Source organism: Beta vulgaris, chromosome 1 (assembly GCF_026745355.1).
Source record: "Beta vulgaris subsp. vulgaris cultivar EL10 chromosome 1, EL10.2, whole genome shotgun sequence".
In the NCBI taxonomy this organism is placed as follows: Eukaryota; Viridiplantae; Streptophyta; class Magnoliopsida; order Caryophyllales; family Amaranthaceae; genus Beta; species Beta vulgaris.
The window spans coordinates 32048494-32120582 of NC_079202.1; the positions used below are offsets into that span (position 1 = coordinate 32048494).

The 72089-nt window shown below is 37.2% G+C and overlaps 2 protein-coding genes across 8 annotated transcripts; one reads left to right on the forward strand and one right to left on the reverse strand.

The window, feature by feature from the left end:
- Nucleotides 1-11769: 11769 nt before the first annotated feature.
- Nucleotides 11770-58194, reverse strand: LOC104898069 (phospholipase SGR2). 7 transcript variants are annotated; one of them, XM_010685078.4, is made up of 21 exons: nt 57601-58191; nt 56623-56723; nt 55790-55966; nt 54141-54296; nt 51240-51311; nt 51008-51160; nt 47106-47156; nt 46552-46722; nt 36659-36808; nt 34852-34917; nt 34152-34739; nt 33984-34062; nt 33728-33849; nt 33550-33625; nt 31543-31645; nt 30318-30411; nt 30156-30218; nt 27835-27883; nt 27596-27696; nt 13299-13345; nt 11770-12391 (listed from the first exon to the last, which is right to left on the reverse strand). In XM_010685078.4, the coding sequence occupies exons 1-21, from the start codon at nt 57872-57874 to the stop codon at nt 12157-12159; spliced, it is 2928 nt and encodes a 975-aa protein (XP_010683380.1). In that variant the 5' UTR covers nt 57875-58191; the 3' UTR covers nt 11770-12156. The 7 variants fall into 7 exon arrangements, 6 of the variants coding, with proteins under 6 accessions (XP_010683380.1, XP_010683384.1, XP_010683388.1 ...); XM_010685082.3 differs by having other exon boundaries at nt 33550-33622; nt 57601-58189; XM_010685086.4 differs by having other exon boundaries at nt 56623-56734; nt 57601-57742.
- A 9935-nt stretch (nt 58195-68129) lies between these two features.
- On the forward strand, nt 68130-68915 carry LOC130589986 (uncharacterized). The gene is made up of 3 exons (XM_057391735.1): nt 68130-68192; nt 68293-68488; nt 68578-68915. The coding sequence occupies exons 1-3, from the start codon at nt 68130-68132 to the stop codon at nt 68913-68915; spliced, it is 597 nt and encodes a 198-aa protein (XP_057247718.1).
- The last annotated feature ends 3174 nt before the right edge of the window (nt 68916-72089 follow it).

A 72089-nucleotide genomic window follows, 5' to 3' on the forward strand; every position in this document is an offset into this window, starting at 1 on the left:
ACAACTTTAAAATACTTTAAATCTCCTTTAAGAATATTTAAAAGTTTTTTTTATCATTAAAACCTCAAGCACTCATATTTCCTAGCATAGTACTACTATACTAGTCATGAAAATTCACAAAATTCCTTTAATAATAACCTTTCTATAATTTCAGCAACTTATAAATTATCAAAACTCTCTTTAAACATACTTAAACATGCTTAAATTAATAAGTTAAATCAAATTCATAGTTTATAACATACTACTATGATTTTCCAATCTGTAACACCCTAGAAATCCATGCTTTGATAATTAAAAATTCAATCTAAATATAATAATCAAATCTGAATTTTTATTCTTTCAATACATAATTTGTATAATCATAGATTCATCATCAAAACAGTAAATTAAAGCTTCTAACCATAATTAGTACTAAAACAAAACATAAAAACATAATCTTTAATCAAAACTTGAGGAGGAAGAAACACATCAAACCAACAAAAGAAATGAATCAAAGAAGCGCGGGTTGTGGAAGGTGGCAGCAGGAACTCACCTGGTCGACAGTAGTGGCGGTGGTGGTGGTGTTGTGAAGTTTCTTGGTGATGAAGAAAATGTTTCTTGAAAAAGAAGAAAGGAAGAAGAAGGGAGAAAAATAACGTGAAGGAGGAGAAAGACACCGCCGGTTATACGGGAGCGAGGAGGAGAGAGAATGTTTTTGTGTGTATAAAATATTTTGGTTCAAGCTATTTATATGTATGTTTTCCTTTTGGGCTTAGGAAAAGGCAATTGGATTTTAAGTAGGATTGAATGTTGAATAGGATTGATGATTTAAAACTCCGAACATCACTACTCACTAGAAGTCGTTTTCCTAGTCCACTTAGTATTTGGATTTCTCAATCCCGTTTAAACTTCTTTCTAAAATCCAATTAGTATTTCAAATATTTTTCAAAGTATGCCTTAACAAAATATTCTAACTTCCTTAAATCCTTAAAATAATTCCCGTGACTTTCAAAATAGTCAACCTTTTTAAATTAATAAATTATTTTAAATTAAATTATATTTAAATATATATATATATACTAAAATATATTAAATTCATAAATTTACGGGGGATTACAGTCTACCCTTCTTAAAAGAAGTTTCGTCCTGAAACTTGACACGAAAACTCACATATTTTCAAAAGTTTTAAACTCCACTTTCATTTGAGAAATACTTGTGCCACTCAATGTGCATACTTTTACCAACTTAAAAACACTTGTGTTACTCATGAACACGTTTTATTATGCGGAGAATCTGTTTATTTTCCACCAACATGTGCAAATCGCCAATATAACCATAAAAATGCATAAAAATTTCATTAAAATAGGCAAAAAGCGCGAAATTCTATCCCCCTTAAAGAAAACAAGTTATGCGCTCGTAACTCACTTCAAGGAACAAGTCTAGATATTTCTTCTTCAGCTTCCGACGCTTTCAGACTCGTGGTTAGACCAAAGTACATTCACGATATAGACGTCCTTATTGCGTGTAGTACGCACTTTCCTGTCAAAGATCTTCACATGTATTTCCTCATATGTTAGGCTACTATTAATCTGGATTCGCTCCGACTCTATGACATGACGCTCATCAGTGATATAATGTTTGAGAAGGAAGATATGGAACACATCATGCATCTTCTCAAACTCCATTGACAATGCCAACCTATAGGCTACTTTCCCAATTCGCTACAAAATTTCATATGGGCCTACATATTTGACACTTAACTTGCCCTTTTTCCCAGATCTCATGACGGCCCTTTGTTGGGGATACTTTCAAAAACACTTTTATCACCTATTGCAAACTCATCTTCTCGTCGTTTTAAGTTGGCATAACTCTTTTGTCTATCTTGAGCAGCTTGAATTCTAGCCTGAATCAGTTTTACTTTCTTGACGGTTTCCTCAATAAATTATGTCCCCAAAACTATATTTTCACTCACATCATTCCAACAAATGGGACTTCTACACTTTCGTCCATATGGTGCCTCAAAAGGTGCCATCTTAATACCCGTATGATAGCTATTGTTGTACGAAAATTTAATCAGGTCTAATTGATCCTCCCAACTACCTTGGAAATCAATAGCACACGCCCTTAACATATCCTCCATGCTTTGGTTAGTCCTCTCAGTCTGATCATCAGTCGCAGGGTAAAAGGTTGTACTCATCTTTAATGTTGTCCCAAGATTTAATTGGTCCTTTTTCCAAAATTTCGATAGAAACCTCAAATCGATCGAAAATGATATCTCTTGGAACCCCATGCAATCTCACCACATGCCTAATGTACGTCTTTGCAAGTTGTTTATTTTTTCATGTCTCCTTAATAGGTATAAATACGGCGGGTTTCGTCAATCTAGCCACAATAACCAAATAGTACCATTACCACTCCTCGTTCTAGGCAAAGCAGTCACAAAATCCATAGAAATAAAATCCCACTTCCATCCAGGAACCTCTAAGGATTGAACCTTCCCCATGGGTCTTTTATGATCTACCTTCACTTTCTGACATGTTAGGCACTTAGACACATATTCGGCTACCTCACGCTTCATATTTGGCCACCATTACATACCCTTAAGGTCTTTGTAAAACTTGTCACCCCTAGGGTGCACAGAATATGGAGTGTTATGCCCCTCATCCATAAGACGTCTCTTAAGGTCATTACATTTTTGTGGTACACAGCACCTTCCCTTAAACCTCAAACTTCCATCATCATAGATCTTAAAGTCGGCTTCCTTACCTTGCTTCATTTTCTCCTTAATCTTATCTAGGTGCTCATCCCCAACTTGACCCTCTTTGATCTCGTCGAAAACTGACAACCCCAAAGATGATAAAGCGCTCAGTCTTGCCTCACTTTCCCCAGGATTTAAAATTTCTAGGCTCAGCCTTTGCATATCTTGACAACTCCTCAGGGATTATAAGGGCACTCACGCTATGACTCGACTGTCTAGGTCATAATCCTTAATCAATTCCAACCATCTCCTTTACCTCATATTGAGGTCTTTTTCGGTGAAAATGTACTTCAAGCTCTTATGGTAGGTAAATATCTTACAAGTTGCCCCATAGAGGTAATGTCTCCAAATTTTCAATGCAAACACTATGACAGCTAAATCTAGATTGTGGGTAGGGTAATTAGCCTCATAAGGTTTCAATTGATGCGAATACGCAATTAACTTTCCATTCTGTTGTAACACACATCCTAAACCATTCTTCGAAGCATCACTGTACACCGCAAATCCTTCATTCCCATCAGGCAGGGTCAAAACAGGTGCGGAGGTTAAACGTTCCTTCAACATCTGAAAGACCTCTTCACACTTTTCACTCCACACAGGTTTTGACTCTTTCTTCATCAAGTTTGGTCATGGGCCTCGCTATCTTTGAGAAATATCTCACAAATCTTCTATAATTAATAACCAGCTAGACCTAGGAAACTTCTGATATCTGACACATTCTTTGGAGTTGGCCACCCACTCACAGCTTGAATCATAGCGGGATCTACAGAGACTCCTTCCTTAGAAAAATAATGACCCAAAAACACTTAGAGAACTTGGCATACAATTGGTTCTTCCTAAGCGTCTCCAAAATAATCCTCAAGTGCTCATCATGCTCGACCTCATTTCTCGAATGTATTAGTATGTCATCAATGAAAACCATCATAAACTTATCTAGAAACTCATGTAAAATCCTATTCATGAAGTCCATATATAGCAGGAGCATTGGTTAACCCAAATGGCGTTACAGTGAACTCATAGTGACTATAACGCGTCCTAAAGGCAATCTTAGGTACATCCTTATCAGCTACCCTCAACTGGTGATACCCTGAGCGCAAACCAATCTTCGAGAACACACTCGCTCCATTTAACTGATCGAATAGGTCATCTATTCTAGGCAAAGGATATTTGTTCTTGATGGTTACATTGTTCAGTTCCCTGTAGTCAACACACAACCTCATACTTTCATCCTTTTTTATCAGAAATAACACAAGAGCTCCCCGAGGTGATACACTAGGCCTAATATAACCCTTATCTAGTAATTCTTGCAACCGCATCTTCAGTTCACTCATCTCAGGTGGTACCATTCTATAGGGTGCCTTAGATAGGTGTAATTCCAGGAACTAAGTCTATGGTGAACTCAAACTGCCCCCACAGGTGGCATACCTAAAATCTCACTCGGAAATACATCCATAAACTCATTCACAATTTGAACATCCTCAATATTCACCCCAACTTCTTTACTCACATCCTGCACACTACAGAAAAATAATTCGCACCCCTTTTTCATCAATTTCCTCACTTGCATCGCAGAGATAATCCCAAAGTTCATAGGCTTCCCAAAACGTCTATATGTAATACCCCAAATTTTCAAAACTTATTTTTTTTTTTAAGTTCAATATTATTTCCACTTAAATATATTTTCAATATTATCTGATTTTGGTTTTAAAAATTAAAAATGATAATCAAACCACCAAACACAACCTCCTCTGCTTCTCTTCAAACCAAACACCATCTTCGACAACTTGACCAATCGAAAAACCGCCTGAAACCACCTGAACTAAGCCGCCTAACCACCACACCACCTCGAACACAACCCCTTTGTGGCGCCTGTGTTGCGTCCCCTGCAGCCCGCGCCAGCAACCACCGCAAAACCCGACCATCTCTCTCGCGCCACTGTTCGACCACCGTTCTCCCACCATCGGACTTCGCCCAAAACCGGCATCGCAAACTCCTCCTTCGCCTCCCCTATTTCGCCCTCAATGGCCTTCCTCCTCTCATTTCCCCCTGCTTCGTTTCTCAGTTTGAGAAACTTAGTGGTTTCCTTTAAAATTTCCTTTTCCTCCTTCCTTTTCTTTATATTGAGTTTTAATTAGTTATGTTTGTTTATTTTTATTTTAAAAAATAAAACCCATAATTTTCCTAAACTAGCTAACATTAATTAAGTTAGTATGTTTTAGTTTCACTTATTCTTTTATATCTTGAAAATGTTTCTTGATTTTCTTAAATAAAATAAGGAGTATTATAAAGTTAGTTTTCTATGTTTGAAATAATTGTCTAAGCTAATGAAAGTTAAGTTGAAGAAATTTTTAAGTACTTAAAGTAATTTGATAAATGATTTGAAAACTATGAACTTTGATTTATAAACTCTCTTAAAATAATTAAGAATTTCTTTAGGTAGTGTTTGGAAACTTGTAATTCATTTCAATTCCTTGATTTCAATACTTGGAATTAAAATCCCAACATTCAATTCCAATTCATTTGTTTGGCAAAGCTAAGAAATTCAAATTCATGATTCCTAATTACCGTGTTGCTTGGAAAGTCCATGTGACTTCATTTCAAAATTTGGGAATTTCTTTTTTTTTTTTTTTGAAAAGTAATTGATAAAATTATTTCCTACCATCAATTCTCCTTTGTTTCTCTCTCCTCTTTCTTTGGCCATATTTACAAACTTTTTGCAGAATCCATGGCCTCAATGGTGTAGCGATGGAGCTCATTCCTCGTTGTCGTATATATGCCACACACGAACAACACAAAACTTTCAGTCTTTCATCTCCTAGTTGTTTACAATGCGAAATCAAAAACTGAACAATGTTAAAACCACAACACCGAGGTTATCGGAATCAGAGATCTAGAGAGAGAAATATGAAGCTTGAATATATAAGTAGATTCATGGTGAAAATTGGATTAAAATTTTAACATAAGATAAAAAAAAAAAGTTAGCAGAGAGAAAGTAGAGATCTAGTGATCGAGTAGAGATGAGATATGAAGGAAAGAGAAATTAAGATGAGAGATAGAGGAGAGAGATTTGCATATTACCAGAAAACAGATGAGTAAAAGTTAGTAGATGAGCTTCACTTTGGGGATTTGAAATGACTTGTATTTAGAATGTATTTGCAAATCCTTAAGTTAGCTTATTTTCAATAAAGGTGTGGAATTGGCTCAAATCCAAATCCAAATAATTTGGATTGCCAAACAACTAAATTGGCTCAATTACAGCATTTCAAAGGCAATGCTCATATCCAAACAAGCCATTAAGTTATTTGAATTATTTAAATCGTTTATTTTACATACGTATATAAAAAGGGGTTATTTAGGAACTAACTTAGATCTCTTTAGTATCTATTGTAGACTCCGATTTCGTAGACGAGGAATATCAAGAGTGCTAATACGTTCGTGAACTTAACTTTTGGGCACGCGTCACGAGGTAATCTCCAATGTCCATCTAAACATAGATCCTGTTAGTGTAAAACAAATTGATTACATTATTATGTGCTTATAAAATTTATAAGTATGGACTATAGTTATGGCTTATCGATTTAATGCGGATTATGAATACGAAAAATAAAATGGTCAATGACTATGGATTTTGATTATGAATCATGACAATGGACGATGTACGATATGACAAAGATGATTATTATAACATTATCAATGCTGTTAATAATAGCAACTTAATCACTGATCTTTTACTTTTGTTATCAAATCGTTTAATGTCATTTAGTAATATTATGGTTATTATTATTATTATTATTATTATTATTATTATTATTATTATGATTATTATTATTATTATGATTATTATTATTATTATGATTATTATTAAAATTATTATTATTATGATTATTATGATTGTTATTATTATTATTGTTATTATCATTATTATAGGTATTTATGAAAGTTGGAACTATTAAGAACTTGTGATAATTAATTATGAATCTGAAGTACTAAATGAACTCAATTGATGGTTGTTAATATTAAATGAGTTATTGAAACCGCTATGAATGAATTGACATTATGATGGATTGAATATGTTCACACTGGGTTGAACAAGATGACGTAATTGTGTACGTGATTTATGTGATGACTTGAATTAAAAGATTTAAATCACGTAAAGTGAAATATCGGAGGGAAATGATGAACAGGTTGCCCTGTATGAGAGGTTCAGCGGCCCCTACAGGTTTTTTGGTTACTATGTTGATTATGTTGTTACCGTCTTTCTTCTATCTTGTTGTGATCCAAGTAGAAGGGATGTACACACTAGGGACTCTGTTATTATGGCCATTATGATTATCCATAGGTGGTTACAGGGGATTGACCCCGGCCTACAAGTAGGTGGTTACAGGGGATTCACCTCGGCCTACAATGTTGAAGTAAGTGGTTACAGGGATTGACCTCGACTTACTAGCGTTCTCTTTCCTCTCCTTGAATAACTGGATTAATTGAATTAATGATATGATTATTCAGTGTATATATATGTGTGCATATGTGTTACAACTTCTAAAAATATTAACTTACTATTTTACAAAGTATTTTCAACTTAAGTATTTTACGGGATGGAGTTGGAATTACTCAGTTTTTCTGATTTGTGGGAGCTTGTCTCTCTTGTCTCTTTTCAATGTATTTGTGCAGGTGGGTGATCGATCGAGGGGAACGACAGGGAGATCATTTAGAGTTGTCATCCACTTAGCATATGATTAGCTACTACTGAAACTCTGAAACACTTAAGTAATTAGTAATCTTAACGAATGATTTACTTGGTTGTAAGAATTATTAAATTTGAGTTTATTATACTTTAATCTAGATAGCCTTGCATTTATTTCCAAGGAGATAATTGCGGCGGTAGTGCCACCCGTCGAGTCGAACCCTCGTGGATTTCCCCCCAAATCTCGAGTTTTATCTAATGAAGAAGGGTTCGGGTCGGCGGGGTTATTACACTATAGGAGGTCAATTTTTCCAAAGGGTTTCTCAACTTTACCTTCTGAATCTCACAGTCTATATTAGCTTTGTAGAGACTTAACCAATTCATCCTAAGAATAACATCTAGATCTCCCAAATTGAATTCTATTATATCATACGGAAATACGCAATCTCCTATCTTTAGAGGATCATTTTTTTAACAATTTGGTACACCTTATGAACTCTCTAGTAAGTATACTAATAGGCAAATCAATCACCTCCAAATCTACTAACCCAGTTGAATTTCCGCAGCCAAACCTTGCTCAAATCACTGAGCCTTTAACTACTTAGTGGCTACTACCTCAAGTGCAAACCTAGATAATGCTATGAACTTGCTTTGATACTCAGAGATGGTCATGCTCCCCGTCCTAAGGTTAATAAGCTCTTGGGCCTTCAGTTTCCTCATAAAAGCAGGATAAAATTCTCCTCTTAAAGAAGTAATAAAGGATTCTCAATTAAACTCTTCCACAACACTAAGTCTATTTCCATTTTCTTTCCACCATAACTCAGCCTCATCTTTCTGATACAATACAACTTGACCTACTTTCATACCTTCAGGACAGTTCACAACCCCAAAAATCTTTTCCAACTCCCTAATCCAACTCTCTAAGAAGGTAGGGTCATCTTTCCCCTTAAGGTACGATGGTATAATCTTAGCTATTCTCTTAACATGTCCCCAGCATGATCGAGACGCTCAGCTCTTTCGTGAGTCAAAATCTCTGCCAATAGGCGAATAGCAGAAGCTAAGGCATCATTGTTGTTTGACACTCTACTTCGCGATTGAAATTTAACGTAACTCTATTTTGGTTTTGATTCACCACTTACTTGTCATTCTTTACGAAGACAACATTTGATTTGAGCATAAAGATCGCATCAACGAACAATTTCTCATGAAGTTACTATATATAACACTAAGTTCACATATCATGAACCATAATAATCATATAGTCAAGCTTAATAAATATTCACATTTATAATTAGATCAAATGCAACCAATCACTATAATTAAAGAAAATATTCCCCTTTTCGCGTACTGAAATATATTCTCACTCAACTCAAATATCTAAATAATAACTTTCATTCCTCAAACGATAATAATATTTTTCCAATCCAAAATAACCAATGTATTCCTCAACAATATAAAGATGCTAAAGAAGGAGATTTAAACCATTGTAGTTGACTAGTTTCCAACAACTAATCTTAAAGCATAAATAAATACTCTATGGAGTTACATTATCATTCCTATCCTTATTTCCTTTATAATTTTATGGAGTAAATTTCATCTTCAAAGTCTCCAGAGCCTTCACTATAATAATAATAATAATAACCTGAATTATTAGATCTAGTAGATCTTCGAATCCTTTTCGTATGATGCCCATTTTTCATCCACATCTGAATCACTCACATCGCTCAGATAAGTTCTCCAAGAAACATTCTAGATGTCCTTTCAGGTTTGCGCTCTAGTACGATCAAACTCTTGAATTACTTCATATATCGCTAATAGGGATGCATACCTTTAACACATAGCACATGATGATCTCTAGGCTAGTGTAGCTATCACTTTCAAACTCATGACATCCAACACTCTCATCATCACTCAATACAATAGGATTGTAGTAGCTTGATACTCTAGTATTTTCTCTATCTAACATGGCTAGAAATCTATAATAAATAAATATAAATTCTATAAGCAATTGGTACTCTCACTTAACGTATATTCCCAACAATAACAGTAACGAGTTACCACCAACAACATCAGCACAAGAATATATAACAGTTAGCAGGGAAGAAAAATATAAACAGTTAGCAGGGAAGAAAAAATATAAACAGTTATCAAAGAAGAAGAAAAATATAAATAGTTAGCAGGGAAGAAAAATATAATCATGTTGAACTAACTATTTAATGCAGGCATATAATATTTCTATCCTATATGCCGTTCTTATACTACCCACTCTCACAATACAACAATTAAAACTTAAAAGTATTAAAATAATGAATATATTAATTATAATTTTTGAATGAAAATCATCAAAATGCTAAACTAAAAAAAATTCGACTAGACAATTCTGAACTAAACAAAAATAATTTCGGATAATAAAAAAAATTGAACCAAAAATAATTTTCGAATTAATTTTCAAAAAAAAATCGAACCCTATAAAATTTCGAACCTTTTAATGAAATTTTCCGAATAAAATTTCTTAGTGCTAAGTTAAAATAGTAACGTGTTTCAAAAATTTCTTGGTGCAAAGCCATGATTAACAAATACAAACAAATCACGTAGTCAGCAAAGCTGAGTACTATTACTACATAATAATAAATAAACATTTCTAACATGATACTAATAAATATTAAGTAAGGATAAATAACAACATAACAATCTAACAATTTACAGATACTTTTACTTAACTAAACTTTAACAATCATTTTATTACTTTGATGGAATAGTTATTGGATCGAGTTGTCTTATCTAAAACCAGCCTTCCCTTTGGAAGACGAGATACGAGGGTGACTCCGTACTCCATAATGACCTACGATATCGAGGAACCTTTGAGTAAAAATAGGATTGGTGATCAATCCAATTCCCAGAAAAAGCCATGGCTCGTTCACCATGTACCGCAACTCCTGATTGTCCAACTTCCGGCGTGCACCAGTCTAAAGTTTATTACTATCCAAGTTTCACTTAAATGATTTACCAATTATTACTTGTTATGACACCAAAGCAATACAGATACATATAATCAAACATTCACAACTTAATTCCTTTTTATCTTAGGATTAAGGAAGTTATCATACTATCTAAGATTAATTCCTTTTTTATTTCAATCCTTCTTATTTGTTGAACCTAGCCAACAACCAACTTACCTTTCAAAGGCATAATTTATCAACTTAACAAATAAGGCCCACAGTCCTCATAAAGTAGTGAAAATAATACTATAAGGGAACACATGATTCAATCATGATCCAACTCAATAAATATATTAATTCCCCCATTTGTTAATAAATAAAGTTGCCAACCATGTTTGCATCAATATTCCATACAAACATGATATAAATCTCATAATTAAATCAAATACTTAACATGTTCGCAGACATGCATGAAACAAGTAAAATCCAATCATAATAGAAATCATATCTGAACTCACAAAGTTCCTATACATGATACTACATAACTTTTCCTTCGTAAAATCATGATACTACATCAAGCAACACATAGGTATGTATTGTACCTTGTGTAGACAAATTGATAGGCCACCTTTAACACTTTAAAAATCGCCTATAGAGTAATCTCCATCTAAAACAACCAATAGAAAAATCAATATTCCAAAATAAATTCCAGCAACTTTAAAACAATTTAAATCTCCTTTAAAGCTAGGGTATGTTCAAGGATTGACAGGGTCATTGCTAATAAATGAGAGAGAAAAAGATGGAATGAGTGAGTGATGAGAGAGAAAGAGCTGGCCCACTTTCAAAAATTCTGCCAAAAGCCTGCCAAATTTTGGCCCTCCTAAAAGCATCAAAACTACGTAGTTCTGGCCAAGGTGTAGGTTCCTCATCCTACACCTTGGTGCAGGATCTAAATTGTGCTATACTTTTGATGCGACTTGATTTTGTTCATTAGTCCTTTTGATTTCTTTTACTTTATTATCATGTTTCGCATACTTTTCTCCTTAAAGAATTTTTTATTCATTCTCCTTTTAGATTACTTTTTTCAAAATCTTCCATTTCTTTTTCTCTTTTCCTATTCTATAGAACTTTCTAAAATTATATTTTGTATCCACATATTTTGGTTTTCTTTTAACAGCTTATTCGATTTGTTTTTGGCTCCTTATATTTTCTCTTGTCTTACTCTGACTTTTATTATCTCTTTTCTCTTTGATCAAACTTTCATTCTTTTACTTTTATTATTTGATTTTTCATAATTTCTTATGGCCGTTTATGTTAGCCGACCCAAATGATTTAGGGACCAAGGATCCGTTGTTGGTGTAACAAGAAACTGTAACAAAACTAAATAAAATCTTCTTAACAAGACTATAAATCTTTAAAATTTAAGACACATTCTCATATTGTTATCTCAATACAACTTTTAATGAGGGAATCAATCATATCATAATTTTGAGAGAAAGTTCACATATCATAATACATGGATTGAGATTGCAAAATTTTTATCTGTACACGAAACTTACAAGTGTGTATTCTATCATACTGAAATCTGGACACACAAATCATTTCCACTGACCCTGTAATCTGGTTATGTACAAACTTCACATAGAACACAACTTTTGACCTAAAAAAAACTCCTAAAAACTCCAGTTTTTAGCTTCAAGCTTTATAGCCCTAAAATCACCTGTGTGTATACATTTGTACTCTCGAACTAGAGTTAGTCGGGGTTTGTAGCCTGCACATAACAGACTCTACAACGATCATTTGGCAACTTTTTTGGTTTTCCTCGGTGATGTATTCATTAGATTGCTAGTTGAGAATGTTAATGGTAGTTCTTCTTCAGCTAAATATTTCGTATCTGACCAACTATGAGAGACATTGTCATCTTTTGTTTTGCTTCTCTGCAAACCTGCTGCTTGGTCAGGGCCATCAGGAATGTCCCGGTACAAGTGATTTAATACAAAGAGAGCTGTATCATAGTCCCGCCAATAATTTCTGCATAGAAAGTGGAAAATATTAAGGGTATGTACCTAGTTAATGTCATAGATATAAGATGCACTTTTCTCTTTGTAATATATGAGAAGTATATATGTATAGATCAGATAAGAAAGCGTCCTATGTGAGAAATGAGTAGCTAAGAGTTATAACACAGTGGAAACACCTCCTATTTTCAAGTAAAAATATTTGTTTCTTTTGAAGGTTAGAGTTCCAACCTGTTACTTACGGCCCGTTTGGTAGTCGTTAATGAATTGTGGTAATGGGAATGAATTTAAGTGTAGGTTACAAGGGAAGCAACCTTAAAATCTTCATAAGGGAGGAAATTTCAACCCCAAGTTTGTATTTTTTCTCCAAGGAAAAGCAATTTCACCCCTAATTTTCATTACCACTCATTACCATCTAACAAGGTGGTATTAGATGAGAATGAAAATTCATGAAGAAAAATAGACACTTAAGGATAGATTAACATTACCATGGGAATGAGCAATTATTTTCTTCACAAATTTACATACAAATTCATCCCCATTACCACCCTTTATAACCAACTACCAAACGAGCCATTAGAGACATCATTTCTCATTTCTCACATAAAGATGCTTTCTTATGAGGTCTCTCTCTCTCTCTCCCATGAGTTCATGTGAATAGGCTCCTTTGTGCGAGAAGAAGTGAGAAGAGGGAATTGACAAGTGCTGTGACTGACCTTCAAGCGTGGCAAAATATAAAAAATATTATATAATTGTTAAATTTAGAGTGATGTGATTAATGTTTTCATGGTATAACTCTAACTCCTGAGTTTCTCATCCAAAGACCCCTTCTCAACAAAACCGCACACGCACACTCACACATATACATTGCTCTTGATAGCAATTAACATGAAACATAAAAGGATGAAGTACAAACTTACGTGTGTGCGCCAATGGCTGATATGTATTGATGTTGGAAAGTCTTATCCTACAAGTTTAATAAGAAAATTCATCCATATCAGTAAAAGTATATAATAGAAGAAAATAGTTTGAACTAGAAAGATTACAAGTGTGAATATACAGTGTAAGTTTTATTATACTTTACGCAGTCTCAGAACTTAAGCTAACATCTAGGTTGAAGTTGACATCTAACTTTTGTAAGTATTTTTCCCTATATCTTCTCGAAGGGCATCCTCGAATTCGGATAATGTATTGAAGGGGTAACGAAAGAAAAAATAAAGATGATGAAAGTAGATGTAGATGTAGATGGTGGTAGATGTGACAAGCTATTAATTGTGTAAAGAGGGTCACTATGAACACAGGTAAGAGAACTGCAAATACGTCCTCTCTTGCACTATTATTGCAACATCACTTTTCACACACTTTTAAAGAAAGCCATGTGAAGAGGAGAGAGATAGAGAAAGAAAAAAAAAATGGGAACCCATGTGATAGGAGAAAGATAGAGAGAAGGTATTACCAAATAAGGAGACGCTGCAATTAATAAGAACTTGGTAAGGGAAACGTTGCAAACAAAAAAGAATGCGGAAGCAAGGATCGAGCATGAGATTGAAGCTAAAGAAAGTAAATGTATCCAAAAAAATTATAAGAAACAACCTTTTATAAGCACTATAATTGAGATTCTTGTTTCCAGGCGTTGATTAAGGTGTTTTCTATGTGCAATCTCGCACTTAAAGGTGTTTAATGTGACCAACTAAATATTTATTTCCCTTGCATCTTTATTCTTTCTTGCATAAGTAATCAGCACTGGAGGCCCTGGAGGATTCATTGCAGAAGTATTACCCTCAAATTGGAGGTAATAGTTACCCACCTTTTCCCTTACTAATGCATTACCCCAAAATGTAGGTAAGTTCCCCTTCCCATCTCTCCTTCCTTGCATTATCTAAGTCGTCTTTTCCAACACCAACTAATTCAACTTCATTTTGTTCATATTGACTTCATTAACCCTTAAGGCCTTAACGCAGTACTCTCAATCCAATTATTCCCTAAACTTTTTACTCTGCTTAATCTTCATACCAAAAGTAGATGTTAAATTCATGAAATAAAATCTTTAGCAACAAATCAAACAAAAATCTTCAGAATGCTTTTACAGATAAAGAGTACAATATCAACATACTCCACCCAATTTTCTTCTGAAGTAAAAAAAAAGAGCAAAAAAGGGGAAAAGAAAAAGAAAAGGTTAAGCCGAACCACAATATATAGGCAGTAAGCTTAGGGGAGAGTACATTTGGCATCTAGGATAGCCAATGCTTCAATACTCTATTTTGCAAATGAAAAACTCAGGTGCGCACTAGTATTGAATACTATCACTCTACCCAATCACCCCCCCCCCCAAAAAAAATTTATATTCCCACTCCGCAACTTACATTATATAGGAAAAAGGAACTTCCCTACTATACCCTTGCAACTTCATAAGAATATAGTGTGTCTAAATTAAAACTCCATCATACAAACAAGTCTTGAAACACATATAAGAATGAAACTAGATGATAGCCAATACTAGAAAACCAACATCCATACCCATTGTAAGGCATAGAATGCCTTGATGCAAAATGATTCTATTACTATGTCAAATGTATACATCGAACTACCGAGGTATGAGTGTTCATTTATGAAGAAACATGTGATAAGTGCGTTCCTAATGCACTTTATGACTTTCTTTTGGCTTGTTTTAACTCCCTTTTTCTCCTTTTCTTCCCTCTTTCTCCTCACTTTTCCCTTCTATTTTATTCACTTGATCATACTTGATCATAGTGACATTTTGCTAGATTTTCGATCTATTTTGATCAAATTTCTAGCGCATATGCTTTCATCAAGTTTGCTCGTGTTTTTATTGCAGGTATAACCCTTTTCGGGGCCGAGTAATGCGAGACATGGCACAAGGGAACGAGCTAGAGGATGAGAGGGAGCATGAGGTGCGCTCGGTATGTCCCGCACACGATGGAGCGTCGCACACGCTACTGGTGCGCCCGCACCATCGACCGATTTTGGAGCAGAAAACAGACGACATTAGTGCGCCCGCACCAAGCACAAGGTGCGCCCGCACCAAGCACAAGGTGCGCCCGCACCAACCAATGGTGCGCCCGCACCAGCTACGAAGGATTTTTACCATGAGGCAGAAGACTAAGCATGGTGCGCCCGCACCTCCTTATGGTGCGCCCGCACCATGCGTTCCGAAAATTAAATTTCGTTCATTAAACCCTTTTTCTCTTTTAGTTTTGGACTTATGCTTTCATTCTAGTTTTTACAGAAGATTTTTAGGGTTTTGTATTAGAGAGAAAACACTTTAGTTTTGATTGGTAATTGAGATTAGTGATCATAATTTGTGATTCCATTGATATTGAAGGTACTTTTCGTTCATCTTAATTCAAAGTTTCGGTTTATAATCCATTCTTTTGGTGTTCGTTTTTGTTCTTAGATTATTTTAGATCTTCATTCTCTTAGTTTATTAATTGTGATTTCCATTAGTTTAATCATTGCTTAATCATGTTTAGCCTTAGATTAGTCATAGATTTATTGTTTAATTGCTTTAACTCCATGATTAGTGAGTAGTTTCATAATCTAGGGTTAGGGTGAAAGTATGAATTAGGGTTTTAAATATGTTGATGTGATTGTGATGTTTAGAAAAGTTTATGCATTGATCTTGGTGTTTTGAAACCTTAGGATAGATATTGATCACATTTATACTTTGGTATTTAGATTTCAAATGTTCTTAAATCGAATTTTGAAATCTTTTATCATCCCCAAGAATCAACTTAATTTCTAGGCCAAGATATTGGGTAGAAATTAAAGGGATCCTTTATTAGGGGTTTTTCGAACTCATTGAATCTCTTAATCAATTGACTAAAGACCATTCGAGAGAGGATTTAGTTGATTGATTAAGTGATTATTCTTGAGGACCGTTCGAGAGAGGACTCAAGTAATTTAGAGGGAAACTAAACCTTGTATAATCGTCTTCGTACCTCACAATCGCATTAGCATTCATTGGCTATCCTTATTCACACTAGTAACCTTAAATCTAGTGTCTTTTATCTGATATTTAAACTCGTGTTATTTGTTTGTTCGTGCTATTAGTTAGATTTAATCGATACCAAAACTCTTTCAAACCCCCAAATACCTTTCAATTAGGTAGTCTAGACAAGATAAACTTTAACCAATCCATGTTTCCATGTGGATCGACCCTTGACTTGCCCTTACTATTCCCTTAGTAATTGCTTGTTAGGATTATAAATATTGTTTGGAAAGCGGTTCTTAGTACCTTAACGACACACTAAAAACCTCTTATCAAAATGGCGCCGTTGCCGGGGAAATTGTGCTATTGATTGAAGTATATTTTTGTTTAGTTTGCTTAGTTGATTTTTCTTTTATTTTCTTTTTAACTGTGTTGTTATTGCTAATCCTCTGCTTAGCTTTGTTGTGTTACATGAGAAGAAGAACTCACGGTTCACCCACATTGCCTCTAGATCCTGAAATCGACCGTACATTGCGAAAGCTTCGGAAGAATTTGGAAAATTTGACTTTGGGTTCCGAGCCATCTTCACCAATCTCAAGTACATCAAGTGAAGTTGAATCAGAAATGGGTGAAGCAAATCCACAACTGTTTAGGGATTTCGGAAATCCGGGTTCCTATGTTCTTCAAGGTGGAATTCGACTCCCCACCACCACTACAAATTTCAGCATTCACCCTCAGTATACTCGGATGGTGAAAGCAGAGCAGTTTTGTGGGGGTCAGATGAAGATCCTCTAGACCATCTCGACAGGTTTCTTGAGATCTGTGCCATGATAACAACTAATGATGTCTCTCCTGACTACATCAAGATGCATTTGTTCCGGTCCTCTCTTACCGGAAAAGCAAAGTCATGGCTCAAGAGCTTGCCTGCTAATTCTCTCACTACATGGGAAGAAGTCGCAATGGCCTTCTTGAAGAAATACTTCCCGGAGTGGAAGACTGCGGACATAAGGAGGAAAATCTCCTCATTTGAGCAAGAGAACGATGAGACACTTGCCGAAGCTTGGGAGGGTTCAAGGAGATGATCGTTCATGCCCACACCATGAGTTCAACAAGAACTACTCATGCGATTTTTCTATGATGGTCTTGATCCGATTTCACGGGCCAACCTTGATGCTGGAGCGGGAGGTCAACATTTCTAAGATTCCGCAAGAACAACTTAAGTCCACAATTGAGAAAGTGATCAATAACTACTCATGGCGTGGAAGACGAAGAGGTGCTCAACCTAAGAAGAGCGGAAAGTTTGAATTGGACCCCATGGATCAAATTCAAGCCAAGATGGACCAACTCGACAAGAAACTCTCCAAGATCAATCTTGCATCGTCTACTCCTTCAGAGGTAAACTCTTTTTCTTGTGATATTTGTGGTGGTACTAACCATGATACGTTTTATTGTGGAGGTACCCATTCGGAGCATGTGGCGGCAATAAATTCAAGAGGAGATGGGTATCAAAGAAACCAAGGGTATAGGAACAATCAACAATGAGGTTGGAGGCAACCTCAACAAAACTACACCTAAGGATTCAACCAACCTCAACAAGGATGGAATCAATCTCAACAAGGGTACAACCAAGCTCACAACCAAGGGTTTGCGCAAGGATATAACCAAAACCAAAATTATAACCAAGGTGGTTCCTCCTCACAAGGGTCCAACACTTACCAAACTCCACATCAAAGGACCAACAACCCAAAACCTCCCTCCAATCTTCCATTCCCCAAACAAAATCCCGAACCTACACCATCTCCCGATCCAACCTCTCTCCAAATTCTCCAACAACTCCAATCCATGAACCAAATTCTCCAAAACCATGAGCAAAGGTTTCAAGAGCTACAAGCCCACAACAAAATGCTTGAAACCCAAATCGCCCAAGTAGCTGAGAAAAATCCCTCAACCCCCAAAAATCAACTTCCGGGCCAACCCATCCCTAACCTCCATCAAGTCAAAACCAACAGACAAGAACAATCACCAACTGCTACCGAAAACCAATGAGACCCCTAAATTCTAACCATCGATGACCCCAAAACTCCCAAAGATATATACATACATGCAAATCTCCCAAGCTTAAGCAAAACTCCGCGCTCGGAGTTGCAAAAGGAGGGAGAGGGGGTCATGAAAAGCACCTAATAATTCCCACCATTACCCCCATCGGGAGGGGGGTAAGGAGGGAAATACCCACCAGGGTACCCATCAGGATAGTAGGATGGGTAGTGGGGATAAGGACGGAAAGAAGGCTCCTCAAACGGCCCTTCTTGAGGTCGAAAGGGAGGATAGTGGGGATGGTTAGGGAAGGGAGGCTCATGTCCGGAGTGGACATTGGGCTAGGTGAGTGCGCCAAGCCACCCTAGACACATGGTCGAGGTCGGTGCGGATACCGGCAAGAGTAGCAGTAACCGCACGGTGATTGGCCTCCTGAGAGGCCTGCATCTGGGCTATGGCCGCCATGAGGAGCCCATGTCGAAGGATTGAGAGGAGGAAGCTTCGGCCACCTCACTCTCAGGAATGCGGTGGTCGGGCCTCGGACCTCTCGGAACGCGTGGAATGCGCTCCGTAGGGATGGGCTCAGGGACAGCCCGTGGGATGTCATGGGAAGGGGGAACCCGCCAACGATTTTCGCAGTTAGCGGGGAGGTCCCAAATGAAGTCGGGCCCTATAAAACAGTAAGGTCGCCCCCCCACAAACCAAATGCAGTTTTCCTTCTGGTAATTGCGCAGAAATTTCATCTGCTGCAGACTGGCACATCCAATCTGTTGGACTGACCAACAGTAGGCACGCTAGCTTCCAAGCGAGTCAGGTCATCGTCCAACTCGAGGTAGGACGCTAGTTGGGTGACCGTTCCACCACAAAGGATCTCCTCAGTCATCGTAGTGCCCCCCCGAATCTCCTGCAGTCGGTGAAGGAGGAGGCAGCAAAGTTAAGTTCGGGCTCTATGTGGGCCCCGTAGTGGCCAACCAAAGAACCAGCACTCGTCCTTCCTCAACTGTCCTACTTCCTGTTTAGGAAAGATGGTGTAAACCAACATCCTATGGAAGTAACGGAGAGCAAGATGGATGATCTCCGACGCTTTGGACGAATTCGTCCGAAACGGAGTCGTGCCGTTGGTGATTTTAACCCACCATTCTTGCTCATTGTATCCCTGCCAGATGGTGCCCAAAGGGGCATCACAGGGAGCTCGAGAATCCATCCCGAATGCCTCACAGAATTCGTCGAAAGAGAGTGCTCTAGCTTGATTAAACATACGAAATTGAATAGCTAGAACACCTGTGCCCACCTCCTAACTTATGTTCAACGTACTCAAGAATTCGAGAGTGAGTTGATCATAATTAGGTGCATGGACGTCAAGAAAGTCCGATAACCCGACATTACCTGCCATCTCCCTTATCATCGTTCGATGTTAAGGTAGTTGCAGGTAGTGTATCATAGAACTTTGTGGGACGAAACGTGCGCTCAGAAAGTTGTTGAAAAATTTGTTTATGAGCGGCATTGGGAAGTTTCACACATAGAGGGGAGGGGGATTAGAGCTGGACGAGGGTCCTTGTGAGGAGGACCCGGTCTTTGCTCTCTTAGACCTAGAGGAGCCTTCACCACTACTTCGTCCCATGGTGGTAAAAATTTTTGTTTTGTAAAAGGGGAAGGAGAAGTGATGATCTGCTGCAATGACACACTACAAAACGGACTCTCGACACAAAGAAACACACAAAAAGAAAAATCAAACCACACAAAGAAACACACAAAAAGAAAGAAAATCAAAAACTAATCCTAAGATCTACCAGCTAGCCAATCCACAATTAGTAGCAACCAAGTTGCTAACAATCAAGAGTATCACCACTTACAAGCAACACACTCACTCACTTTCTTAGGTTGATTTGGTGAATTTGTCTTGAAAGTCTCTTGTTAAGTGGTGATACTCTTGATTGTTAGCAACTTGGTTGCTACTAATTGTGGATTGGCTAGCTGGTAGATCTTAGGTTTAGTTTTTGATTTTCTTTCTTTTTGTATGTTTTTTTGTGTGGTTTGATTTTTCTTTTTGTGTGTTTCTTTGTGTCGAGAGTCCGTTTTGTGGTGTGTCATTGCAGCAGATCATCACTTCTCCTTCCCCTTTTTACAAAACAAAAATGTTTACCACCATAGGACGAAGTAGTGGTGAAGGCTCCTCTAGATCTAAGAGAGCAAAGACCGGGTCCTCCTCACAAGGACCCTCGTCCAGCTCTAATCCCCCTCCCCTCTATGCTGTGAAACTTCCCAATGCCGCTCATAAACAAAACTTTCAACAACTTTCTGAGCGCACGTTTCGTCCCACAAAGTTCTATGACTACACTAACTGCAACTACCTTAACATCGAATCGATGATAAGGGAGATGGCAGGTAATGTCGGGTTATCGGACTTTCTTGACGTCCATGCACCTACTTATGATCAACTCACTCTCGAATTCTTGAGTACGTTGAACATAAGTAAGGAGGTGGGCACGGGTGTTCTAACTATTCAATTTCGTATGTTTAATCAAGCTAGAACACTCTCATTCGACGAATTCTGTGAGGCATTCGGGATGGATTCTCGAGCTCCCTGTGATGCCCCTTTGGGCACCATCTGGTAGGGATACAATCAGCAAGAATAGGTGGCTAAAATCACCAACAGCACGACTCCGTTTCGGACGAATTCGTCCAAAGCGTCGGAGATCATCCATCTTGCTCTCCGTTACTTCCATAGGATGTTGGTTTACACCATCATTCCTAAACAGGAAGTAGGACAGTTGAGGAAAGACGAGCTGCTGGTTCTTTGGTTGGCTACTGACGGGGTCCACCATAGAGCCCAAATTAACTTTGCTGCGCTCCTCTTTCACCGACTGCAGGAGATTCGGGGGGGCACTACGATGACTGAGGAGATCCTTTGTGGTGGAACGGTCACCCAGCTAGCGTCCTACCTCGAGTTGGACGATGACCTGGCTCGCTTGGAAGCTAGCGTGCCTACTGTTGGTCAGTCCAAAGATTGGATGTGCCAGTCTGCAGCAGATGAAATTTCTTGCCAATTACAGAAGGAAAACTGCATTTGGCTTGTGGGGGGGCGACCTTACTGTTTTATAGGGCCCGACTTCATCTGGGACCTCCCCGCTAACTTCGAAAATCGTTGGCGGGTTCCCCTTCCATGACATCCACGGGCTGCCCTGAGCCCATCCCTACGGAGCGCATTCCACGCGTTCCGAGAGGTCGAGGCCCGACCACCGCATTCCTGAGAGTGAGGTGGCCGAAGCTTCCTCCTCTCAATCCTTCGACATGGGCTCCGTCATGGCGGCCATAGCCCAGATGCAGGCCTCTCAGGAGGCCAATCACCGTGCGGTTACTGCTACTCTTGCCGGTATCCGCACCGACCTCACCATGTGTCTAGGGTGGCTTGGCGCACTCACCTCGCCAATGTCCACTCCGGACATGAGCCTCCCTTCCCTAACCATCCCCACTATCCTCCTTCTTTCGACCCTCAAGAAGGGCCGTTTGAGGAGCCTTCTTTCCGTCCTTCCCCACTACCCATCCTACTATCCTGATGGGTACTCTGGTGGGTATTTCCCTCCTTACCCCCCTCCCGATGGGGGTAATGGTGGGAACTATTAGGAGCTTTTCATTACCCCCCTCCCTCTCCCTCCTTTTGCAACTCCGAGCGCGGAGTTTTGCTTAAGCTTGGGGGACTTGCATGTATGTCTATATCTTTGGGAGTTTTGGGGTCATGATGGTTAGAATTTAGGGGTCTCATTGGTTTTCGGTATCAGTTGGTGATTGTTCCTGTTGTGGTTTTGACTTCCCCACCCCTGCTGACTTCTCTTCACCTGTATAGTTTTGCTTTGGTAGTTTTGTTTTGCTTTGCATATATTTATAAAAATAAAAAAAATAAAAAAAATAAAAAAATAAAAAAATAAAATTCCTCTTTTATTCTTTTTCTTCTTTTTTCTGCATTTAGGATAGCTTGGTTGCATGCATGATTTGTGGCTAAAGTATTCATGACTTGATTGGAAGACCTTCCTTATATTAGACTTGATGATTTTGGAAGCCCTGTTGTGACTTTAAGCGTCTCTTGAAACGATAACTTTTGGTAGAGTCTCTTTGAAATTAGGCGAGTTGGATGAATGGATTGCCTTGCCCCTTGTGCGAAAACCCGAAGGAGGGCCAAGAACCTCGTAAGACTCACTCACAACCCTCACCATTGATCGCCTAACTTGTGACTTGCATTTTAGCTCCCCAAGATTACATAAGACGAGCCTCTAGGAGAATGATTTAGGGCGTTTCTTTTGCTAGTAATAGGAGCTACAAAACCAAAAGCTTGAATACCTGCATAATATTCGCTTCTCAACCCATCTGAGCCTTTCTATCCTATTTTTGCTTAACCCACATAATGAGTCATGGCCAAACTTTCCCCAAAGTGGAGTGCATGTGTAGTTGTGTTGAGTTAAGTTGTTTTGATATTAAGTCTTGGTTGAAAGTGAGTTAATGTGCTTGTATGATGCAAAAGTTGAGAAAAAAATTTGTGAAAAAGAAAGACAAAAGAAATAAAAGAAAGAAAGTTCTTATTGTTTGATTTGGTTTATTATTGAAAATGAAAAGAAAGAAAGATCAAATTGATGAGAAAAATGAAAAAGTTCACAAAGTGAAAAAGAAACAAGTGAAATTCAAGGCTATGTGTGAGATTTCTTTAATTGAGAATAGTGTTAGGACTAGCTTGGGGGAGTATTTACCCCTAGTTTGTACTCCACTTACCCTTTTTGCACCACATTCCTAGAATATAATCCACACCCCTAACCTAGCCCCGTTACAACCTTAAAAAGTCCCTTTTGACTTCTAGATTGGACTTGATCTATTTAGTAGTGGCGGGCGAGATTTTGTGCAAGTCATGATGAGGGTCATCAAAACGTGGTAGAGGCGAGCAATTATGGTTGAGCATCCCTAGGGAGGAGTCAAACTTGGGTCTTGGAAGTGGAGAAGAGTGAGAAATCATTCTTGGAAAGCTTTCTTTCAAAAAGACTCGGTTGATCGGTGGATTGAGACCTTAGAGTCACTCTTGTGCTTCCTAATCATCTTCCCTCTTGTGTTTGGTTGGTCTCCTAAATCTTGCTATGAACTCATTTAGCTTGCATGTCATGCTTGTAACCTTGCATTTAGAGCATATAGGTTAGTTTGTTGCATGTTTCCCTTTCTTTTTATTCTCCTTTTCTTCTCTTTCCTTCATTCTCATTCTTGGTTTACTTGAGGACAAGCAAAACGCTAAGCTTGGGGAGTTTGATAAGTGCTTCCTAACGCACTTTATGACTTCTTTTGGCTTGTTTTAGCTCCTTTTTCTCCTTTTCTTCCCTCTTTCTCCTCACTTTTCCCTTCTATTTCATTCACTTGATCATACTTGATCATAGTGACATTTTGCTAGATTTTCGATCGAATTTCTAGCGCATATGCTTTCACCATGTTTACTCGTGTTTTATTGCAGGTATGACCCTTTTCGGGGCCGAGAATGCGAGACAGGCAAAGGGAACGAGCTAGAGGATGAGAGGAGATGAGGTGCGCTTGGTATGCCCGCACACGATGGTGCGCCCGCACAGCTACTGGTGCGCCCGCACCATCGACCATTCTGGAGCAAAAACAGACGACATTGGTGCGCCCGCACCAACAAGTGCGCCCGCACCTTGTCAGGTGCGCCCACGTGTCAGTCGCCCGCACTTCAGGTGCGCCCGCACCTTGTCAGGTGCGCCCGCACCACAATGGTGCGCCCGCACCACTACGGAGATTTTACCATGAGCAGAAGACTCAGGCGCACCTGAGGTCTGGTGCGCCCGCACCTCAGCATGGTGCGCCCGCACCTCCTTATGGTGCGCCCGCACCATGCGTTCCGGAAATTAAATTTCGTTCATTAAACCCTTTTTCTCTTTTAGTTTTGGACTTACGCTTTCATTCTAGTTTTTACAGAAGATTTTTAGGGTTTTGTATTAGAGAGAAAACACTTTAGTTTTCATTGGTAGTTGAGATTAGTGATCGTAATTTGTGATTCCATTGATATTGAAGGCACTTTTCGTTCATCTTATTTAAAGTTTCAGTTTTTAATTCATTCTTTTGGTGTTCGTTTTTGTTCTTAGATTATTTTAGATCTTCATTCTCTTAGTTTATTAATTGTGATTTCCATTAGTTTAATTATTGCTTAATCATGTTTAGCCTTAGATTAGTCATAGATTTATAGTTTAATTGCTTTAACTCCATGATTAGTGAGTTGTTTCATAATCTAGGGTTAGGGTGAAAGTATGAATTAGGGTTTTAAATATGTTGTTGATGTGATTGTGATGTTTAGAGAAGTTTATGCATTGATCTTGGTGTTTTGAAACCTTAGGATAGATATTGATCACATTTATACTTTGGTATTTAGATTTCAAATGTTCTTAAATCGAATTTTGAAATCTTTTATATCCCCAAGAATCAACTTAATTTCTAGGCCAAGATATTGGGTAGAAATGAAGGGGATCCTTTATTAGGGTTTTTCCGAACTCATTGAATCTCTTAATCAATTGACTAAAGACCATTCGAGAGAGGATTTAGTTGATTGATTAAGTGATTATTCTTGAGGACCGTTCGAGAGAGGACTCAAGTAATTTAGAGGGAAACTAAACCTTGTATAATCGTCTTCGTACCTCACAATCGCATTAGCATTCATTGGCTATCCTTATTCATACTAGTAACCTTAACTCTAGTGTCTTTTATCTGATATTTAAACTCGTGTTATTTGCTTGTTCGTGCTATTAGTTAGATTTAATCGATACCAAAACTCTTTCAAACCCCCAAATACCTTTCAATTAGGTAGTCTAGACTAGATAAACTTTAACCAATCCCTGTTTCCCTGTGGATCAACCCTTGACTTGCCCTTACTATTCCCTTAGTAATTGCTTGTTAGGATTATAAATACTGTTTGGAAAGCGGTTCTTAGTGCCTTAACGACCACTAAAAACCTCTTATCAACATGTTATTCACAATTTGTTTTTCTGTTGACATTGACATATATAGGAAAGGAGACGTCAAGACAACTGAAAATTATGCAGCTATATCAGAGATGTGAGAAAGTTTTATCATAGAAAATAGCAATAAAAAAGAATACAATGGACATTGTTCGTGGATCTGAGGCAGGTAACGCACAGAGCAATGACATTATGTACAGGGATGTGTTGTCCATAATTACCGCTCTCCAGTCTCCACCACCTAGCATGAACCTTGCCTCTGAAGTCCAAGGACATCAGGATGTATCAACTTTTACAGAATCAGTGAAACAAACAGAGACTATTGCTGAAAGATCAACCCAAAAATCTGTCCATCTGAGGTGAGGAAGAGGTCTATTGGATTGTGTATCGGCTTTGGACAAGTGCAGGAGGGCAGGTGCCTAATATTGAAGTTGGGGGAGGGACCTGCGTCACCACAAACTCACAATTTCCAAAAGAGTCTAGCAAACTCGTCTCCACACTGCTTGCGTATAGATAATTGGGGGTAATTTCATTTCAATTAAAAACTTGAGGTGCACAAGATGATGCAGATGATACGGACAACAGTTGAATCGATGATATGCAGCAGTTAGCCTGTATGCAAATCATCCTGGCTAATGGAATTTTAAACTTCAGGTTTCTCAACAACTTCTATATTATGGCCAAGTTGGGTGATAAAGTTTCTCTCTTTTAAACACCACAAGGAACTATGCTATTCTCTTGTCTCAAGTGTTCCTACTGCTTTGCAGCCTTCTCCTCGCATTAACCCTACACTGCAGGAACATTTATTCTCAAGGGAAATTATCCCTTCATATTTCATTTCCAAAGAGAAGCTGATTACAGAAAACCAGATAAACTAGCCTTGTTCCTCCAGATCATTAATATATATGCAATTTTTTTGCTTCAATATGCAAGGTCTTGGTGTGCTATAATCTTAGGGTCTTTTAAATGTTTATGTTTCCACATACCCGTCACTTCCGCATCACATGATAGACTCGTAGCTCCTGGTATATTATGTTGCAGAGCCCTAATATTTTTCAAATTTAAAGCCTTCAACTGAACCACAATTCTCAATAAAACAAAACACCAACTTTTGAGAGAAATCTTTTTGGTTTTATCCTTATCACTGTGTAAGGATGACCCTTGTTTGAATGAAGCATGAGTAAGGAGCGTTATTTTATTTCTTAGCACATCTATCTGATCCAGATAGTTTTGTCCTGCTGACTCTAAGGTGTGTCCCTGAAACTTGAAATATTTTTCCTGACTTAAATCATACTTTTCTGCTACCAAAGAATTTTTTTTATGGAGATGACTATGTCGACTATCTAGTAAGAGCATAAAAATAGAAATTCGTCGCCTGTGAACCAAGTATTGCTAGATCACTTGCTCCAGAGTACGAGGTTCTCCTTACCCCATTATGGCTTTTCACTCTATATATCTAAAACCCAAGACAAACAAATGCCATGCCGCCACATGTACTCTCCCCTCCCCCACACAATCAAATGAGTCATCTATACAAATATGTTAAAAGGCGTGCGTGACAATGTATACACGCCACATGACACCTCTGTTACTCCACTAGAATTATCCAATGTGTACATAAGTCATGTCAATTAAAAAAAGTAAAATTACCTTGCAACAAGATTTGAACCCGTGACCTCTTGTTATTATATATGACACAATTATCATCTCAACCAACTCATGCTTTAAGTGTCCACATTATTATATTTGTACCTTTTAGATGTTGAATTTTCCTTAATATATTGTAATGGGAATGAAAAAAAATGCATATCAAGTTCAGCAAACAATACCAACCCGGGGCAACGCCCGGGCCCAAATACTAGTTAAGCAATAAAAATGGGTTTCAAGACTCGAACCCATGACCTCTCATTTGATATGCTAATGCACTAACCAACTACGCTACAATATTCATGTTGGTCTTTGTGAGGAAAAATATCATTTAAAGACAAGATACTATTTCTATTTTGAAGACTTCAAATGCACGTTGGTAAATAATCAGGGGCGTATCGCCCGAGATAAGAACTAGTTATGCTTTCTAAAAGATATTGAGAATGGACATCTTACCTTCACTCTAAAGCTTGGTCTTAATGAGAAAAAAAAAAAAGGGGGGGGGAATGGGGATGGGGCTGGGAATGGGGGTGGGGGTGGGGATGGGGATGGGGATGGGGAACCACTCAATAGCTGAAATGTTTATCATGCAGACCTGAAGAACATGATCAATCCGTCCCTCTTCGCTTCCGGTTAATCTCTCCATCATATAAGAGCCATAAGATCGCACTTCTTCACTGACATCCTCCACCTCTTCTGCAATATATAAACAATGATCCCAAAGAGAAAAAATATCAATCACCATAGGAAAAACTATCAGCAACATTCTGTTTGTTACTAGTCCAAACTCACAAGAAAGCCAGTGATAAGAAAAATCACAAGATATCCAGTTACCTTCAAGCCTGTCTTTCTTTCTTGATTGACAAACTGTGAGTACTTGAACCTATCAAAAAAAAAAAAAAATACTTCAATAAAATCCATACTACCTTTCCAGGAACATTATCTTTATCTAAAGATAAAATGATGCATGGAATGAATGGATTAACATATCAAGGGTAAGCTGCTCCTCCATAAAATTAAAGGTCGAAATTTTGCAATCAATAATAATTGGCAAGACCACAGTGACTGAGCTTATCATGTTCACGGAGCTCCAATGGCGCTTAATTGACATGATAAAACACCAGAAGTAGAAGTTCATTGAAAGTGGAGATAAAATTGTAGAGTTGTTTCGTTGACGTAAACATGAGAAGTGACAACTCATGGGAAGTTCTACTTCCCACATAATGGAGGAAATAACTTAGCTAGCCCCAACCCCTAAGGTAAGTAGAACTTCCCACAAATTTATACTTCCCATACTCAACCAAAGAACTTTTTGTACTTCTCATACTCAACCAAAAAACTTTCTATACTTCCCATGCTAAACCAGACAACTGTCTACTTCCCATGAGATAGAACTTTCCTCTCACTAGAAACTTACTAGGAATTTACACTTCCTACATTTAACCAAATGACAATTAAGAGCAACTCCAATGGTTGCTAAGGACTTGCTTGCAATTTTAAATCTCCCAAGCAGCTAACCCAAGCAATGTAGCAAAATATACACTTAGCTTTTCCAAGCAAGTTCGCTCAACTGGGCTACTTCGTTTGGCCAAAAGCCACAAAACACAAGATATTCTCATTTATGTGCGTAAGAGAACCAGTTGCTTGAAATGAATTGAGCGTGCTAGCAAGCACCTCAATGTTGCTTAGTAATATGTCACAGCCATCTTGTGGACTTTCAAAAATATTATCCTTCAATTTAGTGGGACCCATTCAAGCAATAAGGGATATAGCTAACCATTGGGATGACTAGTAGTTAGGAAGTGATATTGCTAAGATTCTGAGGTGGCAAGCCAAGCTAGAAGATAATTTAGCTTAACACTGAAGATGCTCTATTGCTGCTCAGAAACAGAAGCAACAAAACTGGTATAATGAACTGGAACTACTAATTGAGGGAATGACTCCAACTGTAATTGGTGCTCAGTAACAGAAGTAACGGAGCTGATATAGTGAACTGCAATGATTCATGACCAGCAAATAACTTGCCTTTTTATCTGTTTCCTAAAAATTTGCTTAGACAAAGAGGGCACTATAATGATTAAAGAAGCCAGCACATCACAAGATACAACCCTTCCATGATTTTAACTCAATCTTCCCAACGAGGAAAGAAGCCTCGTCGTCGAGCTGACGAGAGAAATCATCTATAAGTCTCTCTACTTAACCCCAATCAAGCTTTTCGTCCTTCAGTCCTGGAATAAAATTAAAGCCCTGCTGTTACAGAAAGGCTGTTTTGTTGAGGATTTTCAATTCCCATTTCATGAAAGGTCATCTAACAAGTATTTCAGTTTGCCAATTTGCCAGATAAGAGCAATTATTGGCTTACTGCATCAGCCATTTTAATTTGTTGTTAAAACTTCTATTCATACTGATAGCGCTGAAACTCACAAATAAATTAAAGTGCATATATTAGTCAATATAGTTTTTTAGAACTAGTTTCTTCATAACAGAACCTAAAAATATCTTATCAAGTATGTACTCAAGCATAATCTAAAAGATACTCCCTCCGTCCCAATTTAGTTGCTACATTTGCTTTATCACAGTTTACGAGATGGAACTTCAAACACCAATATCTTGAGTTACATATATGAAAAAATTATAAAAGTTATATATTTGGAAAATACAAATTGGGACGAATCAAACAAGATCCAACATGACTATGTTTTTCCTTATGTATATGGAGTAAAAGATAGTCAAAGTTATGACGTGAATAGTGCCTACGGTCAAAATATAGCAACTAAATTGGGATGGAGGGAGTAATAATTAGACACAGAAATCTTGAATTATACAGATGAAGTGAAAATTTCCAATTTCCTGTTCCTCATTGAACACAAGTGCGACACCATGCTTGTTTTGGCATTAACATGCCTGTTACCACAGTTGTGAGTTGTGACTCTGGACGTGAGTGATTGTCCTTCATTATCAATTTTCTAAATCTTGGGTCTGAGTTTGGGAATGCATTCAGGCGGTAGGAGAACATACATCAAAATGTGAAGTGGGCATCTCACAATATCAGAGGGCATGATTAGTGCAGTACAGCATGAGCATAAACCAGAATATAAATCATCATGTCTAGAGAAGAGAGAGGAGAATCTCTCACAACGTTTATCAGAACTCACCCTCACAGAATGTAGATGTTTCACAATTGACTGAGATCGTGCAGCAACATCTTCGGCAAACTCCTGCAACTCGTAGCATAATCCAGAAAAAGAAAGATAAGAGAGAGGACAGTAAGCAATGGCAATTAACGTGGCAGCCATTTAGTTTTCTGAAAGCCACACCTGTAATCCGATATGCAATCGCTTGCCTCCTCTATGATAAGGAACAATGACAGGGCGTCTACCGATATACTCTTTACATACCAGTGGTTCTACTCTGAGATAAGACCAAAAGATTTTTAGTTTTGTATAAAAGGCACTTTAGGATTTGACATACTTGGTAAGTTTAGAATGTCCATAAGCCAAGTATCCAGTAACCAACATCATATGTTCCAACTATAGTTTTTGGGTACCAGAATAAGCAATTATCAAATTACACAGCCTAAACATTAGCTGAATACTACGGTAACGTTGACTGAGGGTATTAGATATTTAGATGCAGGTTCATGTGAAAGACAATAACTCATCGATGTTTAAAATAGGGAAAGAAGTAAATGACTACATCTTATGTTTGTTAACAAGCACAGTGTTACTCTAGGGGACCACTACAAGAGGGGGGTGAATTCTAGTTGGAGTCCCTATTTCAAAATTTGTACCTTTGTTTGTGGAATTTGGAACTTTAAAGCAATAGGAACAAAGTATGCAAGAGAGATTTAGCAACGTTTTTCCCCTAAATCTCTCTTGCATACTTTAAGTTCCCATTGCTTTAAAGTTCCAAATTTTGCAAACAAAGTTAAAATTTTTGAAATAGGAACTCCCACTACAATTCAACCCCCCCCCCCCCTGTAGTGCTCCCCTAGAGTAACACACAGTGATATGAACTATTTTCCCATCCCCAAACCCTCTCTTTCCTCATTTTGCCTCTACTTTTCCCCTCCCCTCCATTTCTCATTTCCGCATTCAAGTCTCTCCCCTTCTTTGGTTTTGCTATTCTATAATGAATTCACCTCAGCTCAAGGTTCTCTCTCCATAGACACATACGAGTTCACCTTTTGAATTGCCATTCCATAAATTTTAGAATCCCAAGTACTTAATTCCTTTTTTGGGAAATTTAATGGCTTATATTCATATATAGGGTTTGAAGGAAAACCTCAGATCTAAGATCATTACAGTACAATGTCCAAGTGGAGTAGCATAAAACAATAACATGCACGGGTGATTTTTCGCTCTTTCTCTCTCAACCATGGCTTTGAGGTTTCAGTAGGCAACCATGCAGAATTGAGAGTTGGAAACAGATTTTACAGCCACATCTATGATCTATGGCATATTGTATTGTGTCAAACCAGTACATCATAAATTTCATAGGCCCAGGAAACATAATTAATTGTTATCAAGATGGTGAAGTTACCGATATGCCACGGGATCAAAAGGATGAAAGATGTTGAACATTTGCTGACAAGCAGGCATTTCTTCACTTATTTTCTCCTCTCCCCAATATTCCCTTCCCTCACCTATAAGAACAGATATAAGAGTTCATCAAGCTGAATCGTTCATTAATACAACAAGAACATCAAGAATGATAACACTATTAGCAGGTTGAAGGACATCAACATGTATGCAACATAATCCTTGACAATAAGGCCTGAGTACCCCCAAAATAAGTCAAGCATGGAATATATACCAATATAAAGCCCTGAGAAACTGTTTTGCAACAATAGGAAGATTGTAGTATTTTATTCCAGTGGTAGGAATGTGCCCGTGATAAAGAAAAAAACAAAAAAAAATTCCTATATGTTTTCTAATATAACCTTTACATTTGCACACCTTTCAAAGGTAAACATGTAGTCTGAAAGCTCATTAAATTTCTCGTATAACCCTAGACTTTTATTTTCTTGGAGCACAATCCCTCCGTTCTGATTACTTGCAACAAATTGACTTTTAAACTATTTGTACACCCTTTCTACTATCTAGTATAAGTAATATGCAAGGTTAAACATAGTCGTATGGGATCTTGCTACATATGTCTCGATGTATACTTCCAAATATCAGCTTTTTATAATTTTTATTGATAGATAATAGAAGATATCAATGGTTAAAGTTGTGCACCAGAGGCGTAAAATCCTATTGTTGCAATTTGCAAGTAAATTGGAACGGAGGTATCCTAATTGGAGAGAAAAAGTAATCTTATTTAGGTTTAACTAAATTTCTAATCTGTGCTTAAATCCTAATAATCAAAGATTTTTATGTAAAAAAAGTAACTTGCTTACCCCTCGTCTAAATATGAAAATTGAAAGAAACAAAGAAATCAAAGCGATGTCTTGAGGATGAGGATGAGGATGAGCTGACTACATTGTGTTTGAGGTTATCATAAAAGAAGTGAGATTATAAAAAAAAATACAAGCAATGATTGTGGCAAATTTGAAGAGCCCAAATATGTTGATTCTTTGCGGATTAATTCATAGAACCCCAAAATCTAGTAGGGGAAAAAAAACGTAGAGAGATTAGGGAAAGGAAGGAAGGAAGTATGATTAGATGAGCATTAGGAATATAGTATGGTGTATTGGCATCTTACCTCTTTTTAGTCTGTGTGCATGTCACTACCATTCATGGTATAAATGTTTGAATTTCTTATTTTCTTGGTAGCAAAATGAAGAGAAAGAAGCAAGTACTTGCTCAACAATAGGGGGATTAGGGGAGATAAATGGTGATTGGAAATAAATTTCCTCGGAAATCTTTTTAAAAACTTCAAAAACATAATTGTTTTTTACCACTAGATATAGATAAGTTTTTCAAAGTACAAGGTCGTCTCTGGAAGGGGTGCAAACATGGGGATTGTATTAAAAAAATGCCTAAACACAAGGTATTTGGGATCAAATCCTAAAAGAGAAATGCTAGTATGCTACAAGCCTACAGTCACCCTCTTTACCTTCCTAACTTGCACTGACATTGAAGATACTATGACCTCCACACAGGCTATGTCAACAGGCTTAAACTAAGAGTAACTAATGATATTACTCAAAACTAAGATACAAGATCCCAACAAATCATAAAAACTTGACAGCAGTTTAGCAAAACCTAGAAAGGGAATTGCTTTTTTCATATTAAATTTTAGCCCTTATTTCTCAAAATCAACTACAAGGACCTTATGCTGGGAAAGGAATATACACAATTACTGTTATATCAGAGAGCATTTGTACATCCATCCAGCAATTCTAAACTTTACAATTGCAAAGTGGTGAAGAAAAATAAGGAGAATACAGGGCAAGAAAGAGAAAAACATATCGTCAAATTATAAACAAGACCAACACTTAACAGGTCTCTCATGAAAGAAAACTACATAACATTAAGGGAAAAACAAGCAACACAAGTCCAGAAGCACAAAAATGAAAAGTCTAAAGATGTTAGAAACTCTTACCAATCCCAATTCGAACATTTCGAATCGAGAGGAAGACACCAAGGGGGGACCCAACTGCAAAGAAAGTATCTACCTGCTGTCCAGCATACATGTTACAAATGAAAATGCTGCTTTATCGAGCATACATATAGTACAGCAGTATTAACATACCAATAAGAAACTGAGATATTTAAACAACCTTGAATTCAAGCTTGGTGTACTTGATAAAAGGTTTATAACTCGTTGATAGATCATCTTGCCTAGTTGGAACATCTTTAGATTCACCTTGATCGGAAATGCCTGGATGCACTTCCTGATTCCCTGCAAATAATAAAATTAATTATAAACAGCATAACACAGAAATAGATCACACAAAATTATATCAATGCAGAGGAACTGTAAGAGGATGTCTGCAAAACGTGAGAAAAGAATAATACAGAAAAGATCATTGATACCTTCAAAAGATCTGACTCTAGTATTATTGCAACCAAGTTGTGCTTCCAATTGTGCAACCCGTGCTTTTAGAAAGTTAAGCTGTAGTAGATCACAGAAAACGTTCATATAAAAGGAGAACCAGACATATTATGCAAAGAATTTCAGGCAGAAAAAATGTTTGCGCACACCTCTGACTTCAGAGCTGGAATATCTTCGTCTTTGTCACTAGTTTCTAAGGTGTGCAGAACTTCAGCAACATTTTCTGAAACATCGGGATACACAACATTATCCGAGTTGTTATCCTTCAAGTCTTCATTGGTGTCACAATTGATATCACTGGATTCAGCCAAGGTTCCCATTACTACAGGACACGCGTCACCAGGACTGCAAAATTGGTCCTGACCATCTGCTGCTGAAGAATTAGTGCCACCCTGCATTGCACTCACTCTTCCCACCATGGAGCTTTCCTCTCTAATTGAGGAAGAAGCTGGAAAAAGATTAACTGGGAGTTGATCTTCAGTGTTAACATCATCAAGCATTGTTGGAACATGATGTACTTCTGACTTGTTATCACCTAAACTTTCCTGTGCGGTTCTGGTACCATCATCCCTGGAGTTGAATTCAGAGGATAATTTGAAATTATTTTCCGATGGTTCATCTTCCTTTTCATGTTTTGTGTACATAAATTCCATCGGAAATGGTGAAGACAAAATCTCTTGATGGCAGAGAATATCATATGAGAGAACACTTCCTAAGGAATGACCATACAAGGAAACCTACATAATTCATCATACATTTCAGAATAACCTTTCGTAGAAACAAGTTAAATTGGAAGTATAAAGTAGAGTGGAGTCAGTGGAAAAAAAAATTGGATTGCAAGCAAGTTACCTTCCCATCATACCCTGGATTTCTTTTTAGAAACTTCAGATATAAACGATTCAATTGGTTTGAAACCTATGGAAGGATAATGCACAATCTTTGTGAGAAACTCGGACTTAGTTTACAATCATACATATCGATCATCGAACTGTCGCTAACTAGCTTCTTTCCAGTCACAGAAATGGCCCAAAGTTAGAAAAAGGGAATATACACATTATTTCAAGGAAAAAGTACAAGAACAATGCAGTAGATAATTAAATTTACACTCATATTACTTATAATGCATCAAAAACAAGCCAGCATTTTTCCATTCTAGTCTTACTAAAGCAGAGCACAATAATGTTCAGAAAGTACGTTAACTTTAATGATGTAGAGTCAAAAAACCAGCACGAAAGTCCACCTTCTCATAAGAAGAAAAAGAGCTGGTCATAATTACAGCAAAATGTGGAGGAAGTTTTCCCTATCTGCTATTTTCATAGTAGCATGTACTATTGCAAACAAAGGAACCTTAGGTTTGTAAATTCCTATTATTATGTACCAATAACTTATTACCTTATTTCTTCTTAACGTTTTAGCTAAAAAATATACTCCCTCAATTTGCCCAAGCTACTCAATTGGAATCTGAATGGTCTCATGCACATCATTGACCTTTAATATCTCCAATTACATACTAGTAAAAAATATGAAAAGTTGATATCTTGAATATGAACCTGAAAACAGATCTACAACATTTCTATGAAAATGTTATTTCTTACATAAAAGTTACAATAAATGGTAAAAAATATTGAACCTTTTGACTTTCACAAGGCAACTGACAGACTACACTGTATCAGAATAGAGGACCACAAAGAAAAAGATCGAGGGCAACCACTCTCTATGTCATTCAATAATAAGCAAGGAAAAGCTACTATTATAAATAAATAAATAAAAAATTATAGTACTAATAATAACAGCATGAAAGCTGCTTGCCTCACAACAAGAGCGATTTTTCATAATATTTTAATTCTTTCCCATCTACAGGACCACAAAATGCCCAAAAGCAAACTGAACTCCTAGAAATTTGGATCGTAATTCTCCCATAATCACCATAACTGGCTTCGGATTAACGCAACGTACTTCAAAGGAACATGGGAAATTGACAATGCAAGAATGAAATATTCTCCATCGCCCAACTTCCCAGGCATAACGCATCAACACCGATAGATATATGTTTTATTTGGTCCCTGAAACAGCTGTTTTTCACAGATAGTAAGCCTAGCAAAAACAATCCCCCAACAAAATAGCATCATTATTGAGAGCTTGAGATTAATTATCTCTCCACTTTCCTATCACCACATGTAGCTGTCTGTGTAAGTTAGTGGGATCTTAGGTTCTCACTTAATATTTACTTATTTAACAGCAGTTCAAATAATGGGTTGTCTCACATTAATAAAGACAATGCGTACAGAGAAATCCACAAATTTTAAACAAGAAGAGAGCATGAAGTAAAGATAGTCCATCACATCCCAATCAATCAATATTAAGTTATTAACAGATAGCATGGAAGCATAAGGCCCTATATAAATGCAATTGAAGCTCAAAAAACCTGGCACCAACTATAGTATGCAAGGTGGAATAAAAGAACGCCCTGCAACTAGTGTTTTAGCCCTTTTGAAACATTTGAAGCGCACAAGTGAGTAGTGACATGAAGAACACTACCTAAACATATACCCTTCATCTCTTCCTTACAATAGCAAATTTAAATATTATGACTCCATTAGGTGACCATAAACAGCACAGAAACTTAACGTAGAGCTCACAGAAAATGCTATAATACCGAGTCAATAATTTCCTGGCAATAGATGGGGCTCATGTAGTACAATACATCATGAACAGTTGCACTTAGCGTAGTGCGCAAGCCTCGTACACCATCTAATGTAATGTTCTCCACTGCAGATTCTCCACTGAGCTTCAAACCCTTTCTCCACTGAAATAGAAAGAGCCAAGTATGCAGAATTCTATTAGCTAAGGCCAAAAAATTGTATTACGTGAGATGAAAATAATTCAATTAATATATTGCAGGTAACAAGATACATAACTAAAGAGCACACCAGGGGTCCTTCCTGGGAAAAAGACACTAATAGACAAATCTAAGTTATTCCTCTCATGGATCTAACAAAGAAAACCTGTAATCCATATGCATGCATCCTGAGCTAAAACACTACTCAATCATTTATCTTTTGCAACCAAACAATTGAAACTCTCTTATCGATGTTTATAATCCCTGTTTTCTATTACTAACTAGATGCAACTCAAGATCATTTGTTCATCATGTGTTCTCTTATAAGTCAATTCTAAAATGCTCAGCAATCTACCCACAGATGCAAACTCATATACCTTAAAAATGTATTCCTCACCTCTTTACATAGTTACGTACACAAAATAGATCTTTAAGATTATTATTCTCCTAAGGAGAATTTGGAAAACAAGAATGCTTGCATTTTCTAAGAATCGAGGCCTTAGACCAACTACTTTCCGTGCCTATCATGCTTCCATTGTTTTTCTCATTGCTTGCTACATTCCATCCCATTCCAGATATTCTCACCATGGTTTTAGTAATTTCCTCAGCATGACCATTCATCCCATTCTAAAATTCAATGTAAGTTTTTCCAGTACTCAAACCAAAGTATCAAACTGTCTATAAGTACCCACTTAATGTGTTCCCAAGCTGAAATAAAGGAGGATTGCAGTAGGTAACAACCAGCGTCATACTTAGTCACATCCATGACCATGAGCCATCATGATACTTTCGCGGAGGCGTTCCCTACTAAATGAAGCATCGCACTTCCTAGACCTGGCTGTAGTGATAGGATACCAACGGTTGCTAGGTCATCGCCCCGAAGCAATACGCTACACTGTGGCCAGAGTGTGGTGACAAATGAGCAAGGGCTTATACAACCACGTAAGAGAAACTAGGGGGAACATTGGGACTAAGCTACGTATGATGTCTTCGAACATCGGAGGTCCTGTATATAATTTAATAGCAAGTCTTGGAGGTATATGTTGTTTAATTCAGTTGAGGATAAGAGTAGAAGTATAGAAAGGGGTTGATATTATTTGCAGACAATAGGCTTATATACGATGTAAAGGTATAAAGGAAGAGCGATACAATTATAGATGTAAAGAGCGTACGCAATAAAGAGATTGTGCATATCGTGATTCATTAGTTGCCTCCAAGTCATTGTAGAAGTTCTTACATGTCAGATTTGGTAGGATTTAGTTGAGGCAATTCAAGGTATCCCCCACACAAAAAAAAGCTAATAAGAGGTGGAGATCAATATGTACATGTAGGGGTAATTCGGCGATGATTTTGAAAGTGCGCTTGGGGGTTTTGGTTATGGGAGGAGGAATTAAGAAGGGAGAACATTCCAGATCTTTAGCAGTCATACGACGAGATCTTGGCTAGCACATGCTTCAAAAACAGGGATTTTCACAGTTTGAGTGGAGCAAATCCAACACACATAGGGGGTGTTTGGTATGATTAATGGAAGCGGAATGGAAAGATTTGAATAAAGAGCGGAAATGAAAAAAATATTTGTTACCTTTAATAGTTGTTTGGTATCCTAGTGGAATGGAAACAATTGAGAGGTTTATGATTGGGGAAGGAAACGTGATTTGTTTCCACTAGTTTGATAAGGATAACAAATGGGGGGGTTGTGAATTCCTCCGGAAACGGTATTTGTTACTTTCACACTCATGCCAAACAATTAGAAATGGAAACGCATATTTGAATCTGTTTCCTACATCAAATTTTTATATACCAAACACCCTCATATACTTCTTCTTACCAAGGCGCACGTATGAACATAGTTAACTTAACTGTAACTTTATCCTCGGGGTGAGTGTAGCAACTCAACATCGACTTCTTGTGCTAGATGTGTATATTAAGGCGAGTTTAAGAACAAAAGTCTATGTGAGCCATGAACAATGTGGTGGAGTTAAAATAATGTAATGTTAAGATTTCATGGACAAAGTGGTTAAAGCAGCCTATTGGACCTTGGACGAGGACTCAACTATAATAGGCTGAAGATGAGGAATTGTTACTCTAGCGTAGCCAAAGAGGCTCCTGAAAAATGACATGGAAAAGCACATGGAAAGTTACTGCTGCACAGGGACATATCATGGTGGAATGAAGACATAAAGTAGCAATTAAAAAGAAAAGATAATGCTAGCTATCCCTAGGAAGATGAAGAGATTGTCAAAATTTTGCAAAATATGAAGACGCTAAGGTGTATGCAAAAGAAGTAGTTCCATAAATACTGACAAAGGTATATCAGGAAATTTATGAAAACTAGACGCGGGAGGCCAGAGGGTGACAGAGAAGTCCATATGATAGCTGAAAGAAGACTAGTGTTGAACAAGGATCTCCATATGTTATATGTGTGAAAGATAAAAATCAAAAAATGCTAGTCCAAGATAGAGAGATAAAGGACAAATGGAAGTTATACTTTCATAAATTCTGTAACGAAAGCCAAATGAGTGTTACGGGAGACACCTCTATAGAGAAGAAGGAAGTCAACCAAGTAAATATGCGAATAATTCAGAAAATAGAGGTAGAGAAGGAATTGGAGAGAATGAAACTGAAGAGAGCATCCCCTGATGGTATCCTTATCGAAGCTTGAAGATGCCTAGGGAATATTGGAATTGATTGGCTATGAGACCTCTTCAAAAATATTTGGAGGACAAACAGAGTATCAGAAGATTGGAGGAAAAGCAACTTGAAAACAATATACCAAAAAAAAAAGTTGGAGGACAAACAGAGTATCAGAAGATTGGAGGAAAAGCAACTTGAAAACAATTTACCCAAAAAAAAAAGGAGGGGGGGGGGGGGTTATAGGTTTTGACTTTTGATTCACACCATAAATTAAGGTAATGAATCACGTCATAAATTTAAAGCTAATTCCCCTTTCTAACTCTGATAGATGAGCACACCCTATTCCGGATGAGATAACGTAGTGTAGTTTGCAGATGATATTGTATTGGTGGATAAGACTGTAGATGAAGATATGCTAAATTATAACGACGGAGGCAAACATTAGAATCTCGAGCCGGTGAGGGTTAACGCCATAGTATGAGAAATAGAAGTACATGGAGTATAATTTTAATAGTAAGAGAGATACTCAAACATGTGGTAACATTGGATGCAAAGGAGTTGCAGATTAGTGGGTGCTAAATACCTTGGCTCAATCTTACTAGGAGTGAAGACATTGAAAAAGATGTGACTCATAGGATTGGGCCAGGGTGAGCCAGGGTGGCTTAGAGGAAGAGGGCAACCTTGGATTTCATGCAATTGTATTTGTAGTGCACCTCTAAGGTTGCAAGGAAAACTCTAGAGTATAATTACTAGACTAGCGTTATTATGCAAGCCATGGTTTACAGCCTTTGTGAAAGATCATATAAGGAAAACTAGGGCAGTTAACGCATGCTGAGATGGATATGGATGTGTGGGAACAGATTCATATGATTCAAAACGGGATCTAGCTTAGCTAGTGTTGGGTATATGGCATTATATGGAGCTCATGGAGGTGTACGGGTGTGGAGATGAGGTTGCGTAGAAGGAAAACGTCATATGGGGCATAACGCTAACTTTGAATGGACATATCTTTCAATCTATAAATGATTTTGAGGTGATTCAAATTAGAGGTAATAGCTTGTTCCTAGAGCTTTCCAACGATAGGTCATATGCCCAATTCTGCTGAGAATCGAGAAAGTTATGACTGATTTACGTTTCGCCCGATCGGGTCGGGCGAGGGAGCCCGATCGAGCGCGCAACGAATTCCAGCGCAGCGTGTATTTGTGCATCACCCGATGGCATCGGGCCACTTCGCCCGATCGAGCGGGACAACGAACTACGACACGAGCGTTCGTTACCCAATCGGGCCCGAGACATAATTTCTTCCAGGGTTAAGCTCCCGATCGGACGGGTCTTGCCCGACCTGATCGGGCGGGGTTGTTTTTACGCGGTTTTCTCGAGGGGGTATAAATAGGTGCCCTAATACGCCTTTTATTATTATTATTCATCATTATTCACAGATTAGAGAGAGAAAAAGCTATCGAGAGAGTTCTTGAGCGCTTTTGTAATCTTTCTTGAATATTCATCGATTCCTAGTGCATATTCGTGGTTTTTCTCCCAGTTCTTGGTTTTCCACGTAAAAGTTCTTCTGTGTTATTTCTTGCTTTGTTATTTGTTCTATTATTGTTTGATATTATTTCTAGATTGATAGTCAATAGAACTTACAAGTGGTATCAGAGCTAGGTTTGATTATTGTCTAGATCTAGAATAATTAACAATGGAGGATGCAAAGATTAGAATTGAGAAGTTTGATGGAACAGATTTTGGATATTGGAAGATGCAAATAGAAGACATCTTATATCAGAAGAATCTGTATCAACCTTTGTCTGCAAAGCCAGATAACATTGATGAGGTTACATGGAAGGTACTCGATCAGCAGGCACTAGCGGTGGTGCGATTGACATTGGCTCAGACTGTGGCGTTCAATGTCAAGGATATCAAAACAACGGCGAAATTAATCAAAGCACTGTCAGATATGTATGAGAAGCCCTCGGCAATGAATAAGGTATATCTGATGCGTCGTTTATTTGATTTAGAGATGAATAATGGTAGTTCTGCTGCTGAACATATTAATGAATTTTATTCATTGATAAGTCAATTATCTTCGGTTAATATTGTCTTTGAGGATGAAGTGAAAGCCCTAATTTTTTTGTCCTCCTTACCTACTGTATGGGAAACTGTAGTAACTGTTGTTAGTAATTCTTCTGGTAAAGAAAAATTGGTTTATGATGTTGTCCGTGATCAGATTTTGAGTGAGAGCATTCGAAGGAAGGAGAGTGGAGAATCATCTGGAGCATACAGAGGGTAGAGGGAGGGGAAAAGGGAGAAACTTTCAGGGAAAATCGGAGTCAAAGGGGGACCGGAGTAAATCAAAAGGCAGGGCTAGTGTTACTTGTTGGGGGCGTGGTAATGAAGGACATTTAAAGAGAGATTGTCCTAAGAAAGTGAATGGGAAAGGGAAGAAGATGGTTCAAGAAAGTGATGATGAAGAAGATGCATCAACTTGATTTCGGAGTACGATTCCGATGCTTTGATGGTAAGCATGGATGATCAGGAAGAGTTGGTTGGGTGCTCGGAAATATCATGGGTCTTGGATTCGGGTTCTTCTCATCATTCCTCACCAGTCAAGGAGTAGTTTCAGAATTTCAAACCCGGGAAACTTGAAAAGGTCTATCTTGCGGATGGCAAGGCAGTAGAAGTCATGAGGAAAGGTGATGTGAGAGTGAAACTCAATCATGGTGGCTCGTTGGAGTTGAAGAACGTCAAGTTTATCCCAAGGTTGAAGAAAAGCTTGATATCAGTAGCCCAACTTGCTACATCGGGTTACAAGGTTGTGTTTGATGGTGGTTCTTGGAAGATTGTCAAGGGAGCAATGATTGTAGCTTGTGGGACAAGAAATGGAACACTTTACACCATGGGGAGCACAATAAAGGGGTCCGAGATGGGGATGAGAACTTCATGTAAAGTGTCGTTTGGTCGGAAAACTATCGATAGGGGGCTGAGGGATGAGAACCGTGGTGAAGCGGTATCCCAGTTGCAAATTGACCGGTAAACGCACAAAGGTGAAGGACGGCACACAAGCATGTTGTGCCGGAAATCCTAAGTGGAACAAAGGGTGTATTGTTCAAGTGGGAGCAATGTGAGCTTGCTTTTAGAACAATGAGAAGCTTCTTTGGCTTAGCTTCTTTGGTTGGAGAGGAAGTGGTTACCTTTCTTAGCTGTAGAGGAAGGGATCTTCATTTGGTTGTGCTTGTCTCTAAGGTGATCCGACCTCCGGGGTAGGAGGGTGTGTAGGTTCATGGAGTGATGGTGCAATGATTTGGAGGTTAGTGATTAAGAATCAAAATTGGTGTAGACTTTGATGTCTTTTGTATTGGAGTTGGTGCAAACTTCAATGTAAGTTTCCTTGGTATAGAGGAGATGTGTTGTCATGGGATGCTTGAAGTATGTCATGGTTTGGACACGACTAGAGATTGCTTTTGTGGGAGTTGTGTGTACGGAGATGAATGAGAGGATGATGAAGGTATGAAGTTTTCTTCACTTACACCTATCTCCAAGTGGGAGATTGTTGGGTATATGGCATTATATGGAGCTCATGAAGGTGTATGCGTGTGAGATGAGGTTGCGTAGAAGGAAAACGTCATATGGGGCATAAGGCTAACTTTGAATGGACATATCTTTCAATCTAGAAATGATTTTGAGGTGATTTAAATTGGAGGTGATAGCTTGTTCCAGCGAGGGAGCCCGATCAGGCGCGCAACGAATTCCAGCGCAGCGTGTATTTGTGGATCACCCGATGGCATCGGGCCACTTCGCCCGATCGGGCGGGACAACGAACTACGACACGAGCATTCGTTGCCCGATCGGGCCCGGGACATAATTTCTTCGAGGGTTAAGCGCCCGATCGGACGGGTCTCGCCCGACTCGATCGGGCGGGGTTGTTTTTACGCGGTTTTCCTTCCGAAAACGCGGTTTTCTCGAGGGGGGTATAAATAGGTGCCCTAATACGCCTTTTATTATTATTATTCATCATTATTCACAGAGAAAAAGCTATAGAGAGAGTTCTTGAGCGCTTTTGTAATCTTTCTTGAATATTCATCGATTCCTCGTGCATATTCGTGGTTTTTCTCCCAGTTCTTGGGTTTCCACGTAAAAGTTCTTCTGTGTTATTTCTTGCTTTGTTATTTGTTGTTCTATTATTGTTTGATATTATTTCTAGATTGATAGTCAATAGAACTTAAAACCAATGATACAAGGAACGAAATTCGATACGAAACGCGGGACGGAAACGGAAAGAGGAAACGCTACCTTGACTGAATTGGGAACGTTGGGTCATTTTTTTACTGATTTATTTAATAAATTTAAAATATTAGAACTCTTAGTAATCCTATTAAAATATAATTAAAAAATAATAATATAAATGATTAAATGTGTTACTTGGTCTTTGATTTGAAAAAGAAAAAAAAATATTGGAAGTTGAAAAGTAAAAAAATTGCTCATCATTGGTAATGTGTACAGCTGTATCATTGGTAAAAAAAGTAAAGTCAAAAAAGTAATAGGAGGCAGTAAAAAGAAGTTGAAAAGTCAAAAAATAGAAGAGGCAGTAAAAAGGTACTCCCCGTGTAAAAAAAGAAAGAGTGGTAATGTGGTATACAACTGTATCATTAAAATTACACTCCACCAGATGCAAAATACAAGTACAATAGGCAGTGGTCTCCCACTTATACCACTTTCTTCTACGTCTCTTTCTCTCTCCTCTTCCTTCTTCAGAACTTCTTCCCCTTCATCAACATAACCTCCATTATCAAACCTTCAACTCCCAAACTCCAAAGCTTGAAATCAGGGACGTCGCCTTAGGCGATCTGATTCGCGAACGGAGGCGATCTGGGTCGCATTTGTTCCGCGATCGGGAACGAACGACCCAGATCGGGAAATGTGGCTCCGTCCCGCGTCCCTTGTTTCAAGGCTTACAACTAGCTCCTCACAATCTTCAAAAACTTTCAAAAGGTTCATCGTTCTCTTTTGATTGTTGATTGGTAATTTATGTTGTTGTCTTCCAATCGTTTGTTATAAAGGGCAGTCGTTTCAACAGGCATGAAGTAAAGGTAGAAAGATTTGACAGTTGATTAGAAAGTCCTAGCATTGAGACTACTTCATTAAGTTTAATGTGGAGGGAAAAACATCTGACAACCAGTTTGAATATGTTGTAGTCTACTCTTCTTTTAAGTAACAATAAACTCTCATTTCGATTAATTCCACGATATACGAAGAATCCCAAGTCATAAACTCGACAAAAGACAGCAAAAAATCCCAAAATCGATAAATTCCAATTGGCCTCAAGTTATTATGATAAGATGTGTTTTGGTGGTTCAGTTGTAGATATTTCACAAGCATGACCTGGGTTCAAAACCCACCAAGCTACTCTTTTTTGCTATTTTTCTTTACTTGCCAGGTGTTTAACATGTAAATTTTTGGCTCAAAGACATTGTAACCCGGTGGCAAACTCCCTCTTTCCTCCTCCTCACACTAACAACCCTCCCATTCTCCACCTCCCCACTTGGCACTTCATCACACTCCCCAAACAAACCCCCATACACAATCTCTAGCCCACTCCTCTCTTCCTCATTTCCACGACTTATTGTGCATCCCCTATCACAGTCTTCGCTATTTCACCTCTCACTATGTTTACCAACTTGTAGAACTCCTGCGCTGTGCAGCCCTTGCGAAGTCGCGCAGCAGCACCGAAGCTCGCGCCACCACCACTCAAAAGCTTAGCCGCCTCATCTGACATCGTCCTTTATCATCCCCATGTCTAATTTAGGTAATTTACAATTTTCAATCAAAATCCCCAATTTAATTACGAATTGTGATTGTTTTTTGTTGATTCTAAACATTAGAATGGATAATAAATTGTTTGAGTTTGTATATTTGACTTTTGATTTTGATTACGAATTGTTATTGGGTTGAATTGTTTGTTGAACTGCATGTATGCCAACCCGTGAAATAAAGTCCATATAGTCAATATAGATTAAACCAGGTGAAATAATGAAGTCCACTATGGCAACATAGGTATCTTAGCTTTTATATTTTGCATCATTAGATCAACTCGAAGAAGAAAAAGACTCCCAAGACGGCCAATTTTACCAAGACTGTCAATTTTACCTTCGACTGAGTACCATTTTTCTTCATATCGTCCCCTCACCACCGAAATCAGTTCTCATATACTTTTTCAATCACTTTGGAAAATACGGGAGTTTGCATGTATTCACGAAAAGATGCTATTTTCACGGATAGGAGTTTGTATGTATTCAAGTTCATTTTTTCTCAATTAGTTTATACTTCAATTGACTTTGGATTTTCATAACCGTTTAGGAACTAGGAAATGATGACCAGGTACGGCAATAAGTTGAGCACTCTATGCAATCTGTACCAATCATTGGATGATGATTTCAGGGGAGTCATCACTAGGATTATCGACTCCAAAGGCCATGCTCATACCCTTCTACGCCTCCTTAAGGTGTGGGAGGGCAAGGATGTGGATATCATAAGCCCTGTGATTACGAAAGCACTTGAGAGGTGCGGTGTATTTGATGCTGATAAAGATTTTCACGGTTTTCAATTCGGTGATATAAGACTCAACATCACTTTAGAGGACGTTTTGTTTCTCACAGGCCTACATATCGTGGGTCAGGCCTGTGGTCACCAATGATAATAAAAACATGACAGCATTTAGTGAGATTTTTGGCGTGGATGAGCGAGAGAAAATCAGTATCACGGCTTTGGGTGATATAGCCAGAGATCGTTCAAAACGAAGGAACAATAGATTATTGCGATTTTGCTTGTCATTGTGGAGTGTTTCATCATCCCTGATTCAACAGTGCATGTGATCCCCACCACTTACATCCCATTAGTTATGAATTTGGCAGAAGTGGACTTGTATGCCTGGGGAGCGGCATTGTTGTCATTTCGGGACCTTCAGAGATTATATGAGAGACCCAAACGAAAAGAAAACGGAAAAAACACAAGAGAAACACGGAATCAAAACACAAGAGTAGGAATCCAAATAACCTAATAACACCTGGTAATTAAATACGTACTTGGCACGGGATAAAAAGAACTCTCTGAGTGCCACGTTGATATGGAGTCAGGTGTTTTTCAGCTAGACTTGAGGTAATATGACGATAATTTGTTACATCGTCAACCAGATTAGATTTCTCCAGTCTTTGACCAATGCCATGTACCATAAATACCAAATGGCGAACTGGGACCTGAAATTACCATCATATAAAACAAAGTATCAATGTAACTAGTCACTAAGTAGGGAGAGGAGCGAGCAACATGATCATAATTATAAGTCAATGTCAATCTTCATGCAAGTGAAAATTGTACAGAAAACTTCTGTAGGGATACAACGTTCAAATGAAGTCAAACTCGTGCAGAGACCATTAACAACTACATCATTTATAGTGCACCAAAAACAATAGAATTCAGTTGCTATAGTAAAATAAGCATCATAACCCATTCAGACGGATAAATGCTAGAGTACCCTATATAAGAAGAAAAATGCTAGATCTCTTTTCTTTCTCTCATCTTTTTACATTTAGTTCCATGGATGGAAGGGAAACTATAAGAGAAGGAAAAAGGCAAGCACCTCTGAACAATAGTCATCCATCTCCTCCTCCTTCTGTTGACGTAATTCATCCTACAGGAAGGAAACGATTAGAACTTAAAACCCACCAAATTTTAATACACACATAGACACAGCTGCACTCAACTAGGAAACATTACAGGACATGTTAATAGAATTTATAATCTCAAACGTGGTCGCAATCACAATATCAATCACAAATCACTTTCACTGGATATACGGGTCATTAGTATCTCTTGCAACCTGATATCAGTCACGGTTAGCTTAACAAATTTTACGATGTGGTCACAAAGTCGTGAGACAGCCGAGATATAATACCCTACTTAACAGCCGCCATATTAATTGAATAGCTTCTTGAATTTGCACTCCAGAATATGACTAAATTCACAGAACCCCACATCTTGAACATACAGAGTACAGACCAATATATCCCATAATGCCTAACAGATAAAAAAGAATATTTAGAGATGTCCTTGAATCAGTAAATATCTTATTTTATTCCTACAATCTTAAAAAATTTAATGATGCAAATAACAATATCCATGTCAATATATTACTCGAGTATATCGAACAAGTTATATGAAGATAAAACAAAATGCAAATTGCAGAAATTAAATAAGGCCCTGGCAAACATCTACCTCAGCTATTGGAAAGACCTTAAGGGAATGTAAAAGGTATCTTGCATACACGGAAAACATCAATTACATGGAGGATAAAAGTTATCCCCAGAAGTAACCAAATTCAACACAAGGAGTTTCACTCCATTAGTATGTCCATGTATCAGACATTGCAACTGCAGAGAAAACTTAGTAAATGATGGCCAATTTGAGGCTAAACAAACTACTTCAACTTAGAAACCAATAAAGGGATAGTATGATTCTACTATTAGTAACAGGCGATTTACCATCGAACTGTAAAAGAATCCTCAAGAACTGACAATTCAACCAAAAGGCGGCAAATATTCAGATCAATACCTACCAATAGTTAACAATACTGTAGCTGGACAAGTTATTCAAGACTCATAAATACAGTTGAAGTAAAACATTTGTCACACCACAACGAAGAACTAACCCAACAATGGTGTAATATTACTCTAGTTCCAGTACAGACAAAATCTACTGATGAAAGCAAAGAACAAAAAGAGGGTTGAACAGACTTCTACAGAAATGGACGGAGTAAAGAACTCCATTCATATGCTACATTTAAGAAAACCATGCCAGGGAAGGCCTCCAAATCTTATTAATAAGTTTGTTACCAATCAATACCGATATTCCATAGGCATCTCCAAACCATGATAGGTACTATGCTTCTTGGACTGGGGTACAAGAAGCGTCCATTACGGGTATGCATCCAAGCCTAAGATCCTGACAATCTCAAAATGAAGGACTGCAGGACACGTTTGAGAAGGATCCAAATTCTGGATTTAGACTCGGCGGCCCAATATTTTAAACTATATAAAAGTTTACATATTTTTATAATATTTTTTTATGTTAGAAGAAATAAGAGTGTTAGTATAATAGAAGAGAGAAAAAGGTACACAGGGAACTGTAAAAAGACATAAGAACTGAAAAAAGTCACAGCATAATACTTCGTAGCTTTACTCTCTTTTTTCTTCGGAAACCCTCCACTTGAATTTATTTTGTGTAGCCATCATTAATTACTTGGTGCGAGGCAGAAAGAGAAAGACACGATATTATAAAAAATAAAAATAAAAACAAAAAAAGAAACTCAAACCCCGCCGTCGCTCCATTCTCATCATTGCCGGGTCTGACCGATATTATGTATCTGCACTTAGGTCAGGTCATGTTTCCATGGGTATGGAAGGATAAAGTGACAAGTCTGTGCATCACAGGATAAGAATACCATTTGGCCACATAATATGTTTCATTTCATTCTCTTCAATGTCTTCTCTACCTCTATATTTTAGATGCTTCCCATATACTTACACCTCAATAAAGGTCTCACTTTGTAAGTTTTAAGACTCATTTGGCTTCCATTAAACAACTCATCAAAGTATGATCTCCATATGTCCTTAATCTCTTTATTTTGGACTGGGATTCTTGTTCAACACTAGTCTTCTTTTCGATATCTTACCAACTTCTCTTTCACCATCCCTCAACTCTAGTTTTTCGCATACCTTCTGATATACCTTTGACTTTCCTTGTCAACCAACTTCTTTTGCCTTCACCTTAGTGTCGAGAAAAGAAAAATCTACATTTTCCAAGGGCCGCGTAGCATTTTCTTTTCTTCTTAACTGCTACTTCTACATCCTCATTTCAATATGTTGTGTCCTTCTACGCTGCTTCATTTCCCTTTAATTAACTTAGGACCTCTGTGGCTACTCTAGAAAAACATCTATCAATGAACCAAAGCATAATATCAAAAAGTATGATCCCAAAATTCGTATGGAAACCACCCAACCCCAAGAGTGACTGGGCAACTAGCAAATTGCGACCTAGAAATCGTGCAGCGTGTACCACTGATTTAGGTAACATTGTTCTATATATATTAACAATATAAATATATACTCCCTCCATCCCATTTTATTTGTCAAATTTCCTTTCTTGGATATCCCAAAATAGTTGTCAAGTTCCCAATAACAAACAACAAAAACGTTAAATTTTCCACTTAACTTAATTTCTATTGGTCGAAAGTAATATAATAGGTGGGAAACAACATAATAAATGATGCTCTTACTTTATTTTCGTTCCCCAAACATGATAACTAATATGGGACGGAGAGAGTAATTTTTATTGAGATATTATAGATGAAAATAAAAGACGAAGTTTAAACCTTTGATATTATGTGTGCCTTATAAAATGTGCAGCGTAGATATTGGTGAGAGGCTCTTCAGAAATCCAAACATGATGGGACAGTATGGTTCTTTTAGCTTCCTTATGGTTTGTGGCAAACGATGTTTTTTCCAAAGTATTTGCTTTTGGATGTTCAGTGTGATTCACTAACTTTCTAGTAATTATTTAGGAGGATGCCTTGTCCTCTGATTTGCTTTGAATTAAAATACTGTGCTTCTAATTCAAATACCTAACTTGTATCCAGAGAAGTATAAACAAGAAGAAGGAACACCACAGTAAACACATACAATGATACAAGTACTATGATCATTCGGAAATTATTTTCACGTTAAACTATTACTAATGGCAACCAACTGACAAGGCCTCTTTAATCACTGCAAATAATGAAAATTGCGCCCACATGTTTCACAAGAAAATGGATAGTTACGCAATCAGCAAACAATTTTTGCAGAAAGCCTATCAAACAGGATCACTTTTGTTTTTAATTACTGTGTTTTATGATGCATGTTTATTCTTACTGCTCATTGCTGGGAGGTAGAATGAGCACGACGCCCCTCAATCATACTAATTTCAAAGGGCCAATCATTCTAACTTTTTGGTCAGATAGATCCCAAACGGCTGCATATCCAGTATCTAAGATGATCAGATCCAAATAACCTCAAAGTCAATTGTTTAGGTGCCAAACCACAGACACACAGGACAAGAGGGGGGAAGTGAACCTCCTGTCAAGAGGAAAGATAGCTTACTAAATCTCCGCCACTTTCTAGAAGGAAATGCAGCTTAATTTATATAAAAGCTCTCCAAGACTCATCAATCATTCGATATTATTTTACCAGTCATATTAGGCTATAACTACAACACTGATAACGCATCATTTTCATGTTCCGATCAAAACGCTTTCAGATATCAATTCGCGAGCCAGCAATTGTCCACATGAAAAATCTGGAGTGGATTAAAACGATAAGAATATTGTACTAGACAAATTGATCAAAAGAGCTTGAACTTTAGTGCTCCAAGAGGAAGATTCTCTAAAATCATTGACACAAACTGGGAGAAAAATTATTTACATAGAAAAAGGCAGTAAACGGAAACCTGTGTTGGCTTTGTAGACGGAGATGCAGCATATCCTCGTCTTAGCTTCACGCCATTTCCTCCAAAATTGATGACAGTGGAAAATCCTGAAGCATCAACATTCAGCCAAGCCTCCCAAGTGTCATCTTCTCCAGTAAAGAGGGCATGCAGTCCCTATGTATCGACAGGACATAATTACACTCAAGTTTAATTAGAGCTCAGAAACTCTACTCAACTCGTGACAATATCTTACTGGGGTATAGCCTTGTAAATGAACACGAGCTGCAAATAGTCCAGATGGTTGAAATGTCCTCCTATGCCAAACCTAGAGAAAATAATTACCATGTCAAAGTCACTATTCCCCACATCTTACCAAAAATTCAAAAGTTCAAAACTAGAATAGTTACGCACACAACAGAAAAAGTTTCTACGTTCTTCCCTCATATCTTCACCCTTTGTACGTTTTTTACCTTTTCGCCATATCTATGTTATGAGACAAAGTCTGGGCTTTGTCAGCATTGCATTGGGGATAAAGATGAAGATGTCAACAAAGCCTTCATTCCCACCCATTTATATCCACAGAAATCAAAATCAACTCCCCCCAAATGACCAAGCAAAGCCACTCATTTTAGCAAACAAGTTTATTACAGTATAAGCCACCTCTACAGAAAGCATAGTTTGGTATCATAACCAATTTATAGTTTTGAGTTTGAGATTAAGAGAATAGAATGTAAGACTTCGAGAAAAGTTCAGTTAATTAACACTTATTATTTGATGGAAAGTTAGTTGCACTTGTACAAGTGCTAGACGTCATAAAATAAATGGTTTTTCACTAGGTACCTCTGAGGTTTCACGAAATGCACCAAGTACTCCTCTTGTTTCACAACTGCACCAAAATATCCTTGTGGTTTAGATAAAATGCACCACATACCCTTAACGACTAACGACCGTCAACGTCGTTAGTTATTAAGCCTAAATTAACCTAATTAAACATAAACAAACCTAATTAAACATAACTAAACCTAGTTAAACATAACTAAACCTAATTAAACATAACTAAAACCTAATTAACTTTTTTATTATCGTTTTCTACTTTTCTTCTTCATTAAGGGTTTAGGATTTAGGTAAAAGAAAGAAAGGGGATTAGCTCTTTAAACCTAATGGAAATTTGACACTGTCAGTCATTAAGGGTATCTGGTGCATTTTTTCTAAACCACAAGAGCATCTGGTGCAGTCTGAAACAAGATAGGTACCTAGTGCATTATTTCATTAAACCTGAGGGGTACCTGGTGAAAAAAACGTAGATAAAATACAAACTGAAAACTGAGTGTTATTTTTTATGCTTTCGAAGTTCTTGGTCTTAGGTTTTGAAATTACCTATAACAAACGACACCAAATTCGCTCAACTTCTACGCACAGCTTAGTTTTTCAATAAATTCAATACCAAGGAACTCTTGCGAGAAGAAGAGATACTTTTTAGAAGTATCCATGCATTATTTCCAAAATCAATGAGACATGCCAAATGTGTACAACGATTTGTTGCCTTTCCAGAATGTCGTGTTGTCCCCAAACTTTTAAAACGCGACCCTCATATAAGACATAGATCCAAGGGGGTATCTTCAAAGTGACTTTTTATAGGGTAATATATGAACTTTATATGTATGTAAAGCATTAAGCATTTCGCAGCAAGACCCTAAGAACTAGCTGGCTCACTAAGGGTTGTTTGGTAAAGAGTAAAAAATGAGGTGTAGATTCAGCCAAACTAGAAGGTGGGCTAGTTACTCTATTATCAGGTCTCTTAGTGACATTTGGTAAAGAGTAAATTCAAAGAGTATACAGGAATGAATCTACGCTTTTCCTTTGAACTCTTGAGATGAGCATATTTGACGAACACATCTGATTTAAAATGCTAAGATACTCAAATTCCCCTCAGAATATCAATTATTTACCTTGCCATTATCTATAACATAATGCACTCATATCTAAAGTTCCATGTTATACATCTAAAAAGGCTAATCCGGAACTACCAATTTACGACTTCTGCAGAATTTCCTATCGAATATATGCGGACAAAATCGGCTAATATATTTGACAGATAAAGGCCATCAACCAATATACGATGAGCTATCTGAAAACGGTGTAAAACACATGTTTGATTGTCCCATGCTCTGATTCCGCTAACACGGTGCTCCTCTAACTCCCAATGACTATCATAACATTTTCTGCATGTTACTGACCATAAATCTAAGAAACAGGTCCAGCATTTATTGCAAATTTTTTTATTTTTCAAATAGATACTAACCAGGGAAAAAAAATGCGCTCGCGGTCGCGTTTGCGGGAACGGTCGCGTTGTCGCGGGAACGGCTTGTAACGGCGAAATAGAACGTTTCGCGGCCGACGCGGCGTGAATTTTTTTAAAAAATTCACATTAAATGTATTAACCTTAATTGCAATTTTTTAGTTTAGGAAGCATTATTACAACATAATATAATCAAATTTGATAGAATATCATGTTTCCTCAACTATATAATTAAATCATAATATAAAATTGGCCAATGTTTGAAAAGAACGGATATAACGGGGATAAAATCGTTCTAACGCGGCGAGTTCGCGTTACGGAACGGGCAACGCGGCGAGAAGTACGTGAATTTTATTATGGCGTTCCGTAACGGGATTTCGCGGAACGGCAAATCCAAAATCCGTTACAGAACGGCCGTTCTGTAACGGAACGGGAGAGTTTTAATTCCCTGATACTAACAAAGAGAATGAAAGTAACAGGCACACACTAATGTACAACGCACATCAAAACATCCAATATTATAAAGGATGATAGTCATAAACACAGCTTTTATGTTTGTCCTCCCATACATAGTTGAAGTGTTGAACTATCAACCACTGGCAAACAATTGCAGAATTTACTCAAATAGTTTTTCTGAAATGGGAAATGCTCCATCAACACAACCAAAGCAGGATAATAACACATACAGAATATCAAGAAGAGGAAACACTCAAAAACAAGAACAAAAAGATTAGAGAAAGGTATAGCCAGAACATGATAGTGCTCCAGCCTACCTAAAGTTTATCAAAGAATCATCCTTAAATTTCCAACATTTGCAAATCCCCTCAAAAAAAAGAAATTAACATTTCCAGATACCTGTCTACGATAAGCAAACTCTAATTGTTCAGCAACATCTTCCCGAAGAGGAAGCCAATCAAGGCCTCCACTTTGTGCAAACCAATGACCTCTTAGAACACGCCGATTCTCCCCATACCAGTACACTGGAAAGCAGTGACGTCTCATCAAATCCACCTGCAGTGATTTGCACATCAAAGGGTGACCACAGATCAAAAATGATCATAGCAAAGAATAAAAACATCCTCAAGTTGCAGAGTATCCTCCTAAAAAGGCAAAAAAAAAAAAAAAAAAAAAAAAAAGTTCTGGCAGAGCTTCCTCTTCTCAATTACCGATAGAAAATTAATTCAGTTTACAGATTAAACTCCTTGTCTCAATTTGTATTAGAGATAAAGAAATATAGGTGTAGATATATATCATTTACTTACTACTAAACCAATCACCAAGCATGACATGTTAAAAGTATGAAATATACTTATATACTTATATACATATATATTCATATATAAATATATGTATATAAATGTGTATGTATGTATGTATGGTGATTCCAGGACCGCGACCCAATCTGGGATTTGAAACCATGCACATAAGATCAAAATTTGATACTAAAGTCATGATTTCATGAAAAATGCACTCAAGTTTTGGAAAAAAAGACACTTACAAACATGGCATCATTATACTTGAAAGATGATATCGAACTTCATAAAAGAATGAAACTTGTGATCGAGTGTCGTATATTACACCATTATACTTGAATAATGACATTGACACTTATAAAAATGACAGCAATCTTCAATGAGATAACACTTACGAAAATGATACCCCATATTACCCCTATACTTGAACATGACATGGAAAGTCATGAATATGACACTTATAAAAATGGTACCCTTATTATAAAATGACACTGACACTAATAAATATGACATCATCGCCATAAAATGGAACTTTAAAAAAAAAACCTTATTTTTTATACAGGACACACAATTAAGAAGATGCAAGTATACATGAAAATATCATAGATGTCATGGAACAAATCATGGTTGTCAAATTTGGGAAATCTATCAGTAAAAAGTGGTCCCTGGTCGATAAGAAAAGGATGCACCATAACCTGGTGAAGCAGCAAATCAATTCAAATATATGTAGCGACAGGGGGTGGGCTAGACACATGCATTTACATTCCTACACATGCATACATACATACACATATAGAAACATGGATCAATTATGTCCAATCTTCCCTCCTTTCCTTTTTTTTCTTGGCTAGCACTAGCACCTAAGGAGAACACCAACTTAATTATACTTTTCTTGCCTATCCATCACTCATAAACTACAAAATGTTCGTATTGATCTCTTTTTAATACAAAGATAATCTTAGTAATGCGTCAAGATCCAATAATCTTAGTCAACGATACTTTCCAAAGATCCATCTAATATTTCAAATTCACATAGGAAAAAAAAAAAATTAACCTTTGAACACTTTCCATCATTCTGCTATAGCCTCAACATCCTTACTTCAATATACTAGTAGAATACACAACAGAAGAAAATAGCCAAGAAAGTCATTTAAATTTGAGGCTACAATAACCCAGGAAATAGTTACTATCATCAAATGCCCTAAACACAGAACCATCTTCCTAGTGGAGCATAACTGAAGAAGTTGATACCTCATAGAGACCACCCTTGACAGGCACTCCAACTCTCTCCTCCTCAACAAGATACAGTTCAGATATTTGAGGGTTCTGCATTAGATCTGCCTCAGTAATTGAGCTAGTCGGTCCTTTCGGGCCTTCACTGCATTCTGCATATTCCCTCCACCAATAAGACAGCAACTCTTCCTCTCTCTGTCGCACAAAAGAAAATTCAGGTGGGAATTTATAACAGTGATCAGATGCAAAACTTGTACGCCCAAGACAAAAAAAAAACATTATTGATGGCAACATTTACACGTTACAGCAATATTAACAAAATGGAACCAGCAATTCTTTGAAATTCTGGGTATTCAGATAATCTGATTCTCTCTTAAAAGTTGTTGAACCATTGAAGTACATGCTTCATTCTGAGTGAAGCTAAATCTCTTAGCAAGGGAGGATGAGTTCTTACCCCCTGTTCTTCCTGGCAGACACTGATGGGTTTCATCATAATGGGGTATATCAAAGTAACAATGAATTGGCCATTATACCTTCAAAGACAATTTGTCATCAGTATTACTAGTCCAAATTATTTATTGACTTGACTCTCCCTAAAGATGTTAAGCCTGCAAAGTAGTACTTTACATTAAAGGGTGTCATCGCCCATCGGAATGGGATATAACAAACTAACTAGGCATAGGCCCTTCTACCTTCAAAGACCATTTGTCATCACTCATCAGTATTACTAGCACAAAATATTCATTAACTGACTCTCCCAAAAGATATAGGATTTGGCGAAAAAAGTTGATAGATGACACCAGATAACAAACTTGAAGACATTCAGCTAATCAAGTTTACAGATAATTCACCTGCAGGAAAGAAGCCTCTATTGCAAGCGAATCCCTCATACCAAAGCGAAAATACTCTCCTTTACCAACAACCTCTGCACGTGGAATTGAGGCAGCCAACTCTGTCCAACCACTACGCATCAGAAACAATGTCATCGAAGCAAAATCTTGGATCTAAGAATCATGATACAGATGATAAATTCCTCCCCCCACTACCCTAAAGCAAAACAAAACAAAACAAAAAAAATCGAGGAATGTAAAATCTAGATTAACTTTATTTCATACAGTAAAAAGTGGCTACTTATCAAGAAGAAAAAGCTCCAACAACAACAAAAGAAAAGACACTACTTCTAGCTTTCAGTTTTGATAAACGAATTAAATTCATAAAGATAAGGAATCTGAAGGGAAGAGAGGGATTGATCTTTCCTTGTTTGGATACAACAAGGGGGAAAGGAAGGAAAGAGAACCGAAAGGATTCATCCCCCCCCCCCCTCTTAATAAACCAAAACCTTCCCATGTTGGAGAGATCCTTTCCTCCCCTTCCTTCCCCTTCCTTCCCCTCTATCATTGCTATCCAACTGAAGTGTTAGAGTATTCAGAACAAATATTAATGAACCTCATTGTTCTCATAATTACATCCACAAAGCAAACACGAAAGAACCGCTAGGTTATGGTCCATTACACGGGCAAGAATAATAAACGCATACCATCTTAATTAGCCATCACATGAAAATTTTGAACCGGTTCCTCAATACTCCACTTGGTTAAATCAAATGAGAAGCAAACATATAAATTTCTCATCCTCCTATACTTGATGAAAACTTGTAGCTTTGAAAGATGATAAACACATTAGATTAAACAAAAAATCATTTTTTACAATCACACACAGAAAACGAAAACAACTGAATCACTAGGTCATGTTCTTATAATAATGCCCATACAATCTTAATTAGCCATGATATGACCAAAATCAGAAGCAATTAGAAAGTAATTACTCACGATTAACTCCCAAAGGAACCTTGCAAAAGTACCACCTAACATCACCCCCATCAGATGGACTCCTAGTTTGTGCAAGGTACTTCTGACGACCTTCAAATTGCTCAATTTCATCAGCCAATCTTCGAATATTCGACGGCGTATTCTTCAGCAAATCAGGATCAGTCTCAGTCTCTTCAACAACCCCACTTCCAGAAAGAGGGGGAGCAACACTGTCTTCTGAAATCGATTCTTCTCCCTCATTTTCGCTCATTTTAGTAACCCTATCATTCCCCATTATTCAATTAACTCCCTCTGTTCTTCAAATTCTGTGTTGATTTCCGAAAATGAAAGATACCCAATGCGAAATTAGAAAATTGGGTGTCTGGAAAAACTAGCTTCCCAGTTCAATTTTGAGTAAATTTAAGGGGTACCCAGAAATGTGATGAGAGAGATTGATATGAATTTGCAGTTCAGACAACAGAGGAATCTGAATTCTGAACTCTTGCTGTTGTTGAAACCAAACGCTCGGTGGTTCTGCGATGCGTGCATGAATTATTTTCCTCCAATCGTGGTTAAAGAGTATAGAAGTATCAAGTATTACAGTTTATAGATGATAACTTTGAACCAAATTTGGCAGGTTTTTTTTAGATTTTATTCCAAAACCAAACTAATGATCTCTTCTATATTAGGCTCCGTTTGGTAGGACATAAAATATTTTCAGCGTAAAATGATTTTCATGGAAAACAATTTACAATGGAAAACACAATTCCAAAATTAGTTTTCCGTTGTTTAGTTCGATGTAAGAAAAATGATGAGATGAAAGGAAAAGTAAGGAGGTAGTGAGAGGAGTGTACAAGAGAGATAAGGAAAATAGTTTTCCCTTCATTTTGAAAGGAAAATGGTTTTCCATCATTGGGAGAGTAATTTTACCCCAAGGGAAAATGGTTTTACACTTTTTAGCCAACCAAACAATGTAAAACTGAAAATAGAGGAAAACAGTTTTCCGGGAAAACGTTTTACGCCCTACCAAACGGAGCCTTAATTTAAGTTTACGAATACGAAAACAAAGGGCTCGTTCAGTAGTGCTATGATAAAACGTTATAGTAGGACTAAAATGCAAATAAAATATGTGGCAAGGAGTTTCCTAAAAGTTGGCTGAGAAAAAAGATGACAAAGCATGAAATGACAGAAAACCTGGCAAAAAGTGACGGCTGAGGACAAAAAAAAGGTAACGTGTATATTTGTGTGAAAGAAACAGGGAGGAGAGAGAATTATCAGTACTCTTGACTGAAAGATAAAACGAAGAGGAGAGAGAAGGTTTAGAGAAGAAAAAAAATCATCAGAGAAGAAGAGCGGATCCAACAGAGAAGAAGATGTTAGAATAAAATTGTAAGGGCCACATATGTTACCAATCAAAATGTAATAATCATCATATAAATAAGCCAATAATTTAATATGGCTTAAAGTTATAATTATCATGAAATAATTATAGTGTAGATACCGGAGCAATATCACTAATTCGGTGACGGGTCAAATTAGAAATATTGCATTTAAGTGATTTTATTAGATTGCGGTTATGGCCCCAGTGTATATTAAGTAAGGATGCCCATAAGGTTTATTGTGATGTAATGGGTGATTAAGGGAGAGTAATTGAGAGTTAACTCTTCACCTTTAACCGTTACAATTTTTGGGTCTTTATATCCCATCTATGAAGGCTCAATAGAGTATCATGAAAATCAGAAAATATTACACTGGAAAGTCATAATAGAGCATTGTTAGGAGAGACGTAGTTGAAGAATTTCTCTCATGGCTGCCATGGAAAGTCAGTGTAAGTTTTCAATCAATTCGAATTTATACCTTTCATGGATTTACATGGTTATATGTATTTTGTGATTATTAATCTCCTTCAGTTGGTATCAGAGCCGACCATGTTAGATTCATGAATTGTATAAGAGTTTTAATGGTGAAAATTGTCCATTTTGTTTTCCACATTTTTTTGTTGCGTTCTGTTTTTTTTTTTTGAAGCGATTCAGTTATCTACTACTGTTTTATCGCACTAGTTCAAGCTTCCTATTTTTTCGGGTATGAGGTGTTAATATTTTTGATCTGCAAGGTTTCTCACATGTCGTTCGTTTTTCTTTTCTTTTGGGTTTTAATGGCTTGCTGTTGGAAATTTGATTTGAAATAAGGGGTATATATGTCCTTTGTGATGTATGATATCAATGATCCTTTTTTCCTTTGGTCAAGTACAACAAGTCAGTAATATGCAAGTTTGTTTTGCTTTTCTTTTCCCTCTTGGTTTAGTAATTCGTGGGCCCCACCTATTGTTAGTTTTGTAGTTTTTTTTAAGGGCTTTGTGGAAATAGTGTATTGTGGTGTTGTTTTTTTTTGTTTGCTTCTTATGTCAGTTTGCACATCTCAGTACTCTATAGCCTATTGTTATTTTTATTTTTTTTGGGTGGATATAGATTAGTTCTTACAAATTTATTCAATCTACCTATATATGTCGAGCATGTCAATGTATCTACAGTTTGTATAATTACATAGCGTTTGCTATAAATTTTTCATATATATCATAGAGATATTCGAATTAAATTATAGAAGTCTAATATTCTTTTTTATTGGGTTAATTAAAACAAAATATCACCAAAGTGATCCTTATTGTGTTATTTGCTCATAAGAAAATATTAGATGTTATGTGTATGTATGTTTATGCGAGTATTTACCGGCCCAAAGGAAGGTGAATATTTGGCCAAATATATTTATACATTTGTGATGATAAACATGTAACAATTGTAAGGTTATATATGTGAGTTATAAACCAACCCAAAGGTGGGTTAATTTTCTTACATACATTATTGTTAATGTTTGTTCATTACAACAAGAGTGCCGCTTGCAGTTAATTTTTTTGTCCAAAGACTTAATGTTAATGGTGCATTTGGTATCTTGTGATGGGTTATTCTATTATTTAAATTCTATTAAGATTGAATTACAGTTTATTGTGAGTATATATATTTATATTTGTCATCTTGTTCTCTTCACAGCTAATTTTACTACCTTATCTGCTAATCTGAATTCAATTCCAGTCCTTAATGGCACTAACTTTAAGGAATGGAAGGACAATGTTCAGATAATTTTGGGTTGCATGGATCTAGACCTTGCTTTAAGAGTAGACTCTCCTTCTCTTACGGACACTAGTTCTCTTGATGAGAAAAAATATTATGAGAAGTGGGATCGCTCGAATCGCATAAGTCTTATGATCATAAGGCGTGGCATTCCAAAAACATTTAGGGGTGCAGTATCCGATGAGGTTACTAGTGCCAAGGATTTCCTTGCTGAAATTGAAAAGCGCTTTGCAAAAAGCGATAAGGCGGAAATAAGCATGCTATTGAGCAGCTTAACTTCCAAAGAGTATAAAGGTCAAGAAAATATAAGGGAGTACATCATGGAAATGTCTCATATTGTTTCAAGGCTCAAGGTCCTAGAGATCGAGATCGGAAGATATTCTCGTGCATTTGGTCTTAAACTCTCTTCCAAACAAAAGTTTTGACTCATTTAAGGTCAGTTACAACTGTCAAAAGGAGAAATGGTCTCTTAATGAGCTCATTTCATTTTGTGTTCAAGAGGAAGAGAGGTTGAAACAAAACAAGACTGAAAGTGCTCACTTGACAAGCATCTCTAAAGAAAAGGGTAAAAAGAGGAAATTTGGTGCTTATAAGAATGAAGCTGCTAAGGGCCCAATACAAAATAAACAAAAGCAAGGAGAAACTACTTGTTTCTTCTGTAAAAAGCGTGGGCATATGAAGAAGGATTGTACCAAATATCAAGCCTGGAAGGTTAAAAAGGGTATGATTCTTACTTTGGTTTGTTCTGAGAACAATTTAGCTTCAGTACCTCGAAACACATGGTGGATAGATTCCGGTGCAACTACTAACATCAGTGTTTCAATGCAGGGTTGTCTGAGCTACCGCAAGCCAAGTGATGTTGAGAGATACATCTATGTGGGAGATGGCAAGTCGGTGGAGGTTGAAGCTATTGGGCATTTTAGATTGTTATTGTCTTCTGGTTTCTATTTGGATTTAAAAGACACTTTTATTGTACCGTCTTTTAGGCAGAATTTGATTTCTGTTTCCTATTTGGACAAGTTGGGTTATTATTGTTCTTTTGGAAACTATCAAGTTACTTTGTCTTTGAATTCAAGTTTGGTAGGAACTGGTTCATTTATGGTTTATGACAATCTTTACATGCTTGATACAATAGTTTCTTATCATGAAAATTTGAATGTTGAATCCAAAGGTACTAAGCGAAAAATTGATAATGCACAATCAGGAGCATTATGGCACAAGCGATTAGGACACATCTCTAAAAATAGAGTTGAACGACTTGTGTCTGATGGGATACTTGATTCCATTGATTTTGCAGATTTTAATGTCTGTGTTGAGTGCATTAAAGGAAAACAAACCAAACATAAGAGATTGGGTGCATATAGAGCTACAGATGTTTTAGAACTCATACACACTGATATTTGTGGACCGTTTCCTACTCCTTCATGGAATGGTCAACAATATTTTGTGTCATTCATAGACGATTGCTCTAGATATGCATATTTATTTCTTATACATGAAAAATCTCAAGTCTTGGATGTGTTCAAATCATATAAGGCTGAAGTTGAAAATCAACTCAACAAACGCATTAAGAAAGTCAAATTCGACCGTGGTGGTGAATATTACGGTAGGTATGACGGTTCAGGTGAACAACGTCCAGGACCTTTTGCCAAATACCTAGAGGAATGTGGTATCGTCCCTCAGTACACCATGCTAGGTTCACCTAGAATGAATGGTGTAGCTGAAAGACGAAATAGGACTCTTAAAGATATGGTAAGAAGTATGATTTGTCATTCTATCTTACCTGAATCAATCTGGGGTGAGGCATTAAAGACTGCAGCTTACATTTTGAATCGAGTACCAACTAAAGCAGCTGCTAAAACACCTTATGAGCTTTGGACAGGAAGAAAACCTAGTCTAAAGCACTTTCGTGTATGGGGTTGTTCAGCGGAAGCGCGACCTTATAGGCCACATGAAAAGAAATTGGACCCCAGGACTACAAGCAGCTACTTTATTGGTTATTCAGAACGATCTAGGGGCTATAAGTTTTTTGATCCCAAGGAAAACACAATTTTCGAGACGGGTACTGCAACATTTTTTGAGGATGTCGAGTTTGGGGGGAGAAATAAGGTTAGAGACATTGTCTTTGAGGAAGAAACTGTAACAATTCCGGAACCATTTCATACAGATGTTACTTATGAAACTATCGAAGCACCTCAACAAGACAATGTTGCGAATTCTCCTAACCAAAATGAAGATGTTGCTCATAATGAGCAAACTCACCATCCTCAAGAGCACGTAGAGCAAGAACAAGTGTCTTTGCGACGATCCACTAATAGAGAAAGGAGAAGTGCAATTTCAGATGATTATGTTGTATTTCTCTAGGAACATGAGGAAGACAGTGGTTTGGTGGAAGATGATCCTATCAACTTTCGCAAAGCCATGGAAAGTTCCAATTCAGAAAAGTGGATCATAGCAATGAATGAAGAGTATAAGTCTATGCAAGATAATAAAGTTTGGGAACTTGTCCTATTACCTGAAGGTGCAAAACCTATTGGTTGTAAATGGATTTTTAAAACCAAAAGGGATTCTAAAGGTAATGTGGAGAGGTATAAGGCTCGTCTTGTAGCTAAAAGGAAGGGATTGACTATAAAGAGACCTTTTCTCCAGTGTCATCATAGGACTCTTTTAGGACAATCATGGCTCTTGTTGCGCAATTTGATTTAGAGCTTCATCAGATGGATGTGAAAACAACGTTTCTCAATGGTGACATTGATGAAATAATCTACATGGTGCAACCAGAAAACTTTGTATCAGGAGATCCAAAGAAAATGGTTTGCAAATTGAGTAAATCCATCTATGGCTTAAAACAGGCGTCTCGCAATGGTACCACAAGTTTCATAACGTCATTCTCTCATTTGGTTTTGAGATAAATGATGTAGATGATTGTGTGTATCATAAGTTCAGTGGGAGCAAGATGACTTTCTTGGTCTTATATGTTGATGACATTTTGCTTGCCACAAATGATATAGGTATGCTTCATGAAACCAAGAGATTTCTGTCAAAACACTTTGAAATGAAAGATCTTGGTGAGGCTTCTTTTGTGTTAGGAATTGAGATACTTCGTGAGAGATCACAAGGTATACTAAGGTTATCACAAAAGAACTATATCGATAAAATTTTAAAAAGATTTGGCATGCAAGATTGTAGACCAGGAGATACCCCTATCTCTAAAGGAGACAAATTTAGTCTCAACCAGTGCCCTAAAACTAATCTGGAAATTCAAGAGATGCAAAAGATTCCCTATGCATCAGTTGTAGGGAGTCTAATGTATGCCCAAGTTTATACGCTTCCAGATATAGCGTACATTGTTGGAGTTTTGGGTAGATACCTTAGCAATCTAGGAATGGATCATTGGAAAGCAGCCAAAAGGGTTATGAGATACTTGAAGAGAACAAGAGACTATATGCTCACTTATAAGAGATCAGACCATTTGGAGATCATTGGATACTCCAACTTTGATTTTGCGGGATGCGAGGACTCTAGTAGATCTACTTCTGGATATGTTTATCTACTAGCAGGTGGTGCCATATCTTGGAGAAGTGCTAAACAAGGTATAATAGCCACTTCCACCATGGAGGCAGAATTCATAGCATGCTTCGAGGCATCAAATCATGGAATATGGCTGCGTAATTTTGTCACAGGGCTGCGAGTTGTAAACGAGGTTGAGAGACCAATCAAGTTATTTTGTGACAATAAGTCTGCAGTACTTTATTCCAATAATAATAGAAGCTCGACTAAATCAAAGCACATCAAGGTTAAGTATCGAGCTGTGAAAGAAAGAGTTCAGAATAAAGAGATTTCTATAGAACATATAGGGACAAACTCCATGTTAGCAGATCCTTTAACTAAAGGTCTCCCTCCAAAGGTTTTCCATGAGCATGGAGTCTTAGAGTTTGAGGAGTCTCGAGCTTAGTGGGAGTTTGTCAAATGAGTTCTATGTTAGACAATATGCATATTATTAATTTGTATTTTTCTGATCAGAAATAAAGTTGAGTATTCGGTTTTATATGTATTCTGAACAATTAAGTTATTTATGGTTGATTAAAGTGCGAAAGGGCCAGTTGAAAATCGACATGTAGAGACCACCATCATATGATTTTCATGCTACACATTTCATGATTGATCTATGTCGTTTGGTTGCATTAGTATCAGTGATCGTTGGTGGTAAAGTTATTATTGAAATAACCAAGCTGCGATGGTCCTATATTGATATGGCTAATGGACGAGATTGAAGCGGATATGCAAAGTTTATGATGATTAAGTTTTTGAGCTCATAAGGAACAACACATTTTATTAGGACGCATATATTGCCCAGTGGGAGATTGTTAGAATAAAATTGTAAGGGCCACATATGTTACCAATTAAAATGTAATAATCATCATATAAATAAGCCAATAATTTAATATGGCTTAAAGTTATAATTATCATGAAATAATTATAGTGTAGATACCGGAGCAATATCACTAATTCGGTGACGGGTCAAATTAGAAATATTGCATTTAAGTGATTTTATTAGATTGCGGTTATGGCCCCAGTGTATATTAAGTAAGGATGCTCATAAGGTTTATTGCGATGTAATGGGTGATTAAGGGAGAGTAATTGAGAGTTAACTCTTCACCTTCAACCGTTACAATTTTTGGGTCTTTATATCCTATCTATGAAGGCTCAATAGAGTATCATGAAAATCAGAAAATATTACACTGGAAAGTCATAATAGAGCATTGGGAATTAGGAGAGACGTAGTTGAAGAATTTCTCTCATGGCTGCCATGGAAAGTCAGTGTAAGTTTTCAATCAATTCGAATTTATACCTTTCATGGATTTACATGGTTATATGTATTTTGTGATTATTAATCTCCTTCAGAAGAAACCGGCGCCGATAATGTAAGTTAATTTTGTGATATATATTTAAATTTTAAAAAAAGTGGTATTGTTATATTTTTACTGCGGAAAAATCTGAATTTTAATTTATATTGTTAAATTTACTGCGAAAAAACTGAAATTTTAGCCATATTGTAAAAAAAAAAATTCATGTAAAAAAAGTGATTTTTGGTAATTTATAAAAATAAAAATTGTTTAATTAACTGCGCGAATAATTGAATTTATATTTATATTGTGAAAAAAAATTCATGTCATGCACTGCGAAAGATTGGAATTGATGTGAAAAATTTAAAAGTAAAATATTTGTAAATTTTATGATGGTTAAAAGAAAATTTGAAATGTTGATAAAAGTGTTGAGAACTTTTGATAAATTTTTAATCTTCATTTTTGAAGAAATTTAGAAATATTGAGAAAATTCAAATTTTTTTAATTTTTTATGGTGACAAGAGAAATCATGTCATGACAACCTGGAAAAGTTTGTTTAATTATGATCAGAGGTTAAATTTAAATTATTGTGTAATTTCTGCTGCTATTAGATATTATACAATCTGCTAGTAGATAGTATAGTTTGCATTCCAACTACGAATCTTAATATAATTGAATTGATTTTGTTAGTGTAATCAAGGAGTATTGCAGAATGGCGAAGAAGTAGAAGGTAAAATTTGTTGTAATTTGGAGTTATGAGTGCTTTTAATTTATCATGTGATTATTGTAACTGATTTAACTATTTAATAATTTCAAATGGAGGTGTCTGAATTGGATGATGTGCATGTAGTGATGACAATGAAGAATCTAGTACGGAGGATCTTCATTCAGACGGGGAAAGAGAGGTACATTTGATGTTCTTATTGGCATGAATTATATATGATTTTGTTATTTTTCTGTAATAATGATATTATATAGAAATGGATAATAGGTAATAGGGAAGGAATATACAAGAGCCATGAATAATAAAAGAGTAATGTTATATGATGATTAGATTGTGTTTTGTTTCATATTAAAAAAGTTGATTTTGATATGTAAAATGCTCATATAGTGTTTATTTTCATGTAGGAGAGTAATATGAATTGTAGAGTAGAGACATTTGGGAAGGTTGTGAAGGGATTTGATGAGAGGAAGCGTACGCTAGTGACGGAGATGGGTTTTGGTGGTCTTTTGTTTTTCGCCGGTAAAAGTTTGCCTAGGACCTTTTGTTATTGGCTATGTACAAGGGTTGATGTTAAGAATAGGGTGTTGCTGATGCCTGATGGGCTAGAATTCCCTCTTAGTAAGACACATGTTTACTGGGTTATGGGTATTCCGGCGGGGCCGAAGACCGTACCATTCTATGGTGATGATGATGAGGGTGGTGATGAGGTAATGAGGTTTTTTGATGTACGTATACTAGTCGTTCGGGTGTAAGGGGTGTTAAGGGAATTAAAGCTAGTGTAATTAAATAAATTGTTGAAGGTAAAATATCTTCAGATGCTGAATTTAAGAAGGCCTTTCTGATGATTGCCTTAAATGATCTGATATGCCCGACGACATGTCAGAGAATGTCTGTCAGTATGTTGTATGCTGCATTTGTAGCAGAGAGAACTCATGAGTATGATTGGTGTAGTTTGTTGCTGGATCATCTCATGAATGCGATTGGTGGATTTTCAAAAAGATTCTACCTTGATGGATTTGCTAAGGGGTGTGGTGGGTGCACTATGTTCTTAGCGGTAAGTCAATGTTATAATTTTTTTAGTATTTATGATGTAGTAGAAAAATGTTTTTGCTTTAGTAATTTGTATGCAATTGATGTAGATTCTATATCTTGATCGGTTGCGCCGACCACCATTGATGTGGGGCGCTTTTCCAAGGATACGGGCATGGAGTACAGTAGATATGAACAAGGTGAAGAAGGAAGATTTGCTGGCGTCTGGTGATTACGGCAAGCTTGGGGTATGTATATTTTGAATATGTATTGCCTATTGGGTTGGGTTATTTATGCGTTTAGAATATTAATTTAGAAGTTCAAAATGTTAATTAGGGTATTGATGTCACTTATGGGGGAAGACATCCTCTGGAGGCTCGGGATGTCATGGCTACAGTAAAAGATATTGAGGTAGTGTTATATTTGGCGTATAAGATTTATGGAATATGTTTGTTAATGTGTACCAGTTGGTTTTGATTGAAGACATCCTCTGGAATATTGTTGTTTAAATGCAGGAAATGAGTCGTCGTATTGCTGGCATTAGCAGGAAATTAAAAGAAGGAGAATGAAGAAGAAAGCTCCAATGCATGAAGAAGTTGTTGAGCAGCGGCCAAACTTGGAAAAGGAGACGGGCCCCAATGTTGTCCACCCTTTACTAATTGTAAATGATGTATTAATGTAAATGGGTTTACTAATTGTCCCAACCCCATACAGAAACAATGGGATGGAAATGATGTATTAATGTAAATGTTTACTAATTGTCCCAACCCCATGTAGAAACAATGCATTTTGGTGAAGTAATTCATCTTATTGGTCAGAATAATAATGGCGATGAGGATAACCAAGTTTGTGGAAGTCATGGGAAGGGGTCTAAATACTGTTGGCAAGGTTTAGGTGAATTGATTTGAAATAATGTTGATGGGGGAATGAGATTATAATTGAGGATGAGGTTGTTGGTGGCAGTGGCAGTGGAGGTATATGTGAGCAGGTTAGTGGCAATGGTAGTGGAGGTATAGGTGAGCAGGTTGGTGGCAGTGGCAGTGGAGGTATAGGTATAGGTGAGCAGGTTGGTGGCAGTGGAGGTATAGGTGAGGTTGTTGGTGGCAGTGGCAGTGGAGGTACAGGTGAGCAGGTTGGTGGCAGTGGAGGTATAGGTGAGGTTGTTGGTGGTAGTGGCAGTGGAGGTATAGGTGAGCAAGTTGGAAAAATTGTTGATGGGGGGATAAGGTTATAAATGAGGATGAGGTTGGTGGCAATGGTTGTGGAGGTATAGGTGAGCAGCAGGGTGTGGGGTTGGTGGGTGAACGGGTTGGAAATAATGTTGATCATATTATAAATAAGAATGAGGATGAGGATGAGGATGGTGGCAATGGTATTGGAGGTTTAGGTGAAAATAACGTTGATGGGGGGGGGGGGGATAAGCTAATCGAGGATGAGGATGGTCGAAGTCGCAAGCAAAGAAAGACTAAGTGGTCGATTAAAAGAATTGAAGGTTATAAGGAGACATGGCGGCCATGGCAATACAAGCAACACAAGGCGAAGCTAGGGAGGTTTGTAAGGGATAATTATCGTAGTGCGCTGAAGACGACAGAAATGATTAAGTGTGACTAGAACTACGCGTCTTTACAAAGTTGTGCTTCTGTCGTACGTCCTAGGGGGTGGGTTGACGATAATGTAAGTATTATATCGTTTTTTTTTAATGTATTTGTGTTTATTTAAACTTGTTAAAATCCTTAATGTTACACGTGGTTGCAGTATGTTAGGTTGGCAGCACTTTTATACAGGAAAGTGTGGGAGAAACGTTTTCCAGGGAGGAGTAGGAGGTTTATGATTGACCCGACATTTGCGGTTAGATTCAAATAAAGTGCTAAAATGCAAGGAATGTTATTATTAGGAAGGAGCTCATGTGTGTTATGTTATCTTGTAGATACGAGTACTCCAGGATGGTATAAGAGATGTAGAGAAACTTGTATCGTCTTATGCAAAGCAAATGGCTGGAACTTCTTGGAAAAGGGTAGTACATGTAAGTAGTGAAAGTTGTTGAGCTATTTGTTAATGGGTATAGTAATCGACGTTAGTACAATTTGAAATTAATTTAACATTGTTTAAGGCATTTGTTTCGGTTCTTGAGAATAAGCATTGGTGGTGCACAGCTTACTCTCCAAATAGGGAAGAAGTGTTGGTGATGGACTCATTGGGGCCAAAGAAGGCATCGGATTGCCATCATCTGAGCCTCACACAATTAGTAAAGTACAATTGACCTTTTTATGTAGTTTATTTTTATAAGGAATGTGGTAACGTTGAAGGAAGAAATATCATTGTAGGGGTATGCGATGGATACGTTATTTAGTGCTTTGGATTCATCTTGGAGAGTAGGGGGCATACATACTTGGCCGACTGTGAGCTTGGACATGAACCTCCAAAATGACACGTATGATTATCTTAAGTTATATTTCGTGATTGTTAGTTACTATTTATACAGGTTACATGATAACGAATTATATTTTTTTCATGCACACGGATAGACATAGTTGTGGTGTCCATATGCTCATTGCGATTAAAGCTTGTGCGGATCGTTTTATGGAGAGAGTTGTTGTGGTATTTGTTTCTTATCCAACTACTTACTTAAGATAATTTTTTATAATAACATAAGTTTACTTACACTTAAATTCCTTTGGATCCCTTATAAAGGATAACATGTCGAAGGAACGGGAGCGGCTGCTATGTGAAGACGTTATGTCAACGGAGAACGAAGCAAGAAGTAGTGTTATTGATCTATTAAGGATACATTGTGAGTTGGTGTGCATAATTTTTTGTAAATGGCCATTGTAATTAACAACATTGCGCCAATGGGCCCTTTATTAGTATGCCAAGCTGCTCTTCATATTACTATTATTAATTTTTAACGAGGAAGAGTTGGGCTATAGATTCGAGCCCATGAAATCATTACCTACATTGTGAGTTGGTCATTGTAATTAACAACATTGCAATTACAAATTGGGCCAATTAGTATGCCATTATTAGTATGGCAAGTTTCTCTTCATATTACTATTACTAATCAAGTATTACGAAGTATTTTTTAACGAGTAAGAGCTGGTCTATAGATTCGAGCCCATGAAATCATTACCTACATTGTGAGAATCCACTAGAACAAAATTGAATAATCAGTTAGAATCACTTAAAATATATTACAATCGGTACATGTGTATCGTAAGTGATTTATTGGCCATTATACCATAATAAAATTTAAAACTTAAATAACAACCCACACCATTTTATGGATTGACTATATACTTCAACTTCATTTATGAACGTAAATATATCTACAATTAGTATTTCAATTGTTGGGAAGAGAAAATCATACGTAAATATATCTACAATTACTATTTCAATTGTTGGGAAGAGAAAATCATTTATTGCGAATATCATTATAATGATAGTCGACGAAAAAAAATTATAATGGAGAATTAGAGCATTATAAGGATTCGAACACCATAAACTCACAAATTCACGTGATCTTGATATTTTACAGTTGTCCAAATTTGATAATGATAATGACCATGTAAACAAGTTAAAATTAGGATAAATACTTCATATCATAGTGGTATGATAATGATAATGACCATGTAAACAAGTTAAAATTAGGATAAATACTTCATATCATAGTGGTTGAAAACACAAATAATTACATACTACAACTATATTTATGTCATCACTATATAAAAACAAAAAAAAAACAAATTTAAAGACTACATACTAACGTCAACTGAATAGTAGATTTTTTCATCAGACAATTTAGTTAGAAAAAGAAGTAGAATTAAGGTATATTTTTGTAACTAAAGAACGTAAACTAGAAGCACACCCGATTCTTCTTGCTCGTGCTCGTGCTCGTTCCCTCGTCCTCCTCGGTTGCCTTCCTTTTCATCTTCTTGCTCGTTCCCTCATCTTCAACAACATATTTTGGGAACATGTCTTCCCCAAAAAGAAGAGGAAAACCGTCACAGAAGTCTGTCCAATCTGTTGACATGGTTGCATGTAGGGTCACAGCATAATGACGGATGATATCATTAGCCATTTCCGTCCTGCCATGCAGGTACATCTTCATGACGAGGACGGGAAAACTCCCTCCATAATCTGCATGTTCTTTTGATTGCTACTTGTGTATCCCAATCACACCTTGGAATAATTAATTCTCTCATTACGTGTTCTACGGCAAACATATGGTGGGCTAAAGGTTGTTCATTTCCATTTGCTCCCTCCATTTTCCTGTCTGTGAGTTTTTTTTCGTAGAGTTTTTTCTTACTTTCTTTGTTGTTGGTGTAGAGAAATGTAAAAATAGAGTAACTACCGGTGTCTGATATTTATAAACAAAGATATTAGTTGGTGTCTAATCAATAGTCACTCTTCAATAATTGAGAAGTTTTGTGACGGTTCATTTCTTACTCTAGTCTACTATCTCCTGTGCGTCATTATGCGTCTGGTGACAGTTAATTTTTGAATTTCCACGTTCTTCAAGGTTAGTAGATTTAATCTGGGCCACTTGATCTGGGAGAATTAATCTGGGCCATTTATTCTTGGTAATTTCTTATGGGGCATTTCCCATTGTGCACTTAATCTGGATAATTTCTTATGGGGGTATTTCTCATGGGGCACTTAATTTTAGCCACAATTTTTTTTTGACAGTAATTTTAGCCACAAATGACATATATGATAATGAAAACGCTACACAAAAATACCATGTAAACATGTAAACATGTAAACATATCATAATTAGACGAAATTCAT

What these genes read in the sequence shown, in the direction of transcription:
- LOC104898069 (XM_010685078.4), bottom strand. Translation starts at nt 57,874, where the DNA reads ATGGGGAATGATAGGGTTACTAAAATGAGCGAAAATGAGGGAGAAGAA. An exon ending in TCAAGGGTGGTCTCTATGAG is followed by an intron (nt 54,297 to 55,789) that starts GTATCAACTTCT and finishes AAATCACTGCAG; the next exon opens with GTGGATTTGATGAGACGTCA. An exon ending in ATTTACAAGGCTATACCCCA is followed by an intron (nt 51,161 to 51,239) that starts GTAAGATATTGT and finishes GTCGATACATAG; the next exon opens with GGACTGCATGCCCTCTTTAC.
- LOC130589986 (XM_057391735.1), top strand. Translation starts at nt 68,130, where the DNA reads ATGGCGATGAGGATAACCAAGTTTGTGGAAGTCATGGGAAGGGGTCTA. An exon ending in GTCTAAATACTGTTGGCAAG is followed by an intron (nt 68,193 to 68,292) that starts GTTTAGGTGAAT and finishes ATATGTGAGCAG; the next exon opens with GTTAGTGGCAATGGTAGTGG. An exon ending in TGGTGGTAGTGGCAGTGGAG is followed by an intron (nt 68,489 to 68,577) that starts GTATAGGTGAGC and finishes GTGGAGGTATAG; the next exon opens with GTGAGCAGCAGGGTGTGGGG.